Source organism: Megascapheus bottae, chromosome 28 (assembly GCF_031878675.1).
Source record: "Megascapheus bottae isolate mThoBot1 chromosome 28, mThoBot2.hap1, whole genome shotgun sequence".
In the NCBI taxonomy this organism is placed as follows: Eukaryota; Metazoa; Chordata; class Mammalia; order Rodentia; family Geomyidae; genus Megascapheus; species Megascapheus bottae.
The window spans coordinates 11,544,349-11,605,296 of record NC_143536.1 but is presented as its reverse complement, the minus strand read 5'-3'; the positions used below and the strand labels follow the sequence as shown (position 1 = coordinate 11,605,296).

The window sequence follows — 60,948 nt, the reverse complement described above, 5'->3', positions numbered from 1 at the left end:
CATGCTAGGTAAAAGCACTCTACCACTAGGCCAGACTCCAGGCCCCCTGGCACATCTGTTACACAAGCCATACCTCCACTTTTGGGTTTTTGCTGTGCTGCTGGAGTGAAGAGTCTCAGCCTTTTCTACCAGGGCTGGCTTCAAACCTCGGTCTTCAGATCTCAGCTTCCTGATTAGGTAAAATTACAAGTGTTTAAGCCACTCTTCATTCCTCACTCAAACTTTAAGTCTTGCTCCTTAAAACTTACCTTACTGTCTGTTGGTCATTTACTTCTGCAGATCATAATGTCCCGAGAGAAGGATACAGAGAGTCAGCAGTCCCAAAGCAGTACCTCTTCCCAGACTCATGGCTCCAGTGCCTATTCACAGTCCCAAGGCATCTTCCCCCAGTCCCAAGGCTTCTCCCAGTCTCCAGGCACATCCAGCTCCTCTACTAGCACTGCACCCACCTCCAGCCAGTCTTCTCACTCCAGCTCTGGGACCATGAGCTCCTTAGAGACTGTATCAACTCAGGAACTCTGTTCTATTCCTGAGGACCAGGAGCCAGAGGAGCCTGTCCCTGCCCCTTGGGCTCGATTATGGGCCCTTCAGGATGGATTCTCCAATCTTGGTAAGACCTTGGTTATATATAGTACATTGTGTTATTGAGAAAGTTGTAGCAGAAAGCTCAGAATACTCTGGGAATGATTCTGAAGTTTGGAGGTGAGGCAAGATAAAATGACAGTGGTAGACAGCCTTAGCTTTTTTGCCACACCTCACTTTGTTTTTTTTTCGGTCATCGGGGCTTGATCTCAGGGCCTGGATGTAGTCCCTGCACTTCTTTTGCTCAAGGCTAACACTCTACCACTTGAGCCACAGCTCCACTTCCAGCTTTTTCTGAGTAATTCATTAGAGATAGAAGACTCATGGAGTTTCTATCCAGAGTGGCTTTAAATCAGTATCTTCAGATCTCAGCTTGAGTAGCAAGAATAAGAACATAAGAATCACTGGTGCTGGGCTATGTTTGTTTATTTATTTATTTTTGCCTTTCCTGGGGCTTGAAATCAGGGCCTATCCACTGTGCTTGAGCTTTCCTCAAGGTTAATGCTCTACCACCTGAGCCACAGCACCACTTCCAGCTTTTTCTATGTGTGTGGTAACGAGGAATTGAACCCAGGTCTTCATGAGTGATAGGACAGCACTCTACCATAGGCCAAACTCATGGCCTTGGGCTATTTTTTAATATAATTTTATTGTTATATTAAGATGTTTTACAGAGTATCTACCATTTCATAAGTCAGGTAATGAATACATTTATTTTTTAGACCCGGTTCCCCAGTTTACAGAGTTTATTTTCTACATCTTACATCCTGAATAGCATGATTGTATTTCTTCCCCTCAACCCTTATTTATTTATTTATATTAAATGTATACATACTGAGGTATGAATTCAGGGCCTTACTCTCATACATCTGGTACTCTTACCACTTGGGCCATGCCTCCAGTTTGTGGTTGGGTATTAAACCAATACCTTGAGCTGAGCTACATTACAAAGCCTCCTCCTAATTTTTACTCTTAAAAAATCTTGATAATTGTAGCCAGATCACAGGCTCATGCCTGTAATCCTTACTACTCAGGAGGATGAGGTCTGAGGATCATGGTTTGAAGCCAGCCCAGGCAGAAAAGTCCCCATGACAGTCTTTTCTCCAATCAACCATTCAAAAACTGAAAGTAGTGCTATAGCTCAAAGTAGTAGAGCAGTAGTCTTGAGCAAAAGAACTCAGGGTGAGTGCCAAAGGCCTGAGTTCGAGTCCCATGATTGACAAGAAAATCTTGATAATTGAGCCTATAGTTGTGATGGCCTTTTCAGGCTGTTTTTTTTTTCCCCATAGATTTTCTGAGCAGTTTGAAAGATATGTGATACATGAAATTCAACCATCTCTGGCATGTGCTTTCCTATTCCAGACTGTGTTAATGACAGCTACTGGTTTGGGAGGGATAAAAGCTGTGAATATTGCTTTGATGAGCCCCTGCTGAAAAAATCAGATAAGTACCGGACCTATAGCAAGAAACACTTCCGGATTTTCAGGGTAGGCTGCTAGTGTTCATTGATTTGGGGTTGGGAGGACGGATGATTTTGGGGTATCTTCCTTCCTTAAGGTCCCTGCTTTTAAAACTTGGAAATAAAATATTCTGTTTCAGGAAATGGGTCCTAAAAACTCTTACATCGCATACATAGAAGATCACAGTGGGAATGGAACCTTTGTAAATACAGAGCTTGTAGGGAAAGGAAAACGCCGACCTTTGAGTAACAACTCTGAAATTTCACTTTCACTATGTAGAAATAAAGGTAATTTTATCTTACAGCTACTGGATTAAGAAAATAACTTCTATGTGAAAAGAAAATTGACTTTGTATTCTTATAGCATATGGCTTAAGTAAAATTAAGTAAGTTAATATTCAAGATATACTCTGGTGTCTTAGTGATTTTTTTTTTTTTTTTGCCAGTCCTGGGCTTGAGCTCAGGGCCTGAGCACTGTCCTTGGAGGACTTTCTCAAGGCTGGAGCTCTGCCACTTGAGCCTCAGCACCACTTCTGGCTTTTTTTTCTATGTATGTGGTACGGAGGGATCGAACCTGGGTCCTCGTGCATGCTAGGCAAGCACTCAACCACTAGGCCAAACTCCCGGCCCTTTTTTTTTTTTTTTTTTTGGTCAGGGGACTTGACCTCTGGGCCTGGGTGTTATCCCTGAACTCTTCAGCTCTTCAGCTCAAGGCTAGCACCTACCACCATGTTGAGCCACTGCACCACTCCCGGTTTTCTGTTGGTTAATTTGAATTAAGAGTCTCATGACTTTTGTCCCTGGGCTGGCTTTAAACTGTGATCTTCAGATCTCAGTCTTCAGAGTAGCTAGAATTACTGGTGTGAGCCACTGGTTGTCTGGCTTTTAGTGATTTTTATTTATTTATTTATTTATTTTGCCAGTCCTGGGCTTGAACTAAGTACCTGAGCACTGTCTTTGGGCTTCCTCAAGGCTAGTGCTCTACCATTTCAGCCACAGCACCACTTTCAGCTTTTTCTATGTAAGTGGTACTGAGGAATCAAACCCAGGGCTTCATGAATACTAGTCAAGTACTCTACCACTAGGCCATGCTCTCAGCACTTAGTGATATTTTTGAGTTATGAAAAAGTTGTGTCTAGGGCGGGGTATACCCTAGATGCTGTTCATCTCAGGTACTTTGGAGACATTGATTGGGAAATTTGCAGTTCAAGACCAGCCTAGGCAAAACATTGGGACTACCCCTGTCTTGACAAACATTCTAGGCATGGTGTTTATATCTGTAGTCACTGCTGTTTGGGAGATATAGATAGGAGGATTTTGGTCCAGGCTGACCCTTGGCAAACAAACAAAAACCCAGAAGACTCTATATGAAAAATAGCTGAAAGCAAAAAGAGATATGACTTAAGTGTTGAATACCTGCCTAGCGGATGTGGGACCTTGATTTCAAACCCCGATACCACCCAAAACATAAATAAGTAAAAGAAAATAAGGTGACTAAATGAAAAGAAATTTGCATCCAGAGAATTTTTTTTATGTTTAATAGATTGGATTGGTTTTATTTAAAGGTATATACTGTCAATTAAATTATGTTACATTGATTTTAGTTAATTGATAAATGCAGTTTATACATATCAGTCTTAGCTATCTGTGAATTGTTTCAGCTACTAATTTAATTCATTCTCTTTCTCCTTGGCTTTTTCCCACTTTCTTCCCTTTTATCTTCCATCCATTTTTCCCTTCATTTCTTTGCTCATTCATTTTGATGTACACTTACTAAGCTCCTTGTATATCCCAGGCTGTGGATATGTCTGTGTGTTTTTAGCCCCACTGTTTTTCCTTTTCCACTTGGGTATCTCACTTGGCAGGCAAATGCTTTGTAAGGAGCCACATCCCCAACCATGTATCCTCTTGAACTCTACATAGTTACTCTGGGAACATGGAGAGATGTTTACTACCATTATCAGGAGCATTTTACAAACATGTAAACTTTTTTTTTTTTTTTTTTTTGTCAGTCATGGGGCTTGAACTCTGGGCCTGAGTGCTGTCCCTGAGCTCTTCAGCTCAAGGCCTACCCCTTGAGCCACAGCGCCACTTCCAGTTTTCTGGTGGTTAACGAGTCTCACAGACTTTAGTGCTTAGACTAGCTTTGAACTGCATCTCAGCCTTCTGAGTAGCTAGGATTACAGGCATGAGCCACTGTGCCCAGCAAATATCTAAACTTTTTTTTTTTTTTTGCCAGTTGTGGGGCTTGAACTCAAGGCCTGAGCACTGCCCTTGGACTTTGCTTAAGGCTAGAGCTCTATCGCTTGAGCCACAGCACCACTTCCAGCTTTTTTCTTATGTATGTGGTACCAAGGAATCGAACCCGGGTCTTCATGCATGCTAGGCAAGTACTCTACCACTAGGCCAAACTCCTGGCCCAAACATCTAAATTTTTATGAATACATATCTAAAATAATCAGTTATTCAGGTCAAAATCTAGAAATAACAAAAAATGACTACAACTTGAACATGATGGAGAGAATTTGTAATCCCAGCTTTTGGAGGCTGAGGCAGGATGATTTTGAGTTCAAGAGCCGGACTGGACTACATAATGTGACCATGCATTTACAAATCCAAAAAATAGCTGGGTGCGTGACTCATGCCTGAAATCCTAGCTACTCAGGAGGCAGAGACCTGAGGATTGCAATGCAAAGCCAGCCTGGGCACTAAAGACCTTAAGACTCTTATCTCCAATTAATCACTAGAAAATGGGAAGTGGGACTGTGGCCCTGGGGGTAGGATGGTGGCCTTGAGCTACCCATGACCCACAAAACAAAACATAAAACAAAAAACCCCCATGATATCTGACGGTTAAAAGTCAAGCTTGGTATGCATATTTAGGCAATTGAGTTTTCCTCCTCAAAATGAAGCTGACTTTGGGAAAGATACATAGAGTTCACATTTATTAGTTCTCCCATATCACTGGCTTCAGTAGCTAGAAAGTACCTGGACTTGAAATGTTTAGTAATCGTATTAAGAATTGGCCCAAAATGGGTGGTTAAGTTATTGAATCAGTAGTTTTTTTGTAGGTTTTTTTGGTTTGTTTTTGTTTTGGCCAGTACCCAGGCTTGAACTCAAAGGCCTCACATTCTTGCTCTGCCTTGAACCATGCTTCCAATCCTGTATTTTGCTGGTGAGTTGGAATCTTTTGGACTTTTCTGCCTGGGCTAACTCTGCATGTGACTTTTCAAATCTCAGCCTGTTGAGTAGCTAGGATTATAGATGTGAGCTGTTGGCTATAGGCATTTTTTTCTCTTACCTATGAGCCTAACAAGTAGGAAAATAAAAGTGCTATTTGTTTAACTTCCTAAAAAGCTTAAGATTGTACTATAAGGTTGTGCCTGGGAGAAGAAGATAGTAATATTAGTATGAAGATGGGGGTCTAATTTTTATTGGGATGTGGACTTGTCTAGGATAACTTTCCTAGGGTAGACCATTGACCTTTTGGTTCTGAGCCTTTGGTAATATCCTTTGGTATTTTATTGCAATTGACTAGTATTCTGAAGTCAATGAACAAGAACAGTAATGTGCTTGTTTCTTCCATTATCAAGAGAACATTGCTGTATATTTCCATTAAAAAGTGAAATTTAGCTGGGTATCAGTGGCTCATGCCTGTAATTCTAGCTACTCAGAAGGCTGAGATGTGAGGATGGTTGTTGGAAGCCAGCCTGGGCAAGAAAATCCATGCAATTTTTATCTTCCATTAATGACAAAGAAAAAGTATGTGGAGCTATGACTCAAGGGTAGAATCTTAACCAAAACTAGTTCAGGGTCAGTGCCTAGGTCCTGAGTTCAAGCCCCAGGACCAGCACAAAAAAAAAAAATAAGAAGAAAGAAAAAGAAACTTGGCTTATTCTATGTTAGTAGTTATCTTTGCTGACTAGTTTATTCAAGGTTTCATATTAAATATAATTTAAAGCAGTTTTCTTGTATTTCCTGTGGCAACTGGATTTTAGAACCACCTATCTAATTGGATGAATTAATAAGCCCAGTTTCTGCTCTATTTTTCTCCTTAGTTTTCGTATTTTTTGATCTGACTGTGGATGATCAGTCAGTTTATCCTAAGGAATTAAGAGATGAATACATCGTGTCAAAAACTCTTGGAAGGTAAATTATTTTTCTTTATATAACAAATTTCACACTAAAACAAAACAAAACAAAATAAAACTTTTGGCAGGAGGCAGTGGTTCAGGCCTGTAATCCTAGCTACTCAGGAGGCTGAGATCTGAGGAGTGAGGTTCAAAGCCAGCCCTATAACTAAAGACCTTGAGATTCTTATCTCCAATTAATCACTAGAAAACCAGAAGTGAGCCTGTGGCTCAAGGGGTAAGATGGTAGGCTTGAGCTGAAGAGCTCTGGGACAGCGCCCAGGCCTAAAGTCCAAGCCCCATGACTGAGGCTGGGAATGTGGCTTAGTGGTGGAGTGCTTGCCTAACATGCATGAGGCCCTGGGTTTGGTTCCTTGGTTCTACATAAGCAAGAAACAAACAGAAAGAGTCTCATGAACTTCAAACTGGGATCCTCAGATCTTGGTCTCCTGAGTAGCTAGGTTTATAGGTAGAGCCCCTGTGCCTGGCTTAATTTCCTCTTCTAAATGTACTATATAAGACCCTTGTATCTCCAGCATTAGCTCCCCACCAAAAAAAATGCATGTTAGTTATTAGTGTATCCATCACAATCTATTTCATAGCATTTGTACCACTTATCAAAACATGTGGTTACTGAATATTACAATTAGACTATGAACAAAAGTGCTAAAAATAAAAATAAAATAAAAATAATAAAATGCTGGGCTAGCTGTAATCCTAGCTAATTAGGAGGCTGAGATTTGAGGATTGTACTTCCAAGCCAGTCCAAGCAGAAAAATCTGAGTCTTAACTCCAATAAATTACTCAGAGTTGGAAGTGGTGCTTGGCTCAAGTGCTGGCGTGCTAGCCTTGAACACAGAGACTCAGGAACAGCACTCAGGCACAGAGTTCAAATTTCAGGATCGTGCCCCCCCCCCCCCAAAATGCTGTGCCAGCACCTATATACTGAGTTCAAGCCTCAAGCCCCAGCAATGGAACAGATGCGCACACACACACACACACACACACACACACACACACACACACACACCCCTGAGAGCTGAGAGTCAGGAGCCAATAGCTCATCCCTGTAATCTTAGCTACTTGGGAGACTGAAATTGGGAAGATTGAAGTTCTAGGCTTGGCCTGAGTAGAAAAGGCATCAATCTCCATGGGAAAATTTGGGCATGGGCATGGGCATGGGCATGGTAGCCTGTGCCTGTCCTTCACCTTTGGTGGAAAGCCTGAATGAAGTAGGTATATCACTGTGAGACAATGTGCATGGGCAGGAAATGAGACCCTATCTCAAACTAACTAGCATGTATGAACACACACAGTCAGACACACACACAGATTGAAGAAGTGGCTCAGTGGTAGAGCACCTGCTTAGCAAATAGAGATCCTGAGTTCCAACTCCACTACTAACAAAACAAATCACTGACAATCATTGTATGTGTTTTCTCTCTAGTGGTGCTTGTGGAGAGGTAAAACTGGGTTTTGAGAGGAAAACGTGTAAGAAAGTAGCCATAAAGATCATCAGCAAAAGGAAATTTGCTATTAGCTCTTCAGGAGAAGCAGTAAGTACAGGGGTTTTCCATTTCTTCTCAGTCTCAGGGAGACTTGACTGAAGTACCAACATTTTTGAAGAGCAAAAAAAATTAAAAATCACTGAAAAAATTTACATTAAGCCAGGTGCCAGTGGCTCACGCCTGTAATCCTAACTACTCAGGAAGCCGAGATCTGAGGATCACAGTTCAAAACTAGCCCAGCACAAAAGTCTGTGAGACTCTTTTCTCAAATTAACCACCAGAAAAATGAAAGTAGTGCTGTGGCTCAAGTGGTAGAGTGCTAGGGTTGAGCTGAAGAGCTCAGGGGCAGTGCCCAGGCTCACAGTTCAAGCCCCATGACTGACCAAAAAAAAAAATTTTTTTTTTACATTAAGAATTTTAAGTGTCCTATGATTCATCTAGAAACTTTCATTTGGTTTCACAACTATTTGTCCATCTTAATCTATATAGCAAGAAAATGTTTTTCTTTCTTCCAATTCAAAGATGTTATAAGACTGTTTTTACAAGAATTGAAAGGACATCAGAAAGGAAAAAAAAACAGTTGTAATTCTGCCACTGTAACCCCAACAGCTGTTTTCAGTTTTTCTTTCCTTTCTAGTCTTGGTTCATACGAATTCATGTTTTTAGATGGTTGAAATCATATTGAAATCATATTTCATGTATTGCTTGGCATTATCCTTCCTTTCCCCTTCCCCCACCCCCTCCCCCTTTTTTTGTGCTTGGAGGCCACTCTTCCACTTGAGCTACAGTTCCACTTCTGACTTTTTGGTGGCCAATTGGAGGTAAGAGTCTCATGGACTTTCCTTTAGAAGCTGGCTTTGAACCATGATCCTCAGACCTTAACCTCCTGAGTAACTAGGATTACAGGTTTGAACCACTGGGCCCAGCTGTCTTTTTAACTTTTTCACTCAGTGCTGGCATTTTATTGTTTGAGTTCCAGCTCCATTTTTGCCTTTTTGGTGGTTATTTGGAGATAAGAATCAAGTTTTAAATCTTTTTAGTGACATTGATAATCAAACCCAGGGCCTCATTTCTAATAGGGAAATGCTCTATCACTGTGCTGCATCCTCAGCTTTTATTTAAAGGGTTTTAAAAGTTACATTGTTTCTATATTGAAACCATGCATCTTATAACATTTTAAAAAATCTACATTTGCTGAATGGGTGAGTGGATGATGTTACCAAACATATTGGTTTTTCCAAGCATGACCTAACAAAGTAATGTAAAACACAGCCCCTAATCACAATTTCCTTTGCAGCCAGCTGTTTCTGGCTATTATACTTTAGCATTCCTTAAAGATCTTTTTTTCCTCCCTAGACAATTCCATGGTCACATGGCAGGAGGAATTTCCTTTCTGTGTTCACTTTTCCTCTGAGATTCTGGATTTGCTTTGCCTTCTGCAGAGAAGCAAATTATCTACTAGATTGTTTAAAAAACAAGTAGAAAGTTTTGCTTCTTAATTCCTCTCTTTGAGTCTTTTATTTGACATTTTAAGATCTGTTAGCAGAATACATACACCCAGATTTGGTAATGAATATAAGGGCTTACCGGAAGAGGCAGGCTTTTTAAAATTAAACATCTGGGGCTTCTTAGCTCAAGTCCATTTTACATAAATATGTAATTCTATATCCTCTTTGCTCATGGAGGGTGTAGTTGGGAAGTTGAAGTTGAGTTACTCAATTCGTCCTCTGGAATTGTGACAGAACAACTCTAGTTCTCTGAAGCTTGCTGTCCTCGGAGTCAAATGAAACCCGTTAGCTTGCAGTTGTGTAACTTGTGTCTACTGAATTATTGGAAATTTGAGTTGACATTTTCTTAATGTACTTTAATTAAGCACATTTTTTTGTTCATGGGGCTTGAACTCTAGGTTTGGGCGCTATCCCTGAACTCTTCAGGTCAAGGCTACTGTCCCACCTCTAGAGCCACAGCACTACTTCTGGTTTTCTAGTGGTTAAATGGAGATAAGAGTCTCAAGGTCTTTAGTTATCAGGCTGGCTTTGAATCTCAGTCCTTAGATTTCAGCCTCTTGAGTAGCTAGGATTACAGGCGTGAGCCACCATATCCTGCACCTTTTTTTTTTTTTTGCTGGTCCTGGGGCTTGAACTCAAGGCCTGAGCACTGTCCTTGGGCTTTCTTAAGCACTTTTTGTCTATGGCTTTCATTTGTTTTCTCTCTCTCACTATCTTTTGGTGATGGTATTGGATCTTGAACTCAGCACTGGATGCTAGCCCTGACTTTTTTTGCTCAGGACTAGCCTTTTACCACTTCTGTTTTGTTTGTTTTGGTAATTAATTGGAGATAAAGAGTCTTATAAACTTTCCTGCCTGGGCTGGTTTTGAATTTTGATCTTCAAAGTAGCTAGGATTACAGGTGTGAGTCACTGATTCCCAGCTTATACTGTAAGGGTGTGTGCGAGCATGCGCATGCTACAATACTGGGGTTGAACTCAGAGCTTGTCACTGTCTCTTCATGGTTTGTTCAAAGCTTGCACTCTACCACTTGAGTCATACCTCTACTTCCACAAAGTGATTTCAGTAAGTTATTTTATTCATTGGTCTCTTTTTTTTTTTTTTCAAAACCTGGTTTAGAACTCAGACTTTTCTCAACTACCAAGTTAAAATACTTGATATTATTACTATTATTTTTACATATTGTTCTTGCTATTAATATGTCCCACTATTATTCCATTTATCATAGGACTCAGCTCTCAATGTTGAAACTGAAATAGAAATTTTGAAAAAGCTAAATCATGTAAGTATTTATTGCTAGCTTACTTAAGCTTGTATATATCTCAAAATATGGGAGCAGTGTAAAGCATTTGAGTGTAATGAACCTAGAATTAAATCTGGGTTTCTTAATTTGTTTGCATGTATACACATATATACATTTCCTGCTGTCACTTAGCTTAGAGGAGTTTCACTTTAAGAACAGGTAGAAACTGAGAACAAAATCACTGCTTTTAAAGTGACTATTCCACAGCTCCCTTAGAACTTGATGGACCTGCTAAACCCTAACAGTAGGAGAAGCTGGCTAGCTGAAAGCTGAATGGCTGACTTTCCTGCTTGGCTTCTTTTCATTTCTTGGTAACTTCCTGAATTTGCCAGGTTCCATGTTAGGTAGGCTGGCCTCCAACTCCTCAACTTTGCATTCTTATGTGTCAGTCCAGGTGGAGGTGTGAGGATAATGAGTTGAAGGCCAGGACTTCTTTGTTATCCACGTGGTAGCTAGATTTCCACTTGCTTTCTGCTGAGCCTCAGCTTTAAAGCTTCTAAAGACTGAGGGCCAAATACTTGATCTTGGACTTCCTGATCCACTCTGGGCTTATGTTTTAAATGCTGTGGCTTTTGTGGGTTTTCCTTTTGGAGTTTCTCACTACTTGCTCCTCTTTCTTTTCTATTTTAGCCATGCATCATCAAGATTAAAAACTTTTTTGATGCAGAAGATTATTACATTGTTTTGGAGTTGTAAGTAGTTGACATTTTGAATTTATGTTTCTATGTGTTTAGAAGCCAGGGCAGAATTGAATACAGGCCCACCCTGTTTTCACTGTCTATTTCTGTAGTGGTTAGGCCCACAAGGGGAGGGAGGGAGAAGAGAGAGAAAGTATGGGGGAGGGAAATTTATTACCAGTTCTAAAAGCCCTCTACTGTTTCCAGAAGCAGGTAGACAGGAATTCTAGTCCCTCTACCTGAGGCTTGACTTCCAACTCCATGTCAACTCATGATTAGCTGACTACACACAGGCACTTCTCCGAGTTGCATTTCCTTAGTGTACAATGCAGTGAAAAGTGGTCATAATCATAGTTCCACATGCAGACTCCTTGTGATGACCACAATGTCTCTTTGATTTTGGTGTTACCATGTTAGCTTCCTACCTCATTTCTGGAAGTGGCTAGTCTTAATGTCTGTTCTGCATAAATCTGCAGTGTTTCTGGGAGTGGCTGTCGTGACAAGCAGGGAATGCTTTGTTTCTGGCTGGCAAATGGTAATCTGCTTAACCATACAGATTGACCACTAAGATTCCATAGTCAACAATGCTGGGATGGAACCCAGGGCCTCCTGCATGTCAGGCAAGTGCTCTACCACTGAGCTACATCCCTAGCCCTATTTGCTTGCCTCTGTGACTTTGTTTTATTTGTATTTATTTTCTGTCTGAGGAATTTTCTGCCAGGAATAAATGGCCTGCTTTGTCCATGTGTGTTTTAGGATGGAAGGAGGAGAGCTGTTTGACAGAGTGGTAGGGAACAAACGCCTCAGAGAATCCACATGCAAACTGTATTTTTACCAGATGCTCTTGGCTGTCCAGGTAAGGGGCATTCACAGCACTTTTCTGGGGGAAGGGGGTCATGGGGCTTGAACTCTGGGCCTGGGCGCTGTCCCTAAGCTCTTCAGCTCAAGGCTACCACACTATTCCTGAGCCACAGCCCCACTTCCTGTTTTCTAGTGGTTAATTAGAGATAAAGAGTCTCAGGGTCTTTAGTGCCTGGGCTGGCTTTGAGCCTCAATCCTCAGATCTCAGCCCCCTGGGTAGCTAGGGTTACAGGTGTGAGCCACTGTGACCAGCTGCAGTATTTTTGACAGCTTCCTTTTTTTCCCCGTCTTTTTTTTTTTTTTTTTTTTTGTGGGACTCAGGGCTTGAAATCTGAGCCTGGAATTGTTCCTGCTCTCTTCAGCTCAAGGCTATCACCCTACCCCTTGAGCCATAGTGCCACTTCTCATTTTCTAGTGATTAATTGGAGATAAGAGACTCACAGACTTTAGTGTCTGGGCTGGCTTTGAACTGTGATCCTCCAATTTCAACTCCTGAGTAGCTAGGATTACCGGTGTGAGCCACTGTGCCAGGCCCTTGACAGTTTACTTTTTGTTTTTTTGCCAGTCCTGGGCTTGAGCGTAGGGCCTGAGCACTGTCCTTGGACTTGGAATTTCTCAAAGCTAGAGCTCTACCACTTGAGCCTCAGCACCACTTCTGGCTTTTTTCTATGTGTGTGGTACTGAAGAATCGAACCCAGGTCTTCATGCATGCTAGGCAATCACTCTACCACTAGGAAAAACTCCCAGCTGACAGCTTACTTTTTGATAGGTGGATCACTTTCCAAGTTAAATGGAAACTGATGGCTTGGGGATTAGAACATAGATCAGCTGCAGTGTGTTTGTAGTTCTGTCCCTTGGGGAAAAAGGTCTTACCTCTTTGACTCAGATGATAAAGCCTTCACTGTTGAAGTTAAGATGTAGAAAATAGGGCAGAGGAATAAACACAGTCAATCCCATGTCTCCTCTCTTTGGGTTGGAAGTCTTTCTGGAGGTTGTTGCTTTTTGTACCTACCTGAAGTCTGAGAGGGGAGCTGTGAAGGCTATAGGGCAAGGCTGATAAGTTGGGGTAATTAGAATAGATCATTATTTATTATGAAAGTCAATTCGAGGCCAGGCTGGCCTTGACCATTCAATCTTCCTGTTTCACTTTCCCTTAGTGCTGAGATTGTAGGTGTCCACCACCACACCTGGCGTGTGTGTGTGTGTGTGTATCATTTTGATGGAATTTTAACATTTGTTTATATATATATATATATATATTACTTATATACATTTTGTATTGAGGAGTGATGCAGTGGCTCAAGTGGTTGAGCACTAGACTTGAGCTAAAATGCTCAGGGACAGAGACCAGGCCCAGAGTTCAAGCCCCATAATAGACCAAAAAAAAAAAGTTCTATTGAAAAAGACATCTTTTATTTCTGTTGATATGAAAGGATATTCATTTTATTGAAATGGAAGATATAAGGCTTATCATCCTAAGTTATTTTTCTGCTTTTTTTGTTTCGGTTGTGGGACTTGAACTCTGGGCCTGGGCACTGTCTCTGAACTTTTCAGCTCAAGGCTACTACCCTACCCCTTGAGCCACAGAGCCACTTCTGGTTTTCTAGTGGTTAATTGGAGGTAAGAGTATCATGTTTTTTTAGTGTCTGGGCTGGCTTTGAACCTCTATCCTCAGATTTCAGCCTCCTGACTAGCTAGGATTACAGGTATGAGCCACCATGCCCAGTAAACAAACAAACAACAAGTTTTAAGAGAAAATACATTTGTGCCAGGTGACAGTGGCTCACGCTGGTACTAGTAGCTATTTAGGAGGCTGAGATCTGATGATTGCAGTTCAAAGCCAGTCTAGGTAGGCAAGCCCATGATACTCTTATCTCCAGTTAACTACCAGAAAGCTGGAAGTGAATTTGTGGTTTAAGTGGTAGAACACTATGCTTGAGCAAAAAATGCTCTGGGCCAGTGCTTAGGCCCTGAGTTCAAGCTCAAGGACTGGCACAAAAACAAGACCAAAAAAAAATTCAATTCACATATTAAATGCTTGTCATTTACTAAGCAGTTCTCTATGATTTTGAAAAATGTAATTGTACATAACACAGCTAACAGTTCCACGCAGGCTACAATGTGTGGATGTGTGTTGGGAACTGTCTCTACTCACATACCATTACATAAATCTAAGGCTCACACCTCCATTCCTATGTAGTACCTTCATGAAAATGGCATTATACACAGAGACTTAAAGCCAGAGAATGTTCTACTATCATCTCAAGAAGAGGACTGTATTATCAAGGTAGGAAATATATGTGTTTTTGTTTGTTTTGTGGCTTTTTTTTTGTTGTTTTGTTTTGTCTTTTTGCTGGTTTGGGGGCTTGAACTCAGGGACTGAGAACTGGTCTTGAGCTTTTTTGCTCAAGGCCAGTGTTCTACCACTTGAGTCACAGCTCCCTTTCTGGCTTTTTGGTGGTTAATTGGAGAGGATGGGCTTTCCTGCATAGGCTGTTTTGGAAGTCAATCCTCAAATCTCAGCTTCCTGAGTAGCTAGGGTGACAGGTGTGAACCACTGGTATCCAGCCAGATAGAATACTGTTTCTCAGGCTATAAAGAACAGAAGTAACTTGGAAAACCCAATTCATTAGATTCCTAGGCTCAGAGATTTTCTTTTAAGTAACACTGACTTGCAAAGACAGGAATTTGTAGATTTCAGGTGAACTTGTAGATAGGAACCAGGTAACCCACCTAGCTTATGTATCTTTTGGGACTGGGCCACTCTTCTCATCTTTTCATTTTATGACGTTGAAATTTTAGATTACTGATTTTGGGCAGTCCAAGATTTTGGGAGAGACCTCTCTAATGAGAACTTTATGTGGTACCCCTACCTACCTGGCTCCTGAAGTTCTTCTTTCCGTTGGCACCACTGGGTATAACCGTGCCGTGGATTGCTGGAGTTTAGGAGTTATTCTTTTTGTCTGGTAAGAAAAGCTTTAGATTGTTTTATAGTCTGGTTGGGTGTGATGAGTGGAAACCAATGAACATGTCTAGGCGGAGAGTTTTTGTTTGATTTTAGGTCACTTTGTGATTCTTAAAAAAAAACCTGATATTCATTATGCTGACAAAGAAATCTATATCCAAATGCCACTGAGAATGCCACTTGATTTCTTTTCCTTTCTCTCTCTACCAATATTAAGCCTTAGTGGGTATCCACCTTTCTCTGAGCATAAGACTCAAGTGTCACTGAAGGATCAGATCACCAGTGGAAAATACACCTTCATTCCCGAAGTCTGGGCAGATGTCTCAGAGAAGGGTATGGATACGGAAGGGTTAAGAATTTATGGTTTACTAAGATGTGGGTGTTCTGTTGGTGGGAGTTTCTGTTCAATCCTTGATGTTTTCTTCTGTCAATTCTGTTCTTAGTTTCTATTGTTACTTTTTGCACCATTTGAGAGACAGAGGAAATTAAAGAGCCAGGGTTTCAGAAGTCCTGGGCCTGCCATTTCCAAGCTGGGTGACTTTAGGCAAGTTATTTAATATATCTGAACCTCTTTTTCTTTATTTCATAGAAGACTGCAATAACTCGTTACCTTGTAGGGTTTTTGTGAGGATTGAGTGTCATGTACTCAAGTACCTCAAACCTATTAGATGTATAAAATAATAGTTTTTAGTTGGGAACTTTCCATTGAGTAAGCAGTTTGTGAAACTTCGTTGTCCTTAGTTACCTTGTATTTATACTTTCATACTGTAACCTTGGCTGGGTCCCAGTGGCCCATACCTGTAATCCTAGCTACTCAGGAAGCTGAGGTTTCAGGATTGCCATTCAAAGCCAGCCTTGGCAGTCTACGAGATTCTTATCTCCAACGAACCATGAAAAAGCCAGAAGGGGAGCTGTGTCTCAAGTGGTAGGGTGCCAGTTTTGAGCAGAAAAAACTAAGGGACAGTACTAAGGTCCTGCGTTCAAGCCTAGTATGGCATGCATGCACACAAACAAATATAGAGACACATATAAGTGCAACCTTGTAACTCCCTGAAGATACTTAAAACTAAATGTACAGGATTGGGAGTGTAGCTTAATGGTACAGTGCTTGTCTAGCATGTATGAGGCCCTGGGTTTAATTCCTTAGTACCACGTAAAATAATAATTTAAAAAAGAAAAAAAACAAAAACCCCCTAAATGTACAGTTCTGTGACCTCATGTTCCATGTCATTGTGTTAAAAGAATAATAATGATTCAGTGCCCAGTTGTTGCTTGGTGGCTGGGGCAAGGCAGGGAGCCTCTCCCTGGGAGGGGCCTCATGGATGTTGGGACAGTTGGCTATGCATTCTGAGTGCCTCAGAACTGAGTGGAAATTCAGCTTTAATTAGTTTTCACTTGAGTCTAGCGCAGCTTGATAGGAATTGGGGTGCTAAGATGATGATGTCTAGCAGGGAGAGATACCATTCTGGGCATTCCTGAATACAGGCAGTGAGAGGACTGGGATTCTGGCCATGGAGTCTACTGACTCCAAGATGGACAACTCCAATATTGCTGATATAGTGTTTGTTTTTACATCTTTTTCACGATGTTTTGTCTACTTTTCTTGTTGCTTTAGCTCTGGACCTTGTCAAAAAGTTATTGGTTGTTGATCCAAAGGCACGGTTGACCACAGAGGAGGCTTTAAATCACCCATGGCTTCAGGTGAGTATGGGACAGTCCCCACTGGTATAAAACTACATGGGTGAGGTAAGAAAGGCCCCACAACCTCGGCATTGTTGAGTCTGTGTATGTGTTTTGTTTTATTTTTGTTTTGTTGGTTGTGGGGCTTGAATGCTGGTCCTGAGTATTGTCCCTGAGCATTTCAGCTCAAGGCTAGTGCTCTATCACCTGAGATATGGTGCCACTTCTGGTTGATTGGAGATAATTGTCTCGCGGACATTCCTACCTGTGCTGGCTTTGAACTATGATCCTCAGATGTCAGTCTCCTGAGTAGTTAGGATACTTTCTATGTATGTGTGTGTGTGTGTGTGTGTGTGTGTGTGTGTTTGAGCTTTCAACCCTTTCCACCATTTTGTTGCTCTCTGATGGATAGTCTTGATCCTCCTGCTGCCTACAATCTGTAGGGGTCTTTTGAGAATTCTTCTACCCCTAACTGTGCTCTCCTGTCCTTACACTCCCCTTTTAACAGGTGGAGTGGTTTGGTCTTGGCTGTATTTCAGCCATCTTCATCTTTGAACTAAGGAAGCAGAGGCAGGGGCATGTGGAAGAGGGCAGTGTAGCCTCCCTGGGAAGAACTAAGTCCAAGTCAGTGGATATAAAGGGCCCCACTTCTTGTTCCTGGGGCATAAGCATGCCATTTGTGCAGGCTGGTACTATTTCTTTTCAAGTCTGCATTACCTCTGTGTTCCTAGTGGGAACTGACCATTGATGGTACACTGACTTCATTCAAGGCTGTTGGAGTGGGAAGTCTTTTGTTGCTTTGTGGGTTAATCTTTGGCTGTGGATTGACTGTATCATCAGAGAAGTTTTTGTGATGGATGTTTATCTTTTGTTCTGCATGGCTGTAGCCCTCTCTGAGCCTCTTATGGTCTTTCTGTTTCCGGTTGCAGGTGGGAGACTTAGATACCTGAAGACAGGGGTTGTTACAAGTACAGGCCACCCTTGGGCAGTCCAGCCTCATCTCTTTGCCACTGGTACTCTGGAAAGACTGTCCTGATTCTTTCTTCCAGCCCTCCATACCTAAAAGTTTTTACTCTAACCAGCTCATGTTGAGAATTACAAATCCTTAACAGGAAAAAAAAAAAAAGGATCCAAACAAAATGGGGTGTGGAGTACAGCTATATATATATGTTTTGGCTGTTGCCATGGAAACAGAAGTCTCCCCCAGAAGAAATCTGTCATATTGATTTAGCATTCAATAGACCACACAGATTTGAAACAGCAGGACCTTGGAGAAAAGGAGTTTGGAACAAAGGGTGCCTTTGCATGTGGAGATTTTATGTCGATGAAAAAGAGAAACACTCCTCTGGCTCTTTTCATGTATCCTAATTAGAAAACTCTTGGGGTCCATGTGCAGAGATTGAGAAACTGAGTTAGCTTTGAAAAAAATAAAATAAAAACCACCACAAAAGCATTGAGCTGGCCTGTTAAGCCTGGGTTAAGCAGGTTTGCATCTGCTTGAAATTTATGAGCCAACCTTAGCCTGTGTTTCCTGTACTCTGTCTCTTAAGAGAATTTTTTTCACAGCCAAGGAAAACTGAAGTTCAGCTTTGCCACAGGGGTCCTGTGTGAACACCCTTTTGTTTGTGTTTTTTTTTTTTTCATAGGTACAGCAAACTGAGTTGGGATGAGGATGCAGGTCTGAAACACCTGTTGGTGATGGTCAGGTTTTACTTTGGGAAGCTTTTGTATTTTATTTATTTATTTTCTTTACAGTCCTGGGGCTTGAATTCGGGGCTTGAGCATTGTCCTTGGGCTTTTTCCTCAAGGCTAGCACTCTTATCACTTGAGCCACAGCACCACTTCCAGCTTTTCTATGTATGTGGTACCAAGGAATTGACCTGGGTCTTCATGCATGCTAGGCAAGCACTCTAGGCCAAACTCCTGGCCCAGAAACTTGTATTTTTTTTTTAATTAAATTTTTTTTTAAATTTTTGGGGGGTCATGAACTTGACTTGGGCGCTGTCCCTGAGCTCTTCAGCTCAAGGATACCGTCCTACTCTTGAGCCACAGCCCCACTTCCTGTTTTCCAGTGACTCATTGGAAATGAGTCTCTGGGCTTTGTATTGCCGGGGCTGGCTTTGAACCATGCTCCTCAGATCTCAGCCTCCTGAGTAGTTAGGATTGTAGGTGTGAGCCACGGCGCCCAGCAAACTTTGGTATTTTTAAGAGACTTAGGAGGCTGGGAGTTTTGCCTAGTGGTAGAGTGCTTGCCTAGCATGCACAAAGATCCGGGTTTGATTCTTCGGTACCACATACATAGAAAAAAGCCATAAGTGGTGCTGAGGCTCAAGTGGTAGAGCTCTAGCCTTGAGAAAGTCCAAGGACAGGGCTCAGGCCCTGAGCTCAAGCCCAGGACTGGCACAAAAAAAAAGAAAAAGAAAAAGAAAAACTTAGTGGTTTATGGGTTTGGTGCTCATCTCCTTTTTTGTCATTGATAATATCCAACTTTGAGAATAACACTTCTTTCCTCCTCTGTCTTGTTTTTACTAAAATAAAGGATTATTTGGAGGGATATTGTGAAAGGGTAGGCTGGGTCCTGGGCTACCCTGGAACTCACATACCTAGTTATAGATATTTTGTTTCTGAAATTAAGGAGAGTGGAATCAGGCCACGGAGTTTCCAAATGCAACTCCTTGAACCCCATACCACTGACTATTCAGGGATGGGGGTTCATTCACACACATCTAGACAGGAGCCACTTTGTCTACCCCATTCCTTCTCTACATGTCTTCTTGAAGCACAAAACATCTTTATGCGTTGTCCTGTTCAGTATTGCCCTTTCTCATTGTGCTTTTGAAGCCCTTTGATGACAGGTACAACACCTGATGGGGAATTTTCTTTCTTTCTTTCTTTCTTTTTTTTTTTTGCCAGACCTTGGGCTTGAACTCAGGGCCCAGGTACTGTCCCCGAGCTTCTTTTGCTGAAGGCTAGCACTCTACCACTTGAGCCACAGAGCCACTTCCAGCTTTTTGTGTTTATGTGGTATTGAGGAATGGAAGCTAGGGCTTCATGTATTCTAGGCAAGCACTCTACCACTAAGCCACATTCCCATCCCCTGCTGGGGAATTTTCTTTCGGTGCTGGGTTAGCTGATAGAATGGGCTCACTGGGGGTTCTGGAAGGACTCACACTACCACATGGTGTTGCGTCTCACATTTTGGCCTCTTGACCTCTTGGCTGTCAGCATTTGGGAGGCTGGTTGTTAATTTTTTTTTTTTTTTTGACTTTTTGCTCAAGACTGGTGCTCTGCCACTTGAGCCACAGTGCCACTTTTGGCTTTTTCTGAGTATGTGGTCCCGAGGAATTGAACACAGGGCTTTGTGCATGCTAGGCGAGCACTCTACTGCTAGGCTCCGATCCCAGCTCTTTTTTTTTTTTTTTTTTTTTACTTAATCAGTTGTGGGACTTGAACTTAGGGCCTGGGTGTTGTCCCTGAGCTATATTGTGCTCAAGGCTAGCACTCTATTACTTGAGCCACAGTACCACTTCTAGTTTTTGAGTGGTTAATTAGAAATAAGAGTTTCATAGGGATGTTTCTGCCTGGGATAGTTTCAAACCACATCCTTAGATCTCAGCCTCCCAAGTAACTAGGATGACAGGGGTGAGCCAATAGCACCCATCCTTTACTGCTAGAGTCTGTGGTTCTCTGCCCCATTGACAGCTCAGGGTTTGATTCAGCAGGTGTGGATAGCACTGACTGCTTCTGACAGTGCTCTGAGGATGCGGAGGTGAGCAGCCATGGTCCCTTTCTCCTCATACTTCAGCATGCTGATAGAGGTCTTAGCCTGTTTCCTTACTAGTAGAAACATCCTGCAAAGAATAACAGAAAGCTCTTGTCATTCTAGTAGCTTTCTTTCCTTCAGGCATACCCTACTTGTGTTTTTAATTTCTTCACAGGATGAGGACATGAAGAAAAAGTTTCAGGATCTACTGGCTGAGGAAGATAAATTGATGGCTATACCCCAAGTTCTAGCTGAGGTACTGTTCTGATCACCATTTGTGCAGAATAGGTTTAAAAAGAGCTAGTAAGAAAGGGTCAAGGCTACAGTCGTTCTCTGTCTCAGTCTGTCTCTGTCTCTGTCTCTCTTTCTCTTTCTCTCCGTGCTATTCTTGTGGCTTGACCTCAGAGTCTGGGCATTGTTCCTGAACTTTTATTACGCTCAAGACTAGTGGTCTACCACGGGAACCAAAGCTCTACTTCTAGCTTTATTGATATTTAAGGGAGATAAGAGTTTCACAGCCTTTCCTGTGTGGGTTGGCTTCAAACTGTGATCCTCAGATCTCAGCCTCTTGAGTAGCTCTAATATTATACATGTGAGCCACTATTGCTTAGATAACAATGGTTCTTTTTGTTATTAATGTTGTTGTGGGTAAATGGGGCTTGAACTCTGCCTGGGCACTGCCCCTGAGCTCTTTAGCTCAAGGCTACTGCCCTACTCCTGGGCCTGGGTGTTGTCTCTGAGCTCTTCAGCTCAAGGCTGCCTCCCTACCCTTGAGCACACCCCCACTTCCCATCTTCTAGAGGTTAATTGGAGATAAGAGTCTCAGGTCCTTTTGTTCCTGGGCTGGCTTTGAACCTTGATCCTCAGATCTCAGCCTCCTGACTAGCTAGAATTACAGGCAAGAACCAGAGTGTCCGGCCAACAGTGGTTCTCTAGAGTAACAATTACTAAGTTTTTTTTGGCTTTTGTTTTTGTGGTACTGAGATTCACTTGAGCCATGCTTACAACCCTTTTTGCTTTAGCTATTTCTCTCCCTCCCCCCACATCCCTGTTCCTGGGGCTTGAACTTGGGGTCTGGGCATTGTCCCTGGGCTCTTTTTGATCAAGGCTAGTGCACTACCACTTTGAACCATAGTGCCACTTCTGGTTTTCTGGTAGTTAATTGAAGATAAGAGTCTTACAGACTTTCATGCCAGCCTGGTTTTGAACCATGATCCTAGATCTCAGCCTCCTGAGTAGCTAGGATAATATTCTTGAGCTACCAGCACCTGGCTTTTAATTACTATTTGAGTAGGGTTTAAGTTTGAACCAGTCTAGACTATGAGCCTTTTATTTATGCTTTGTACGTAGGTAGGATGGTAAGTATAAACCACCATCCGGGGCCTACTGGTTGAGACCTGGCCTTGCTAAGTTTTTTCTGGGTCTGATCTTGAACTATGGACCTCCTGACCTGCTTCCCAAGTAACTGTAATAATGTATGTGATCCACTCGTGCTCTGTGGCCCAAACATTCTTCTTTTTTTAAAACTAATCCTGGGGCTTGAGCCCTGTCCTTAAGCTTCTTTGGCTCGAGGGTAGCACTCTATCACTTAAGTCACAGTGCCACTTTGAACCCAGGGCTTCATGCATGCTAAGCAAGAACTCTACCACCAAGTCACATTCTCAGCCCCCAAACTTTTTTTTTTCTTCTGCTGACACAGGAGCTTGAACTCAGGCTCTGGGTGCTGTCCCTTAGCTTTTTTTGCTCAAGACTGGCAGTCTGCCATTTAAGTCACACCTTCACTTCTGGCTTTTTTTTTTTTTTTTTTCCCAGTCCTGGGCTTGAGCTCAGGGCCTGAGCACTGTCCTTGGACTTTCTCAAGGCTAGAGCTCTACCACTTGAGCCTCAGCACCATTTCTGGCTTTTTTCTATGCATGTGGTACCGAGGAATCGAACCCGGGTCTTCATGCATGTTAGGCAAGCACTTTAAGCACTAGGCCAAACCCCCGGCCCCAACTTCTGGCTTTTTGGAGATTAATTGGAGATTTATCTGATGGACTTTTCCTGTCCTGGCTGGCTTCAAACTGTGATCCTCGGATGTTGGCCTTTTGAATATCTAGGATTAAAGGCATGAGTCACCTGAGCCCAGCTTACTCCAACATATTTATTTATTTATTTTTTGCTAGTCCTGGGGCTTGAACTCTGGGCCTGAGCTACTGTCCTTGCACTTTCTCAAGGCTAGAGCTCTACCACTTGAGCCATAGCACCATTTTTGGCTTTTTTTCCCTATGTATGTGGTACTAAGGAATCGAACCCCGGTCTTTGTGCATGCTAGGCAAGCAGTCTACCACTAAGCCAAACTCCCGTCTCCTACTCCAACATTTTCAAAGATATGATGTAGTAGATACTTTGTTAAACTTGATCAGTTCTGTCAATTCCCTCTGGAAATTTAACAGTGCCTACTGTATTTATGTATCTAGTGCATTATTACAGCACAGCTAAGAGTTGTTATTTAAAAGGTCCATTGCCCAGTAAGATTGAACACTGTGAGGGCATTTGTTGGAAAATTTAAAATTTGGGGTAAGCAGTTAATGATTTCTTGGTTATAAATTTATCTTTCTAAAGTTCTTGTAAGTATACATTGATACCTATGTATTCCTTTCTGTGTTCTGTTGGTGAATATAATCTCTTCCCTCCTTCCCTATTGTTCCCATTCAGTGTTAAAAATGGGAAAAGAACTAAGGCATAAGAAAATAGTAATGTACCCACTACCTGATGAATGTAACTGTAACCCCTTTATATATTACCCTGATGATAAAAAAAAAAAAAGATAATTCTTTGCTGGATGCTGGTGGCTCACGCCTATAATCCTAGCCACTCAGGAGGCTGAGATCTGAGGTTCATAGTTTGAAGCCAGCCTGACCAGAAAAATCCATGAGATTTATCTCTAAGTAACCACCAGAAAACTGAAAGTGCACTGTGGCTCAAAGTGGCAGAGTGTTAGCTTTGAGTGAAAAAGCTCAGGGACATCAAGGGGTAACATTTAGGATAATAAAAGAGCAAGATGTGGAGTTCTCTCTCTCCCCTCTGTTTCTGTCTGTCTGCCCCACCCCCTTCTCCCTCTCCCTTTCTCTACCTCTTCCTCCCTTCCTCCCTCCTGTATGTGTATGTTCGTGTTGGCCACTTTAACTATATAGATGCTTTGCAAGTTAGGACGAAGTTACATCCTGATGCAGCAGGCCCTTGATATCCTTGGGTCTGTGGTTCCCAGGTGACTGCCACTGAGGAGAGAAAGGTGCCTTCCTAGAGCTGGGAGAAGAAAGCTTGTTCTTGAGGCAACAGCTACTTTGCTGGTGGACATGGCTTAGTTACACTGGAGTGCAGCTTTCTGGAAGTCAGGCCATGAGGCTGGGGAGTGGATCTCTGGATCCAGGCATTTAGGCACTGCGCAACAGGGGCGGGGTCAGTCCCGGCCACAAACAGTTTTTAGGGCATTGGCAGCAGCTCCTCCTCTGTGAAATCAGGGCTGAGCTGGGCAGGCAGGCCTTGTGGGGGAGGGGAGTGTCACTGACAGCCCAAGTCCCTGGCCAGCCAGCAGGCAGGGGTGGGTTAAAAAAAATTCATAGAGCTTAGTTTTGTACTGCAGATGCTTGATGCATTTTTCCTATAATGCCATCCAGCTTCAACAAATCTCACATTTCACATTATCATTTCAATCAGCACATTTGTTTTTTTACTTTGTTTTTGGGAAAGCATTTGCTGTTTTTGAGGGGTGGATATTCACACAGTTGTTGGCAAGAAAACACTTTGGAGATCACATAATAATTTAAATACAACTGATGATAACATGGGTATTTAAATTTTTTGTTTGTGAAATTTCTCTTCACCCCCCTTTTTGGTGTCAGTCCTAGGGTTTGAGCTTAAGGCATGGGCACTGTCCTTGAAGTTTTTCTTTTCTTGTTTTTTTTTTTTTTCTTTCCTTCCTTCTCTCCCTCCCTCCCTTTTTCCCTCCCTCCCTCCCTCTCTTCTTCCTTCCCTCCTTTGCCTTCCTCCTCTCTCTCTCTCTTTCCAAGGCTAGTGCTCTACCAATTTGAGGCACAGCTCCACTGCTTCACTTATGGCTTTCTGTGGTTAATTGAACATAAGTCTCATGCACTTTCCTGCCTGGACTGACTTCAAACCATGATCCAGCTAGGATCATGTTAGGAAGGATTTCAGCTGTGAGCCACTGGTATCTAGCTTTTCTTTTCTTAAGGCCTGGGCAGTGTCTTTGAGCTTTTTTTGATCAAGACTAGTCCTGTACCTTATAAGTCACAACTCTACTTCTGTTTTTTTGGTGATCATTTGGATATGAGAGTATTATAGACTTTCCTGCCCAGGCTGGCATCAAATTGTGATCCTCAGATCTCAGCCTCCTGAGTAGCTAGGATTACAGGTGTGAGCCATCAGCACCTGGCTGAAACATCTTGCTTTTTGTAGAAAAGACTATCTTTTTTTTTTTTTTTTTTTGGTCAGTCATAGGGCTTGAACTCGGCCTGGGCACTGTCCCTCAGCTTTTTCACTCAAGGTTAGCACTTTTCCACTTTGAGCCATACTGTACTTCTAGTTTTTTGGTGATCATTTGGAGTTTACAGACATTCCTGCTCAGGATGGCTTTGAACTGCAATCCTCAGATCTCAGCTACCCCAGTACTTAGGATTACAGCTATGAGCCACTGCTATAAGCTTGAAATTTCATTGAATTTATTAAAACAATATTTGGTCAAAACTGAATGTAAGAAATCCTTGAATAAGTTGAGCTTCCTGTTACCTTAAGCTGAAATTCTTTTTTTTTTTTTAATGGTTTTTTTTTTTGTTGTTTTTTTTTGCCAGTCCTGGGCTTGAGCTCAGGGCCTGAGCACTGTCTTTGGACTTTCTCAAGGCTAGAGCTCTACCACTTGAGCCTCAGCACCACTTCCGGCTTTTTTTGTATATGTGGTACCGAGGAATCGAACCCGAGTCTTCATGCATGCTAGGCAAGCACTTTAACCACTAGGCCAAACTCCCGGCCCCGCTGAAATTCTTATTAGCCAAAAATGTATTTAATGGGAAAAGATATAGTTGTTTTTTGCGGGGGGAGAAGGGAAAGGAGTTTAGTAATAGGATTTGAACTCAGAGTCTTGTGCTTCCTAAACAGGCACCCTTAACACTGATCCATGTCTCCAGTCCTGATTTTTGCTGGTTAGACAGAGTCTCATTTGCCTTGGGCATAATCCACCTCTATTTGGCTTCCTGGTAGCAAGGACTACCAGTGCATGTTACTGCATCCAGCTCTTAAGAAGTGGTCCTTTTATTTGGGGGGGGGGGATGTTTACTGGAGGCCTCATTCTTTTGCTTAGCCTTTTCGCTTCAAGCTGGCGCTTGAGCCGCACACATCTACTTCTATCATTTTGCTGGCTACTTGGAGATAAAAATCTCATAGATATTCTAGCCTTGGCTGGCTTTGAACCCTGATCCTCAGATCTCAGCTTCCTGAGTAGCTAGATTTATAAGCATGAACCACCAGCACCCAGCTTGAAGGCATCTTGGGGACTTTTTTCAATTCAAGGTGGCCTTGAACCACAATCCAGCTTCCCAAGTAGCTAGGATTACAAGAGTGAGCCATTGGTGCCTAACTAAAAGATGATTCCATCATTACTTTGTTAGAAACCACAAGGGAGAGAAGTGTTGTTAGATAAGCATGTTTGGTTCAGAGGGATGGAGGGAGGATTCAGTTATCATGATGACTGGTAATTCTTGGTCCTAGGCATTTGACATTAAATGTGTTCAATTTCTTGGAAGCATTTGGAGTACTTGGATAGATTCCTTTTGAACATTTCTTTATTTCTTTATTTCTAGCCTTCCACTAGTCGAAAACGGCCTCTTGAAGGGGAAGCGGAGGATGCAAAGACCACAAAGCGCCTGGCCACATGCACTGCTATGTCATAAATACTGGTTTGAATGTGAAAGAAAGACTTTCAGCTGTCATTTTATTTTCTTGAGATTTTTTTTGTTTTAATAGTTTGTATTTTAATTATGGGAATACTGATTTGTCTTCACAATCAGTGATACACAATTAAAATCCTGATGGAACCTGACCTTGCACTTTTGCTGGATGAACAGTGCTGTCGTTGGAAGTCTTCTTGTGTGCCTTTCATCTGGGATACCTCCTTGGCCGTTGTTACCAGGCTGGTTCCTCAGGATGTGTTTTTATTGTGTCTGCTGAGCACAAATTCTAAAGCCTCTTTAAAAGTGTCAAGGAGGGGCCGGGAGTTTGGCCTAGTGGTAGAGTGCTTGCCTAGCATGCATGAAGACCCGGGTTCGATTCCTCGGTACCACATATGTAGCAAAAAGCCAGAAGTGGTGCTGTGGCTCAAGTGGTAGAGCCCTAGCCTTGAGAAAACCCAGGGACAGTGCTCAGGCCCTGAGCCCAAGCCCAGGACTGGAAAAAAACAAAACAAAAAAAAAAAAGTGTCAAGGAAAGAGACACAGAGGGGCTGGGAGTTTGGCCTAGTGGTTAAAGTGCTTGCCTAGCATGCATGAAGACCCGGGTTCGATTCCTCGGTACCACATACATAGAAAAAAGTCGGAAGTGGTGCTGAGGCTCAAGTGGTAGAGCTCTATCCTTGAGAAAGTCCAAGGACAGTGCTCAGGCCCTGAGCTCAAGCCCAGGACTGGCAAAAAAAAAAAAAAAAAAAAGAAAGAGACACAGAGAGGGTGGATGAAATTTGGTGGTGGGCTGCCAAGGAATCCATTTGATGGCCAGGTACATTGCTGCACATATCACAAACCACTTCTAGATTCTCATCCTTAATCCTGGTGTGGTTGTCTAAGCCTGTAATTCTAACACTGGAGAGGCAGAGGCAGGATGATCATGAATTCAAGGCTAGGAATGAGGAAGGAAGGAGAGAAGGAAGGAAAGTGGAAGGGAAGGGGACAGAAGTAAAGGAGAAGGAAAGGGATTAAAGAAGGGAAGAAAATCCTGCTCTTATTCCCGTAAGTCTCTAAAACGTTGGGGCTAAATGACTTGCCAAATTAAGAAGTTTCTAATTTTAAGAAATTGATAAGAGATTAGTTTTTCTGCAGCAAGTACCTAGAGGAAAAGAGATAAGTGGTGCCTCCCTCTCCCTCCCCTCCCTCTCCCTCTCTCTCCCTCTCTCTTTTCCTCTCCCCCTCCCTCTCCTTCTCCCTCTCCTTCTCTCTCTCTCCCTCTCTCCCTCTCTCCTTCTTCCTCCCCCTCTCCCTCCCTCTTTCCAGTCCTGGGGCTTGAACTCAGGGCCCTGTTCTTGGACACTTTTTGCTCAAGGCTAGTACTCTAACATTTGAGCCACAGTGCCACTTCCAGCTTTTTTTTGTGTATATGTGGTACTGAGAAATGGAACTCAGGGCTTCATACATGCTAGGTGAGCACTCACTAGACTATACTCTTGGCCCTAAGTAGTCTCTTATTGATTCATGTTACTCTTTTCTGCCAAATGGGTTCTAGATCAGTTGTTTCAGAGCTGTCTGGGCTTTGAAAGTAGACTGTAATTGGATCAACATGACAAGCTCTGGCTTGCTTTGAACTGTAATCCTCAAATATTAGCCTCATGGGTATCTAGAATTACAGGTGTGAGCCACTGGCATTGGCTTATAATATCTGAATCTTAATAGCCAGTGTGTTCATTTACGATGAATATAGAGAATTACCCAAAGGAGCAGACATACTTGTTTGCCTGTCAGGTGCATTCTGCCTCTTCAGGTGGCTGTGGAAGCAGTGCTAGCATCTGTGGATGTTGAAACATCTTGGTAACAAGAAACAGAAGCTTACTCACCTGGTTTCATGGAAGAGTGGATAGGTTTCAACATTGCCGATAGTTGTACCTAGGCATCTTCATCCATGTCCTCTCACAAGATGACTCAACCCCTTCTTATATGGCCAGGCTTAGCAAATTGGCCTCAGGCAAGAGTATGTAGCTCAAGTGTGTCCAGTAAAAGTCAACTTGGACTCAAGCTAGAATTTTAGGGTAAGAATCCCTAATCTAAACAAATCCAATATGCTCTCCAATCCAAAATGTTCCCACACCAAAAACAGTGACATGCTGCCATGTGTCACATTGCATAAAACTGTTGCATGCACAAAACTAGTAAAAAAAATACCTTCATTTATGTAAGGAATAGGAAGTATAAATCAATTTCACATTTAGACCTGGGTCTCATCTCTAACATATCTCATGTATTCAAAAATATTTCAAAATATAGGAAAACAAATTGGAGAGCTGAGACACTTCTGGTCCCATTTTGGAAAAGGAGTATTCAGATTGTAACAAGAAACAACCCTTGCTTTCTTGGATAGATGTGAGCTAGGAGCTGTGTGTAAATCAAGACCTGAGATAGATGGGAAAGACTGAAATTTTGGTTGCAGCTACTAGATCAGACTGTGCCTGAAGTTTAGGCACCACCCTAAGACTTTTGGAATTATGTGATCAGGTATGCTTTCATTTTTATCTTAGTTTTGGGTTTCTGTCATTTGTATCTGAAAAACTCCAGCCCAATAAAAATTGATAGTTCACAAATCCCAGAAGTCCCCCCTCCTTTTTTTAAAAAAAATCTAGTAGGAGAAATGATCTTTATTATTGTTTCTGCCAACTTTTGGGGTTTTAAGAGAGATTGGGGCCAGGGAATGGAAAGTGAAGATGTGAGATTTCCTGCAGTCCTGTGTTGAGTGAACTCCTCCCAGCTAATTACATTGCAGCGTTTGGAATCGGAGCCCCTATTATCAAACTTTTAGGAGTGTAGGGAGGACAGGGCAGGAACTAACCCCAGTGAACTTTGGAGAATGCTGTGTGTTCCTGGCAGGCACTTCTGAGGATGTGCATGCAAGATCCTTCTGGAAAGCTCAGAACAACTCAGTGAAGTGTGGCACCCTGTCTCTGTTGGACCCATGGAAATGAAGGCTTTCGATTTCCTGTCCTGTTCAAAATTTTAAGAGATGGAGCTTGTACCAGGTCTAGAGAGAAACCTTGGTTCTCACCCATTAAAACTAGAGTGCTAGGTTCCTGTATCTCATGCCTGTAATCCTAGGGACTCGGGAGCCTGAGCTCTGGGGATCACGGGCAGAAAAGTGTGAGACTGTTACTTCGAATTAACCACCCAAAAGGTGGAAGCGGAGCTGTGGGCTCAAGTGGTAGAGCACTGGCCTTGAGCAAAAAGAAAGCACAGGGATAGTTGCGCCCAGGCCAAGTTCAAGCACTAGGCTGTCGACTGAGAATGATAAAATGAACTACGTAAGAGGCCGAGGAGCATCTGGACATCCCAGGCGCGAGCCCTCAAGATCTGACCTAGTGTCAGTAAGCGGCACTGGAGACTTGGGGTTGAGTTCAAGGTCTTCGCTGAGTCTGGCCGCTCCAGGACGCGCGCATTTACCTACGTGCCTGCACATCTCTCGTGCTCAGATTTCACCAAACTGTGGCGTCCTCGCCTCCCTCCCATCTGCAGCCCTTGTGCTTCTATGAGAGAAAAGCAGCAGGGACCGTGCAGGAAGGGGGTCCGCAGTGCGGCGGGAGGCAGCGCAGAGCCTGGAGCAGCGCACTCTGAGCGGCGGGAGTGGGCGCGACGTCGAGAACAGCACCCGGCTCCGGAGGGCTCCTAGCGGGATGCCAGGGGGAGAGGAGGGCGCGACGAGCGTGCGCGTGCGCGCGTCGTGCGTGTGGACCTCTGCGGGGGCGCGCGAGCGGGGGTGCGCGCAGGCGGGGTGTGTATGTGTGTGTGCTGGGGGGGGTGCGGTGTGGCGGCGGCGCGCGGCACGGCGGGAACATGGCGCGCGGGAGCGGTGCGCGCGCCTAGGTGGCGGGACCGTTAGCTGGAGGAGAACGCACCCCGGGCCCCCGCGGCGATGGAGCAGTCGCTGCCGCCGGCACCTGAGGTGACTCTGGGATCGACTCCAGCTCGGAGCCGCAGGCGCCGGGAGCCCGAGTCCCCGCCGGCGCCCGCGCCGGTGAGTGCGTGAGGGGCGCGGGCCGGGAGACTTTCTTTGTGAAACTCCTTCGGTGCAAGCCGGGCCGGGCCTCGGCGACTCACGAGAGTCCGCGAGGCGGAAGCCGCCTTGCCGTCCAGGTTCGAGCCCAGCCGCGGGCCTTTGCTGGTGCGTCGGGGCCCGGCGGCAGCCTGCCTTAGTTTCCGCGGGAGTGTGTGGGAGCGCGGGGGGGGGGAGGTGGTATTCAGTCGGCGCCTAACGCCCGCCGCCCCGCCCCTCGAGGGCGGCGCAGGTCCCCGGAGCTGGGCAGACAGGTGTGAGACCCGCCCGGGCGCCTCAGGTGCTGCCCGCTCAGGTGGGGCCGCGGGGGGTGAGAGCTCCCAGTGCCCTGGGGACAGGCAGGCTGCGGGGGTCTCACCGCTGCCGGATGCCTGGAAGCTTTTCGGTCCACCCCGGCGTCGGGTTGGGGGGGGGGGGCGGGGACGGTGTTTGTCTAGGTACAGAATGGGCGCTGAGCAGAACGAACTTTGCAGGTGGGGCTCCTGCTGGGTTATATGGGATGCTTTGAGCACGGGGCCACCCCACTTGTTTTCATCCTACCCACCCCCACCTCCCCAGTAACTCAGGGCATAAGCAGTAATTGGGAGCACGAGAAAAGTAGACACGGGACAGCCCACCCATCCGAGGCTAATGACTCCAGGGCACTTCAGACTAGGGAAGCAGGTTTTGAGGTTTTTGCTTTTGTCAGTCCTGGGGCTTGAACTCAGAACCTGGGCACTGACCCAGAACTGCTTTTGCTCAAGCTTAGGCTAGCACTCTACCAAGTGAGCCACAGTGCTGTTTCCCGCCTGTTATGTTTATGTGGTAACTGAGGAATTGAACCCGGGGCTTCAGGCATGCTAGGTAAGCACTCTACCATTAAATCACATCCCCAGCCCCTAAACATTTTTATTTATTCGTTTATGTTGGTGCGGGTACTTGGGATTGAACTCTGGGCTTTACACTCTACCTTGGCATTTTTGCTCAAGCTGGCATCTGCCACTTGAACCACACACTTTTATTTCTGGCTGTTTGGTGGTGATGGGACTCACATGGACTTCTCTTCCCTGGCTGCCTTTGAACTGCCATCTTCAGATCTCAACCTCCTGAGTAGCTAGCATTCCAGGCCCACAAGCACCTCGCCAAGTTTTGCATTTTTATCAGTTTTTTGAAGTTGAGGCCAGGTGAGTTTGGCAAGGTGTGGAGTGTAAGCCTCCTGTGAGCAAGGGACCTACTGAGCTTATACCATCCTATAGGATGGGACAGTGTGATAATCCGCATGATGCCTGCTAGACCAGATGATGTTTAGTAAATATTTGTAGGAAAACTACAATAATGAGGACAGGAGCCTCTGAGACACTTTGAGGAGCTTCCTGAGATTGACATCTTCATCAGCCTTACTTTGTATGTGATTTCTTTCCGCTCCTAGTTGAACTTTTGTGACTGTTTCTCATGCCTGTTTCCAGTGTGTTCCACAGGGTACACATTGGCTAGTACAAGGATTAACACTGTATTCCCTAGATGTGTTAAAATTAATTCCCAAATGAAATCCTGAATTAGAAAATGCTTATTTATCCTCATTTGGGAAAACTGGGCTCAAAAGATTTTGTTACTTTTTAGCAGGTAAACATTTCCATTTCCAACAAAGCAAATCTGAACTGATGTTTATTCAGAGAGGTTGGAAATTTGTTTAAACGAGTATTTGCAGGGTTTTTTTTTTCTTTTTTCTTTTTTTTTTTTTTTGGTGGTTGTGGGACCTCTCTACCACTTGAACCACAGCACTTCCCATTTTCTGGTAGTTAATTGGAGATGAATCTCACAGACTTTAGTGCCAAGGCTGGCTTTGAACCCTGATCCTCAGATCTCAGCCGCCTGAGTAGGTAGGATTACAGGCATGAGCCACTGCATCCAGCTAGTTTTTTTTTTTTTTTTGCCAGTCCTGGGCTTGAGCTCAGGGCCTGAGCACTGTCTTTGGACTTTCTCAAGGCTAGAGCTCTACCACTTGAGCCTCAGAACCATTTCCGGCTTTTTTCTATGTATGTGGTACTGAGGAATCGAACTAGGGTCTTTGTGCATGCTAGGCAAGCACTCTACCACTAGGCCAAACTCCTGGCCCCTGAAGCTTTTTTTTTTTTGTCATTTTAGTTTTTATTAAATATAAGTTTATATAAGTTTTTATGTAATGTTTGGAAATTAGTTTTATATTTAGTTGGGAGTCAATGCCAAAATAGCATTGCTTGGTACTCTGATTTTTTAAAATTGGGTTGAGTTTCATTTCGTTGTTTGTTGTTTTTTCAGTAGTAGAGGTATTCACTGAAAAGTTGTTCAGTTAATTTGTTCTACATGCACGTATAGAAGGACTCTACCAAATTGAACCCTGGTGTTCATGCGTTATGTTTTGTAGCATTTAGTGTTCAAGTCTTGAACTTGACAGTTTTTGCTTAAGTATTTTACTTGATATTAGTATTTATGGAACTTTTTCTTTAAATTTTGTGTTGTACATTGTTAGAAATGTAAGTTTACTTTTGCATATGTATTTTAATTTCATTCTTTAGTGGTTGTTTATTCCAATTTTCTGTTTGAAATCTTATCTTCAAAATTGGTTAGAATGGTGTTTGAAAGTCTAAATTTGGACTTAGAAGAGGTCTAGATTTTTGTGGCTCTGCTACTTACTAGTTATATGAACCCTGATATATCTTAGCTATTATGCATCCCAGTTTGTTATGTTAGAGAGTAGGACATCGGTCTTTACTCCAAAGAATTGTTAAGTAAAACAGTGCACTTAGATTTAGTTAGCACAGTACTTTGCATAAGGCAGGAGTTTGATGATTGTGTTTATCTTCTTTTGCTATTTAACTTTAGTTAAAAACATGCAAAATAGGGGCCGGGAGTTTGGCTTAGTGGTAGAGTGCTTGCCTAGCATGCACGCAGACCCTGGTTCAATTCCTTGGTACCACATACATAGAAAAAAAGTTGGAAGAGGTGCTGAGGCTCAAGCAGTAGAGCTCTAGCCTTGAGGACAGTGCTCAGGCCCTGAGCTTAAGCCCAGTACTGACAAAAAAAAAACAAAAATAAAAACAAACAAAGAAAACATGCAAAATAATAAACTCTAAATAACCCAAATAAACACAAAAGTCTAAGCCACTTAAAACTCTAGGTTATCCCCTCCTCTCACAAAACCCTCACAATCCAGAAAGAGAAAAACCACAAAGAGAACCCACAAACCTCTTCCTGTCCCCACTGCTTTGCTTTACATGACTTGATGAGTGCTTAAGGAATGATAGAAGGCAAAGTCCATATACCATGTAGTGTGACTCCACATCACTTACTGTACAAGGGGTCTGACATTGTAGTTGTAGGATTGTTAAAAATAATAAAAATGTGATTCAGAGCTACTAACTTTTACCCCATAATTACTTAGTGTGCTGTGTTCCCTGCCATTTTTCTTTTCTCAGTGTGTGTGTGTGTGTGTGTGTGTGTGTGTGTGTGTGTGTGTGTGTGTGTGGTCATGGGGCTTGAACTTGGCCTGGGCATTGTCCCTAAGCTCTTCTGCTCAAAGCTACTGACTTACCCTCTAGCCAGGCCCCACTTCTCATTTTCTGGGGGTCAACTGGAGATAAGAGTCTCAGGTCCTGTTGTGCCTGGGCTGGCTTTGAATCTTGATCTTCAGATCTTAGTCTCCTGAATAGCTAGAAATACAGGCATGAGCAACCATGCCCAGCCTGAAGCAACCCTTTTTAAAGTATTCTTTTGTCTATTACTAATTTTTAAAAACTCTATTAATAAGTATAACATTTGAGGGGCCTGGAGTTTGGCCTAGTAGTAGAGTGCTTGCCTAGCATGCACAAAGACCTGGGTTCTATTCCTTGCTACCACAAACATAAAAATAGCCAGAAGTAATGCTGTGACTCAAGTGGTGAGCTCCAGCCTTGAGAAAGCCCAAGGCCAGTGTCCAGGCCCTGACTTCAAGCCCCAGGACTGACCAGAAAAAAAAAAAAAAACGGAGCATGGTGGCTCATGCTTGTAATTTTAGCTTCTCAGGCTGAGATTTGAGGATCAAAGTTCAAAGCCATCCTGGACACAAAAGGACCTGCAACACTTATCTCCAGTTAACCTCTACAACATGCAAAGTGGGGCTTGGCTCAAGGCATAGCCTTGGGCTGAAGAGCACAGGGACAGAGCCCAGGCAGAGTTTAACCTTCATAACCCACTGAAAAAAAAAAGAATGAAAGTATAATACTTGAATTTAAGCTGAGAACCATTTTTATTTTGATATCTTTTTTTTTTTTTTTTTTTTTTTTGCCAGTCTGGGCTTGAGCGCTGTTCTTGGACTTTCTCAAGGCTAGAGCTCTACCACTTGAGCCTCAGCACCACTTCCGGCTTTTTTTGTATATATGTGGTACCAAGGAATCGAACCCGGGTCTTTGTGCATGCTAGGCAAACACTTTAACCACTAGGCCAAACTCCCAGCCCCTATTTTGATATCTTTTTTCAGTAGCTAAGGTCAGAAGTGTTGCTGTGCCTCAAAGTGTTAGAGTGCTAGCCTTGAGCAAAAAAAACTCAGTGCCCAGGACCTGAGTTCAAGCCCCATGACTGATGAAAATAAATGATAAAAATAAAACAAAATTGTGGTGCTGTGACTCAAGGGATAGGGTGGTAGCCTTGGGCTGAAGAGCTCAGGGACAGTACCCAAGCCCAGAGTTCAAGCCTCACAACTAACAAAAAAACAAAACAAAACAAAAACCCTCCAAAGAGTTGCTTAAATAGCTAAGGTGGATTGTAACTTTGTAAGGGAAGAAACCACAGACGGTAGTCTACTTGGAACATACCCTGTTCACTGAATGTAAGTTTATTATGAGCCAAAAAATATTTACTCTATAAATATTATTTTAGCAATAAAAGTTACCTCCCAATCAGAATACTAAGTAAATTTATAACCTACACTTTTCTTTTTGTCTTGTTTGCTTGTTTATCTGTCTTTGGGAGAGCAGGGGGAGGCACAGAAATGGGACAACGGTGAACAAATGCAGCAGTAGTACTCACTAGACAGTGTTGAAAATGAACTATATAACTTGTGAGTGGGATAGGAGGAAAAAACTGAGGGTGACATTTTCTAAAAAGAAATGAACTCATTACCTGATTTTTGTAACTGTAACCCCTCTGTCCATTGCTTTTTTATTATTTGACAGTCCTGGGGCTTGCACTCAGGGCCTGAACACTGGCCTTGGGCTTTCTCAAGGCTAACATGCTCTGCCATTTGAGCCACAGCACCACTTCCGGCCTTTTCTATGTATGTGGTACTGAGGAATCAAACCTGGGTCTATATGCATGCTAGGCAAGCACTCTACCACTAGGCTAAACTCCCATCCCCTCTTTTCTAACACCATCAATTTTTGAACATTAAGTCTTGTGTTTGGTAGGCAGACCCTCTATCACTGGAGCCATTTCGCCAGCTTTTTGTTTTGAATAGGGTCTTACGTTTATGACTGGGTAAACCTGGACTGTGATTTGGACTGTGGCTAGGATGGCAGATGTACATCACTGTGCTCTTTTTTTTTTTTATTGTTTGACTTGGGGGACTTACATACTTTTCTAGGCTAGCCTGAAACTATGATCTTCCTGATTTCTGTTTCCAGAGTAGGATTATGGGCATGAGCCTCTACACCTGGCCTCAGCTGATTCTTTTTTTTGTTTTTGTTTTGAAGAGGACATGGGGCTTGAACTTGTCTTGGGCGTTGTCCCTGAGCTCTTTAGTTCAAAGCTACCACCCTACCCTTGAACCAAGCTCCATTTCCCGTTTTCTAGAGGTATATTGAAGATAAGAGTCTCAGGTTCTTTTGTGCCCGGGCTGGCTTTGAACCTTGATCCTCAGATCTCAGCCTCCTGAGTAGCTAGGATTACAGGCGTGAGCCACTGTGCCTGGCAAGCTGATTCTTAAATTAAGATATTGGTTGAGTATTCATCTTCTGAAGGGTTTGGGACCAGAAATGTTTTCGATTTAAGACTTTTTAGATTTTGGAAATATGACAGGACTAGATACAGATCACAGACCTAATCCCTTAGGTTTACTGTATACATAATGAGATATCTTGGAGATGAACCCAAGTCTAAACAATGAAATTCATATTTCATATACAGGTTATGCACATAGCCTGAAGGGATGCTTTTCTTTTCTTTTTTTTCTTTTCTCTGTTGTGGTAGTGATTGAATACAGGGCATAATTTATGTGAGGCAAAGGTTCTACCAATGACTACATCCCTAAGCCTAAAGGTAATTTTAAAGGTAGAGTGTGTGTGTGTGTGTGTGTGTGTGTGTGTGTGTGTGTATTATGACTATTGTGAAATCAAATGTAGATATTTCTACTTGTGGAGTCATGATGTTTCTCAATACACTATGATTTTTGGGCTGAGGTTTGGATAAATGTGGTAGACTTACCTACATAGAAAGTAAAAGATCCTGAGCTCAAACACTACTACTAAAGAAAAAGTTCAAGATTTTGGAGTATGTCAGATTTCAGATTGTGTGTGTGTGTGTGTGTGTGTGTGTGTGTATGTAAATAATGGGGTTTGAATTGAAGGCTTCACACTCTCACTTTTTTGTTCATATGTGATATTCTACTACTTGAACAACTTCTCCATTTGGCATTTTGCTGGTTAATTGGTGCAGGAATCTCTTGGACTTTCTGCCCATGCTGGCTTTGAAGTGCAATCCTTCAGGTCTCAGTTTTCTTTTTTTTTTTTTGAATGGTTTGTTGTAGAAAAGAGTCTCTCAGGGCTTCTCTGCTCCACTGGCTCTGAAGCAGGATCCTCAGATCCCAGCTTCTTGATAGGATGATGGGCATGAGCAATCAACATCTAGCATCTCTGCTAGTTCTTTTTTTTTCTTTTTTTTTGCCAGTCCTGGGCTTGAGCTCAGGGCCTGAGCACTGTCCTTGGGCTTTCTCAAGGCTAGAGCTCTACCACTTGAGCCTCAGAACCATTTCCGGCTTTTTCCTATGTATATGGTACTGAGGAATCGAACCCAGGTCTTCATGCATGCTAGGCGAGCACTAGGCCAAACTCCCGGCCCCAGGTCTCAGCTTTTTGAATAGTTAGGATTACAGGAGAATTGATGTTCAGAACCAGCCCAGGCAGAAAAATGTGAGAGATTCATTGCCAGTTAACCAGCAAAAAAACTGAACTGGAAGTATTTCAATTAATAGAAACAATCCTTTATAGAATAAATTGTGTTTATGAGTAGACTTTTGATTTAAGACAGTAGTAAAGATAGCTTTTCCTTTTCTTTTTTCAGTGTAGATTATTTCATTGCCTTTACTCTGCTTTGTTGTCAGGGGCACTAGAGTTAGTTACCAGGTTGTATGTTCTCAGTAAAGAGACTGGAAAAATCCCTCCATTATGGGAATTTCATTTTTTCATAAAGATATAAGGCTGGGAGTTTGGCCTAGTGGTAGAGTGCTCGCCTAGCATGCATGAAGACCTGGGTTCGATTCCTCAGTACCACATCCATAGAAAAAAGCTGGAAATGGTGCTATGGCTCAAGTTGTAGAACTCTAGCCTTGAGAAAGCCCAGGGACAGCACTCAGGCCCTGAGTTCAAGCCCCAGGACTGACAAAAAAAAGCTATAAGTTCAGAAATAAACTTTCAAAAAGCAAGTAAGCAAATGGTGTTTAGCAGAAGTTGCATTTCAAAGGTTTCTTTAAATTTACAGAGAATTGCATATTATGGCATTGTAGCAGTGAAAAGCAACCAAAAACATGGCTTTTAGAAAGTTGGATGCCTGGTTTAGTCTAAGACCTTCAATAGCTGTATGGCATATTGAGCAAGTTATTTACCTTTTCTGCACCTTATTGTCTATCTGGAAGTGGGAGTGCTACCCTTATCTATTACCATTATCTACTACCATTATCTCTACAGAGTTCTATTATATTAAGTACACTTGTTCATATATACTGTTGTAAACAGTTTCAGGCAGGAAGGAAGGGCTAAACCAGTGTTAGGTCAGGTGGTGTTATTACTGTTAGAACAGCAGAAGATACTTAAGCTTTAGATACAAATTGAAACAGACTTGTAGATGATGATGATGATGATGATGATGATGATGATGGTGATGATGATTTTGTCTTTGTCTTTTCTTTTTTGGTTCTTAGAATTGAACCCAGGATGTTGCACTTGCTGGGTAAGCACTTTTGCTAACTGAGCTACATCCTAGCGTGACTTGATTAAACAGATAGTTTCGTGTGACTGTAGAAAGTAGTTTACTAAATTATTGTCCACATGCATCCTGTTTATTCAGATCCGTGAACCTAGGACTAAGACTCTGCCAGTTTGTGTCCTGTTGCACATGTGGGAATTGAAGGTACAGAAGAGGAGCAAGGGATTTGCCTTTTCTAGTCAGCTTGTTCTTATGAGTACTGCCCTAATGCCACTTCTTCATTCCTGCAGCAGCAGTCCCTTCCTGTAACAGTTTGGATCCAAGGACCACTTTCATCAAGCTTTCTTCAGAGACAACTAGCACCAGCAAGTCAGCATTCTGCATAGAGGTCCGGGTCCCAGTCCCATTGGGGCTCTCCTTGGAAACCAGAGACCCTAACACCAGCCAAGCACTCCTTTCTCTGATGGCTGGGTGTGGATTACCTCTATTCCAAGCTTTTGTTTGCCTTGCCTTAGGTTCGCTAGCTGCTTCCTACACTCTCTGTCTTTGATTTCCATATTTCTTCTTCACATTTTCCCCCTACCTTTAGGCCTATACCCCAAAATTTCAAACTCAGTTAACAAAGCCTTGTATTAAATTCTCTGTTCAAATAATTGGTGTGGTTTCTGGCTTCTGACTGAATCCTGACGGTTAGAGAGAAGTGATAATGATTAGGTGTTACTGTGGTTCACTTAAGAACTTAATATTACAAAATACAACTTTTTAAGGCAATTTTAAGATGACATGCTACATAAGAAATAATTATATATATATATCCTAAATATCTTGATAAAGTATATCATGATTATGGGCAATATAAACGCTGTAGGTTTTCTTTTAAAAAAAAATTTTTTTTTGACAGTTCTGGGGCTTGAACTCAGGGCCTGATCACTGTCCTTGGGCTTTCTCAAGAGTAGTGCTCTACTACTTTAGCCACAGCCCCACTTCTGGCCTTTTCTATGTATGTGGTACTGATGAATCAAACCCAGGTCTTTGTGCATGCTAGGCAAGCACTCTACCACTAGGCCAAACTTCCAGCCCCAAAGTAAAATAAATTTTTTTTTGTTTGAGTGTGTCAGTGGTGGGACTTGAATTCTGGGCCTGGACGCTGTCCCTGAGCTCTTTAGCTCAAGGCTACTGCCCTACTCTGTGAGCCACAGCGCCACTTAAAATTTTTTTATTGTTATTATAAGTGATATATAGATGGGTTATAGTTACATAAGTTAGAAACAAGTAAATTTCTTTTTGGACAGTGTCACCCCTTCCCTCACTCTTTCTCAGTTTTTCCCTCCTATAAATGCTGTAGATTTAATGGTGGTAAAGTGGTTAAATCATACCCTTATAGAAAATATTTACCAAGATTATATTTTTGTTGTTGTTTGGCAGTAATGGGGGTTTTGTCTTTCCTAAAATGACCCTATAAACACTGAGCCATACCTCCAGCCCTGATTTTTTTTTTTTTGCCAGTCCTGGGTATTAAACTCAGGACCTGAACACTGTTTTTGGGCTTTTCTCAAGGCTAACACTCAACCACTTGAGACATAGCACCATTTCTGGCTTTTTATGTATGTGGTACTGAGGAATCAAACCTGGGTCTTTGTGCATACTAAGCAAGCACTCTATCACTAGGCTAAACTCCCAGCCCAGCCCTGATTTTTTAAAAAAAAGTATTGTAAAAGTGATGTACAGAGGGGTTACAGTTACGTAAGTCATGTAGTGAGTACATTTCCTTTTGAGCAGTATCACTCACTCATTCATTCTCTCCCAGTTTTTCCCCTCCTGCCATCCCTCTATCCAAAATTGTACAGTTCATTTCTAACATAGTGCCTAGTGGGTTTCACTGCTGAATTGATTCACCCTTTGTCTCACCATTTCTGTGCTTCCCTTTGCTCTCTCTAAATCAGGTAAACATATATAAGACAGAGGGTACGGAAGTCAAAAACAGTGACAAGGGAGTAAACGAAAGAAAAAAGGAGAGAAGGAAAGAAAAGAACCACAAACTAATAAAAAATACCTCTTCCATTTCTTGGAGTTCATTTTGATAAATACCATTTTATATGATCTTATGCACATAGCTATTGAGCCCTTGTGATCCTCTCCTAAGAATATCCTCCTTTGTTCTCACTGTGCGAATGTTTAGATGACTTTAATTAGTCAGGTCCAGGTATAATTATTTGTCTTTTACTGTCCATAGGGTTTACAGATTTCTAGGCATGTTCCAGATATTACAAATATGGGAAACCCATGCAGCCTATGTTTCTTTGGCTTACTTTGCTTAGTATAATTTTTTCCAAGTCTTTCCATTTTCTTATGAATTGGGGAAATGTCATTTTTTTCTGATGGAAGCATAGAATTCTATTGTATATAGATACCATTATTTTCTTGATCTGTTCATCTACTGAGGGGCATCTGGGTTGATTCCATATCTTGGTTATGGTAAATAGCGCTGCAATGAACATGGTTGTGCTGGTTAGCCTTGATTTTTGAGATAGGGTCTTGCTGCTTTTATTATTATTATTATTATTATTATTATTATTATTATTATTATGTCCTGTGCTTGGGGCCTGGGCACTGTACCTAAGCTCCTTTGCTCAAAGCTAGTGCTTTACCACTTTGAACCGCAGCATCACATCCAGTTATCTGGTGATTAAATTAGAAATAGGAGGCTCTTGGACTTTCCTGCCCAGGCAGGCTTTGAACCCCTCCCTTTTTTTTCTGCCTAAGCTGGCCTTAAACTGAAGTGATAATATTGTCAGCTCCCCAGGTATCTACGATCAGTTGTGAGTACTCCAGTGTCTAGCTACCATGATTATTTTTCAAATCTAAATCTAAATAGTATACTGTTATCTGAAACCATGTGAGGCATGTTTATAGAAGTTGTGGTTTTCACATATAGGTGATGGATAAGTATACTGAAAGAATTAAGATTCAGAGACAGTAATATACCAGAAAGATATGATAACATAAAGATCTTCTGTGTTTTAGCATATTGGGACAGTGTCTTATTTAAAAAAAATTTTTTTTGTAATCATGTCTTTAGTAAATGCATGGTATAAAGCATGCACTTGGGGACCGGGAGTGTGGCTTAGTGGTAGAGTGCCTGCCTAGATGCAGGAAACCCTGGGTTCCATTCCTTGGTATCGTGTATACATAAAAAGCTGGAAATGGTACTGTGGCTCAAGTGGTAGGAAAGGCCAAGGACAGTGCCCAGACCCTGAGTTCAAGCTCCAGGACTGGCAAAAAAAAAAATTAAAAAAAGTATGATAAATTAAGGCAACAATTAAATACAGGTGAGGTTCCACATTTCAGTATAAATAAAGCTTATTGGTGGTTAGTAGGAACATATTTTGAGATTGTCTTCAAGATTAATATTAAGAAACTAATGAATACTGCGCTGGAACTGGAGCTATAGCTCAAGTGCCAAAATGTCAGTAAAACAGCTAAGGGACAGATCCTGGGCCCTGATTTCAAGCCTAGAGGTAGCACAAAAAAATGTATTTTAGATTGGCTACAATTTACTAAACATCATTGTATATATTGTTAGTATTTATTGGTGAATATAGAGTGTTATAATCTAGAAAGTCATTGCTACTTCCCATTTTTTTTTTCTTGGCCAGTGCTGGCTTGAACTCAGGCCTTGAACACTGTCCTTGGGCTTTCTCAAGGCTAGTGCTCTACTACTTGAGCCACAGCACCACTTCTGGCTTTTCCTATGTATGTAGTCCCGAGGAATTGAACCTGGATCTTCGTGCATGCTAGGGAAGCATTCTACCACTAGGCTAAACTGGCTTGTTACTTGACCATTTTGAGTCTACTTTTAGGGACATTTTTAGAGAAACATACTAGTTAAGTAGGTAGTATCTTAAAAGATGATTTGGTCATATGATGATTTTTTTTTGGTTGCCAGTCCTGTGGCTTGAGCTCAGGGCCTGGGCACTGTCCTTGGACACTTTTTGCTCATGGCTAGTGCCCTGCCACTTGAGCCACAGTGCCACTTCTGGCTTCTGTGTACGTGGTATCAAGAAATCAAACCCAGGGCCTCATGCATGCTAGGCGAGCACTCTACCACTAGGCCACGCTCCTGGCCCTAAAAGTTGTATTTATTTATTGATCTGTTTATTTTGATGTGGTCTTGGGGCTTAAATTCAGGGCCTGTGCACTGTCCCTGAACTTTTTTGCTCAAGGCTAGCTCTCTACATTGAAGCCACACTTCCATTTCTAGATTTTTGGTGTTTAATTGGAGATACAAGGCTCATAGACTTTCCATCCAGGGCTGCTTTTGAACTGCAGTTCTCAGATCTCACCTTCCTGTTAGTTAGGATTACAACCATGAAGTACTGATGCCTAGCACTTAAATATTTAATTAAAATGAAACAAGATTACTAAGGTTTGGAATATATCAATTGCATATTAAATATATTAAAAAAGCCCAAATGGTTGCTATTAAACCATTATTTATGATGGCAATTAGATGGGAGAGTTGATTAACCAGTATACGCTTTCTGTTCTCTGTAGCAAGTAAACTTAAATTATATCACAGCTTCCTAGAGTTGTGGACTCCAAAGGGGGTTCATGGTTTATTTCACATTTGTGTGTATGTGTGAGTGTGTGTGTGTGTACAAGTATATATATATATATTCCATCAGTATAAATTGATGCTATTTTAACTCATAAAATGTCTTTAAAGATAATAACTGACTTCAGAGTAGCCTTTATAGTTTCTTACTTATCTCAAAATGTACAATTAAATGATCAAATAAAGTTGTGGTGCTTAAGTGAGGCTAAGAAACTTCAAAGTATTAACAACTATTGATCTGTATCAGATATTGGTTTCTTTTCTTTCATTGTATGTGTGTTAAGTGCTGACTGTGTTTGTATGTGATGCTGTGGACAGAACTCAGGGCATTTTTGTGTGCTAGCCAGGCTTTCTATCACTGTGCTAAACCTTAATCACGTGGCATATTTTAAGTGCTAGATAGTAATATTTTAGGCTTTGTGGAGCAGGACCTTCTCTACTACTCAGTTCTTCATTTAGTACAGTTATTGGTAGGCTATAAGTGAATAGGTGTAGCTATTTTTCAATGAAACCTAATTTCCTTAAACAGATAGCAGGCTAATTTGATTTGCATTCTAATAATTCTTCTAAAAGTGGGTTCAGATTCTGAATTATTATTATTATTATTATTTTGCCAGTCCTGGGCTTGAGCTCAGGGCCTGAGCAATGTCCTTGGACTTTCTCAAGGCTAGAGCTCTACCACTTGAGCCTCAGCACCACTTCTGGCTTTTTTCTATATATGTGGTACTGAGGAATTGAACCCAGGTCTTCGTGCATGCTAGGCAGGCACTTTACCACTAGGCCAAACTCCCAGCCCCTGAATTACTTTTAAATGTGAGAAGATGGAGATAAGAGGAGGGGTTAAACTACAGTCTTGTTTTATACTTGAAAGAAGAGTTGTGAGATCTCAGATATTTCTGTCAACTAGTAGTAAAACAGAGATTCTGTAAGAGCACTGCATTCTATGATTTCAGAATACTGAATCTCTGTACTTACATCTAGACTTTCTTCTCCTGGATACTGCTGAATATACAGAGAATTGTGTCTACATTAATTATGCATATCTGAATTCCTGCTGTGCTGAGTGTTTTGTGTTTATTTCTAACACCATTTCATGCTAATTATCTCATGTGGGCTTCTCTTGATAATATTTAGTTCAATTAAAGATACTTCTTTTGTCCTTATTCTAGTGTACTTAGCTTTGTGAATGTCAGGAGATTTTTGTTGTTGTTGTTGGTGGTGGTGGTGGGGCTTTGGATTTTGGGCCTGAGTGTTGTCCCTAAGCTCTTCAGCTCAAGAATTCTTACCATTTAAGTCATAGTGCCACTTCTGGTTTTCTGGTGGTTAATTGGCGATAAAGAGTCTCACAGACTTCATTGCCTGGGCTGGCTTTGACCTGTGATCCTCAGGTCTCAGCCTCCTAAGTAGCTAGGATTATAGACATGAGTTACTGGCACCCAGCTCTCTGGAAAAGTTCTAGAGGACATGAAACGGACCCAAAAGATTAATGGGTTTGTTCGGTGGTTGTCTGGAATACTTGTACATTCTCCTGTTCTGTCAGATTTTAAGAGGTTTTCATGATCTTTGAGCTATTTTATAGACTTGTATGTTATAGATAACTGTTAGTAACACAAAGGACATAGTTGTGCAAATGATTCTTTCTAGATGGAGAGACAACTGATTTCCTTTTTCTCCCTCTGAGAAAAGGGTGATTGTGCATCTATTTAAAATTTACTTTCAACAATTCTGATTGCTTATACATATGGCCCTTTGAATTCTCTCAAAACATGGATTATTTTACTCAATAACCTAAATAAAATCTTTGATTTACATTCATTTGATGTTTGCATGAGAGGCATGATTTTACTTGATATTTGTGTGTGTGTGTGTGTCTGTGTGTGTACACACATGTACTTTTTCTTGGTTCCACGGTTTGAACTCAGAGCCTTCCACTTTCTTGGCTAATGTACTACACTTGGAACCACAATTTTGGCACAGCTTTTTTTCTAGTTATTTTGTGGATGGAGTTTCATGAACTTTTCTGCTTTGAAGCTGAATTTTCAGTGTCAGCCTTCAGAGTAGCTAGAATTACAATCATAAGCCACTGATGCTGCTCTAAGAATGGTTTTTAGGGGTCCACATGTGATGGTACATGTTTGTAACGCAGTCCCAGTGATTCAGGAAGCAGAGAGAGAGGGGATCACAATTTGAGGCCAGCCTAGGAATAAGTTAATGATACCTCATTTTAACAAATAAATGGGGTGTGGTGGCTCACAGCTGTAATCAGGAGGCATAGGTTGGAGGATCATGATCTGAGGTTAGCTGAGGCGAAAAGGCACAAGACCTTATCTGAAAAACAAAGATAAAAGAGACGAGGTAGGCTACCTGGTAGCAAACATCAGCATAGTTCCCCTGGTTTTTTTTTTCCTCGTAAAGCTAAATGAATTTCAATAAAATAAGAAAAAAAGCTGGACAAATTATGTAAGAAAATAAAGTACATGAATAAGAAAGTCAGTAGAAACAAGAGATTTTGTAAAAGAACCAAACATGTTGAAAATGAAAAGTATAATAAGTTATGTGAAAGCTGAGTTGAAATCAAGCCTTGCCAGGAATAAGATCAAGCACAAAGGAGGTGTTTAGGGCATAATGACAAGATAACATTTAGACGGTAATGAAGAAAAAAAGCAATTATAAACAGACCATGTATGACCACTGAGACAAGAGAGACCTAACACACATGGTATACTTAAGAAGGCATCAAGACATAGACTAAAGGTATAGGATTTCCCCTCTCCCCTTTGGAAAAAGTAGCAGAAAATATTCAGAATTGTGGGAAAATATGAACATCCAGGAACAGGAACATTTAGAGTCCTAAATACACATGATAATAAAACCTATCATATTGTAGTTAAAATGCCAAGAGTACAAAATAAAGAAAGACTGTTGAAAGTTATGAGGGAGAAGTGCCTTGTAACTTACAAAGATACAGATCTTAGAATAAAAGTAGATTTCTCAACTCTTAAGTTGAGGAATGTACAGTATGATGAATTATAAGCTCTGAAGGAAAATAACTGCCAGATTACTATATCCAACAAAGTTACCATTTAGAATTGGAGGAAATATAAAGCACTTCCAAAATAATCCTATTCTAAGGGAATTCGTTATCACTATGCAGCATTGCATAAAATACTCAAAAGAATTCTAGTTGCTGGGCTCTGGTGGCTCATGCCTACAATCCTAGGTACTCAGGAGGCTGAGATCTGAGGATTGTGGGTCAAAGCCAGCCCAGGAATGAATGACAGGCTCATAATAGAATAGCATTAAAAAAGTATTAGAAGGTTAGTAGGAGGAAGTAGGTCTTAGAAACATATTCTTAGGTGCAATTTCTATCTTAGCAATGAGAAAAGTAACTCCTACAGATAGAAAATGGCATTTTATTTTATTATTATTTTTTTGGTCAGTCCTGGGCTTGAACTCAGGGCCTGAGCCCTGTCCTTGAACTTTCTCAAGGCTAGAGCTCTATCACTTGAGCCTCAGCACCACTTCCAGCTTTTTTCTATGTATGTGGTACTGAGGAATCAAACCCGAGTCTTAGTACATGCTAGGTAAGCACTCTACTGCTAGGACAAACGCCTGGTCCTGGAAACAATAGTAGTTATGCTCATATCTGACAAAAATAATCAAGCCAGCATGAGATGAGACACTGCTATGTATGAGCGCAAGAAGCAATAAATAAAGGTAATATAATGATTATAAATATACCGGCCCTAAATAGTGGCATATCTAATTCTTTCTCTTTTTTTTTTTTTTTTTTGGCCAGTTCTGGGCTTGAGCTCAGGGCCTGAGCACTTTCCTTGGACTTTCTCAAGGCTAGAGCTCTACCACTTGAGCCTCAGCACCACTTCTGGCTTTTTTCTATGTATGTGGTACCAAGGAATTGAACCCGGGTCTTCGTGCATGCTAGGCAAGCACTTTAACCACTAGGCCAAACTCCCGGCCCAATATCTAATTCTTTCTTTTCTTTCTTTCTTCTTTTGGCCAGTCCCGGGGCTTGAACTCAGGGCCTGGGAACTGTCCTTGAGCTTTCTGAAGGCTAGTACTTGACCACTTATGCCACAGCACCACTTCTGGCTTTTTCTGTATATGTGGTACTGAGGTTGAACTCAGGGCTTTGTGCATGCTCGGCAAGCACTCTACCACTAGGCCATACTCCTAGCCCTGTAATTTCTTTTCCTTTTTTTTTCTTAATTAAAGAATTTATTAACTCTTTTTTTTTTTTGGGCCAATCCTGGGGCTTGAACTCAGGGACTGAGCACTGTTCTTTTTGTTTTTGTTTTTTCCCAAGGCTGGAACTCTACCACTTGAGCCACAGTACCACTTCCAGCTTGTTCTAGATATATAGTACCAAGGAATTGAATCCAGGTCTACGTGCATGCTAGGCAAGCACTGTACCACTAGGCCAAACTCCTGGCCCCTAGCCCTCTAATTTCTTTTTAAAATATATAATATATCTAATCGAATCTAATCTAATCTATCTATCTATCTATCTATCTATCTATCTATCTATCTATCTATCTATCTATCTATCTAAATTTATTTTGCCAGTCCTGGGGACTGAACTCAGGGCCTGAGCACTGTCCTTGGGCTTTCCTCAAGGTTAGTGCTCTACCACTTGAGCCACAACACCAGTTCTGGCTTTTCTATGTATGTGGTACTGAGGAATCGAACCCAGGTCTTCCTGCATGCTAGGTAAACACTCTACCACAAGGCCAAACTCCCGGCCCAGCCCTCTAATTTCTTAAAACAAACATTACTAGACATACAATAAAAGTCAATGTCTTCAGTGCACTATTGTCACTTGCAAATGGGTTATTCAAACACCCTTACCCTCCCCCCAAAATCAACAAAAAATCAAAGTTAACCAATCAAATGGATATAACAGGCATCTGCCATGTATTCCATTGAGTAGCTGAAGAATACACATTATTTTCAGCAATGCACAGAACTTTTTTCAAAGTAGATATTTTGAAGACCAGAAAGCAAATCTTAACAAATGCAAAAAATTTAAATAATTTCGTGTATCCTATCAGTTCATAATGGAGCAACACTAGAAATCATCAAGAGAAACTACAGAAACTGTATAGATACATAAATTGAACAACCAGCTTTTGATGGTACTAGGGCTTGAATACAAATCCTTGTGCTTGCCAACCTAGTCTCTGCACTTGAGGCTTGCCCCTAATAGAACAGTATACTTTTGAATGACCATCCCATAAATAGACTCAAGGACAAAAATCATCGGAATTTATGCAGAAAAAGCCACTGACGAAATTCAGTATCCTTTTTTTGATAAAAACATTGAAGAAACCAAAATAAAAGGACTACATATCATATAATAAAGGCTATATATGACAAATCCGTTCATTACCATTATGATTGAGGAAAAACTGAAAACATATCATCTAAAATCAGGAATATTGGCCAGGAGTTTGGTCTAGTGGTAGAGTGCTTCCCTAGCATGCACAGAGACCGGGGTTTGATTCCTTGGTACCACATATGTAGAAAAAAACTACCCAAATGGTAGAGTGCTAGTCTTGAGAAAGCCCAAGGACAGTGCTTAGGCCCTGAGTTCAAAGCCCAGGACTGGCAAAAAAAAAAAAAAAAAGTTTATCGCCTGGGGGCTGTGAATGTTGCTTTGTGGTAGAGTGCTTGCCTAACATGCATGAAGCCTGATACCACATAAACAGAAAAAGCTGGAAGTGGAGCTGTGGCTCAAGTGGTAGAGTGCTAGCCTTGAGCAGAAGAAGCTAAGGGCCTGTGCTCAGACCCTGAGTTCAGGCCCCAGGACTGGTTAAAAAAAAAAAAGTTTATTATCTAAACTGAGATATTTGGGTCAGATTGAGATATTTGGGTCAGATTGTAGAGTGTTTGCCAACAAGTGAGAGGCTCTGAGTTCAACTCCTAGAATTTAAAAAATAAAAAAGATTAAAAACAAATCCAAAAAACTAAAGCTTTGCATAATCATTCCCTAATATTTGAATAAGAGAAAGTGTAAGAAAGTAAAAATACTTCATAGCCTTATATTAACATGCTAAAATTACTTAAATTGCATTCTTTTATTTGTTGGAGCAGATTCATTGTTAACATAGCTGAGATCATGCTTTCCATATAGGTTTGCGTTTAGTTTTTCCCTAGTATAACTTTAAATGGTCAAAAAAACTTGTTTTACACTCATTTACTCTGTCAGTCAACAGCTATGTACATGAGTAAGTATGAATGTAAGTATCATGTATACATATATCCATGTGTATTTAAGGCATAGTTGAATGCATAAATGATGGCCGCTTCAAGGAAGATTTCTCTTAGATGCCAAATCAACTATAAAGACATGAGAAGAAGGTCTACATTCTGTTGAGGTTCATATATCTGGATTATCTGAATTTTGTTTAACAAAGTTTTTCTTTGTAGGTTCCTCTCTTTGGTGCTAAGACTGTTGGCAGGAGAAGCCCTGATGAACCAGTACTGAGCAAAGCTGAATTTGTTGAGAAAGTTCGGCAGAGTAACCAGGCCTGTCATGATGGAGATTTCCACACAGCTATTGTTCTATACAATGAAGCTCTTGCTGTTGACCCTCAAAACTGCATCTTGTACAGCAATCGGTCTGCAGCCTACATGAAAATCCAGCAGTATGACCAGGCACTGGATGATGCCATCAAAGCCCGAGTCCTCAATCCCAAGTGGCCAAAGGTAGCAGTTTCATTCAGTTAGAATCTCATGTGCTGATTTGTATTATAATGTAATATCTTATTGATTCAGTGTGGTTATTAGATTATCAGCTTCATCAAAATGCACAGGAACTTCACTTACCTGGAATCCTAGCACCCAGGAATCTGAGGCAGTAGGTTGGGGAATTCAAAGCCCATCTTGGCTACATTGCTTAAGACATATGTGTGATATGTATGTGCCCATATGTTTGTATACAAATATACATATAGTCACATTTAAAAACATACACATTTATATACATGAATATAAATGTATACACATACATATACAGACATATATTGTTTTTGCCTTAAAACCAAACACAACAAAACTAGAAATCTAATACAAAGCTTATTTTATAATAGAGCATATTTCATGTAATCATTACATTTCTGTATCCCAGAATTCCTGGCAGTGGAGTGTACTGCAGAATATTTTATGTAGTATATGTCACTGCTGAGGTTATATATATTACTGATGGGAATTGTGGCTCAAGGTCACTGCTATGTGTCATTAAAGAGTTCTACTACAGATCACTAGCCTCTGACAATAATAAAATTCAGAATCTGAAGTATATTTTCTGAGTACATATCACTCTTTTTTTGTTGTTATTATTGTTGGTTTGAACCCTGGGCCGGGGCTCTGTCCCTGAGCTCAAGGTTAGTGCTCTACCACTTTGAGCCACTGCGCCACTTCCAGTTTTATTATGGTTAATTGGAGATAAGAGTCTCATAGACTTTTGTGCCTGGATGGTTTTGAACCATGAGCCTCAGATCTCAGCCTCAGCTGGAGGCATAAGCCACCAGCTCCTGGCTTGCCTGCCTGCCTGCCTGCCTGCCTGCCTGCCTGCCTGCCTGCCTGCCTGCCTGCCTGCCTGCCTTCCTTCCTTCCTTCCTTCCTTCCTTCCTTCCTTCCTTCCTTCCTTCCTTCCTTCCTTCCTTCCTTCCTTTCTGCCATTCCTGGGCTTGGTTCAGGGCCTGAGCACTGTTCTTGGGTTTTCTTAAAGCTAGAGCTCTACCACTTGAGCCACAGCACCACTTCTGGCTTTTTCCTATGTATGTGGTATCTAGGAATCAAACCCTGGTATTCATGCATGCTAGGCAAACACTCTACCACTAGGCCAAACTCTTTGCCCCTATATATCACTCTCTAAACCAAGAGAAAGTTGAAAACTCAGAGGTGGTGCTATTGCTAGCCTAGAGTACAAAGAGGCTCAGAGACAGAGCCCAGGCCTTGAGTTCAAGCCCCATTCCTGACAAAAATAAAAAGAAAAATAAAAGAATAATTTAAAAAAAAATGGGGCCAGGAGTGTGGCCTAGTGGCAGACTGCTCGCCTAGAATGCATGAAACCCTGGGTTCAATTCCTCAGTACCACAAACAGAAAAATCCAGAAGCGGTACTGTGGCTCAAGTGGTAGAATTCTAGCCTTGAGAAAGTTGAGAGACAGTGCCCAGGCCCTAAGTTCAAGGCCCAGGACTGACCAAAAAAAAAAAAAGTTGAAAATCATTACGTGGAACCATTGTAATTCTGGGACTATCTGTGCTGTTTGGTCATGTAAGTATGAAGCTATTAATTGGTTCTGTGTTTTAATCTATTTCTATTCTATAATGGCCCTAGCTACTCAGGAGGATGAGAACAGAGGATCACAGTTTAAGCTAGCCTGGGCTGGAAAACGGTAGAGTCCTAGCCTTTAGCTAAAGAAGCTCATGGAGCTGCACCCAGGCCCTGAAAAATAAATAAATAAAAGAAAAAAAAGAAAAGAAAACGGACTACCAGGTGTTGGTGGCTCATGTTTATAATCTAAGCTGTTCAGGAGGCTGAGATCTTAAGATCTTGGTTCCAGTCTAAGTTCTTGAGTTCAAGCATCAGTGTGAGCAGGAAAAAGAAAAAGAGAATAGAAAATATCCATTAAAATTTTGTTTTTATGGTACTGGGGTTTGAATATGGAGTCTCAACAGTCTACCACTTAAACCATGCCCCTATCCCTTTTGCTTTTTAGTTATCTTTTTTCTTTCAAATACTATTACTTTTATTTTCTTTGTAAGCCAAGAAAAGGATGGAGGAAGACAAAAGTCAGGTAAGAAATGAATAACCACTAGATTTTTTTCCCCTCATTTACTCATATGCTTAGTTGCCTGATTACTTCTCAGAATTTCAATCCCAAACTGTTTACTATCTTTCTGATAATTTTTGCCCAGGGCTGGCATTGGACTTCTATCCTTCTACTAGGCTCCCACTTAATTGAGATTACAAGGGTACACTACTACACTTGGCTCAAAACTGTTTTTAAGATATGTTGCTCCTGCCTGTAAGTCTAGCTACTCTGGAGGTTGAGTTCTGAGAACTCCTGTCCCTGGGCAGAGAAATCTGTGAGAATCTTATCTCCAATTAAACAGCAGAAAGCAGGAAGTAGAGGTATAGCTCATGTGTGGGAGCTCCAACTTGGAATGAAAAGAGCAAGAGCTTGAAGCTGTGAGTTCAAGCCCTAGCACTAGCATAAAAGCAAACACTTTAAAATGTTAGATTTGCAGTATGTATATCAATCTACAAACCTAATCATTTTAAATTATTATAAATATGTCAATTGGAGTAAGAAGAGAAAACCTGACTTAATAAGAGAGAAGTTCTTATTTCGAGTGCTCTTCTACTTGTGTGTTGCAATCAACCATGAAGTAAAAAATGATAGAAAAGGCACATGTAAGGAAAGCAACAAAGCAGTCTTTATTTCTTTTTACTCAGAAAAAAGACTACAAACAAAAGTTTGATTTGTAATTTTTTTTGTTTGTTGTTGAAGTGAGCTCTGAGTCTACTTGTCATTGCTTATTTAGTTATGAATTTAATTTTTATTTTACTACAGCAATAGAAAGAGGAGAGTCAGATTTTTTTCTTTTTTATCGAGGGATTTTCCTAAAATGTCAGCCTAAAAAATCTGAAAGTCCAGAGTATCTCCCTGGAAACCAGGCTTTTGTTGGACGGAAACTACTCTGAGATGGATGCCGTGTTCTTAAGAGATGACTCAGGGAGTCTGGCAACAACAGAGGTGTTGCCATAAATCTAAGAAATAGGAGTTCGGTTGTTTAATTTCTCTGGTTTAGTTTGTCATAATTGTCTATCCTAGTGGCCAAATTATAAACATGTAAGTAACAAGTTTCACTTCTAACTCTTGGATAGTATATCTTCCTCCTCAATACATTTAGTTATTGGTTAAATTTAATAATATATTTTACAGAGATTGACTTATATTTCAGAAGTGACACATTGTATTTATTTTGAAGAGGGTTCTAAGGAAACTTTTTGTTTTGTTTTGCTAGTTGTGAGGGTTCAACTCAGAGCCAGGGCACTGTCAAGCTTTCTTGTAGCTAGTGCTCTACCACTTGAGCCATAGCACTACTTCTGGATTTTTCTGTGCATGTAGTACTGAGAAATCAAACCCAGGGCTTTATGCCTTTTAGGCAAGCACTCTATTAGTAGGCTACACTCTGGCACCTAAAAGCATTTTTCATATTATAATTTAAGATAACTTGTACATAACTTTGTAGAATGTTTACATTATTGGCTTTATTTGGGTTCTCTGAAAGAGCATCTTCAAATTTAACTTAAGGGAGATAGTATTTCTTGCTAATTGAAATTCAGTGAGGTATATAGGAACTAAAGTTGAGTGTTTCATATGTTTCTTACTTTAAGTGATGTTTTGAGATGTACTGTACTGACAAGCATTTCATTTACTTTTTGAATTTTTTATTTTGAAGTGATTCATTTTATTTATTAGTTCAGATACTTTTTTTTCCTGTCCTGGGGCTTGAACTCAGGGCCTGAGCACTGTCCATAGGCTTTCCTCAAGACTAGTGCTCTACCAATTGACTCACAGCACCATTTGTGGTTTTTCTATGTATGTGGTCCCAAGGAATCGAACCCAGGTCTTCATACATGCTAGGCAAGCACTCAACTACCAGGCCAAATTCCTGGGCTAGTTCAGATACTTTTAAGTAAATTGTAAGAGCATTTTAAGATCTTTTTACATGTAGATATGTAGCTTTATTTATTTATTTATTTTTTGCCAGTCCTGGGCTTGAGCTCAGGGCCTGAGCATTGTCCTTGGACTTTCTCAAGGCTAGAGCTCTACCACTTGAGCTTCAGCACCACTTCTGGCTTTTCTGTATGTATGTGGTACCAAGGACTCGAACCCGGGTCTTCATGCATGCTAGGCAAGCACTTTAACCACTAGGCCAAACTCCCGGCCCAGATATGTAGCTTTAAGATGTGAAAATAAAGGAGTGAGCCGGGCACGGTAGCTCACACCTGAAATCCTAGCTATTCTGGAGGCTGAGATCTGAGAATTGCAGTTCAAAGCCATTCAGGGCACTAAAGACTGTGAGACTCTTATCTCCAGTTAACCACTAGAAAACCAGAAATGGCACTGTGGCTCCGGGGATAGGGCGGTATCCTTGAGCTGAAGAGCTCAGAGACAGTGCCATGGCCCAGAATACAAGCCCCATGACCTACAAAAAAAAAAAATGAAAGTATATATAGGACTCTGTATGTTTTTTGTTTAGATCCTTTACTGATTAGCATTTTATTGTTTTATTATTATTATCATCTCACTTTTGGAATTGTTTTTGTCCTGAGCATTTTCCCTGAACTCTTGCTCAAGGCTAATGCTCTACCACTTTGAGCTATAGTTCCACTCGTGGTTAATTGGAGATGGGAGTCTCATGGACTTTGCTGCCTGGGATGACTTTGAACTGTGATCCTCAAATCTCAACCTCCTGAATAGCTAGGGTTACAGGATGAGCCACCAGTGCCCACCCAAGCATTGGTATTTGTTCAGGCAAATAGAGTAATTTATAGACCTGGTGTCTTATCACTCAGAGCCCTTCTGTGGGTATTGAGAACACTAGTGCTCCATTAGCTCAGGTGTCCTGTTTGTTTCATCAGTGTATCTCAATGAGACTAAACAGAAAAAGCAACAACAAAAATCCCATACTAGGGCTGGAGATGTGTATGGCTGAATTGGTAGAGTACCAGCCAATGAGTGAAAGCATCAGGTAGTGAATTCAAGTCCTAATCTTTTTTTTTTTTTTTTTTTTTGCCAGTCGTGGGCTTGAGCTCAGGGCCTGAGCACTGTCCTTGGACTTTCTCAAGGCTAGAGCTCTACCACATGAGCCTCACCACCACTTCTGGCTTTTTTCTATGTATGTGGTACTGAGGAATCGAACCCGGGTCTTCGTGCATGCTAGGCAAGCACTCTACCACTAGGCCAGACTCCCAGCCTCAAGTCCTAATCTTTTAAAAAATTTTTTTATTTTAATGTATAGAGGGGTTACAGTTATATTCGCCAGATAGAAGGCACATTACTTCTCACTTGATACCCCTTCTCATGTTTTTGTCCCCATTTCCCTCCCCCACCCCCTCCTCATTTTCCCCCCCTCTTATTTCAAATAAACAAATAAATATATATATATGTAATATACCAGGTAACAAAGTCAGATACTGTAACAACATGAGATTAACCAAAGGACAAACAAGAAAAGAGAAAAAAACAATATAGTGCATTTAGAACAACAGTCACTCATAATTAAGTCAAGTCCTAATCTTGAACCTCAAAAAATAAATAAAACTTTTTGGGGTGGCAATGGCTCATGCCTGTAATCCTAGTTCTGTTTAGTTTTGTTTGCCAGTCCTGAGGCTTGAACATGGGGCCTGAGAACTGTCCTTGGGCTTTTCCTCAAGGCCAGAGCTCTACCACTTGAGCCATAGCACCACTTCTGGCTTTCCTACATATGTGATACCAAGGAATCAATCCCAGGTCTTCATTGCATGCTAGGCAAGCACTCTACTACTAGGCCAAACTCCCGGCCAAAGAGATTTTTTTTTTTCCCGTTAGGGCTTGAACTCTGGGCCTGGGCACTGCCCCTGAGCTCTTCAGCTGAAGGCTACCACCCTACCCATGGAGCCACAGCACCACTTCCTGTAATCCTTGGTTTATAGGAGCCTGAGATCTGAGGATCACAGTTTGAAGCCAGCCCAGGCATTAAAATCCCCAAGAGACTCTTATCTCTAATAAACTACTTAAAAACTGGAAGTAGAACTGTGGCTCAAGTGGTTGAGTTCTATCCTTGAGCACAGAGTCTTAGGGACAGTGCGCAAGCCCTGAGTTTAAGCCCCAGAAACAGAAAAAGAAAAAGAAAAAAAATACCCACAACAAAATAAATAAAAAATAACTCCATATCATCTAAGTATACATACAACTTTTTTTGTGTGTGCTGGTACTGATGCTTGAACTCAGCCTGGGTGGCTGTCCTGTAAATTTTTTGCTCTAGGCTGGAGTTCTACCACTTGAACCACAGCTACACTTCCAGCTTTTTGGTGGTTAATTTGTGCTAAAAATCTCAGACTTACCTGTCAGGCTGGCTTCTTATTATAGTACTTAGAACTCAGACGCTGGAGTAGCTAGGATTACATACATGAGCCCCTGGCAACTGGCCTGTCTATATGACATTAGGCATTAGTTTAAACCACCTTGTGTAATAGTTTGGCTTAACAACTCTTAAAATGTTTTATTTTCAGAATATGATTAGAACTTAACCCATTAAATTAGAATTTGATAAATTCCTTGTAGATGACTTTTTGAAATTTATGCAAATATGTATCAAGCTACTATAAGCTAGAGGTAGTGAGGTTCAAGCATAGGGACTGGTTGTTAGGCAACAATCTCATTTGAACTACACCTTACCTCAGTTCCCTTTTTTTTGTTGTTGTTGTTGTTGGTTGTGGGGCTTGAACACTGGGCCTGGATGCTGTTCCTAAGCTCTTCAGCTCATGGCTAGGGCTCTATCACTTTGAGCTACAGTGCCACTTTTGGTTTTCGGGTACTTAGTCAGAGATGAGAGTCTCTCAGACTTTTCTGCCTGGGTTGGCCTCAGACCACAATCCTCAAATCTCAGCTTCCCGAGGAGCTAGGGTTGTAGTAGGTATGAGCCACCAGAACCTGGTCCCTATGAAATTATTATAAATGCCAACTCCTACTCTAGCATTTTTGCCTAACCCTGTGAAGAAGAACTGGGCATAAAGACTTTAGATGTACACAAAAATATTACTCATGCCTTTAAGCTATCAAGTTAAGGATAATACAAAATAGACTAGATGCTATGAGGAGTAGAGTTAAATAGGTAGTCTGGGCTAGAAAATGAGGTATTTATGGGTAAAGGCTGACAGTAAAGCAAGCATAACAGATAATAAGTATGTCATTGGGGCTGGGAGCATGGCCTAATGGCAGAGTGATTGCCTACCATGCATGAAGCCCTGTATTTGATTCCTCTGTATCACATACACAGAAAAAGCTGGAAGTGGTGCTGTGGCTCAAGTGGTAGAGTGCAAGCCTTGAGAAAGCCCAAGGACAGTGCCCAGGTGCCCAGGCCCTGAGTTCAAGCCCCGGGACTGGGGAAAAAAAAAGAAGTATATCATTTTAGGTCACAGAACCAAACAAGGAAGTGGCAGTCAGAAGCCCAAGAGTGGCAAAATTCAGTTAATCAAGTTAAGTCATTTAAGGCATGAGAAGTTGCTTGGATCTAGTAGTAATCTGACTAGAGATTCTTCATTTATTTCTTGCCAGCTAATTCATCCTGGACCAGAAAGGAAAAGGTGTCCATAAAAGACAGTACTAAAGTAGTCACTGAAATTTGAATGGGGTTTATGCGTTGGATAGCAATATCTATCAGTGTTAAGGTCCAGAGATTTTTGTTATTTATTTATTTGGTGGTACATGGTCACCTCATGCTTGCTAGACAGATTATTTACATTGCTTAGGCTGCTCTTGAACTCCTGGGCTTAAGTTACCCTGCCCCAGGCTTCTGAGTAAGTAAGCACAAGTGTGTACAACTACACTAAGTTCCTCATAGCATTTTTGTCAGTCCTGGCTTGAACCATGGGCCTGAGCATTGTTTCTTGGGCTTCTACCACTTGAGCCACAGAACCACTTCTGGCTTTTTTCTATGTATACGGTACTGAGTAATCAAACCTAGGTCTTCATGCATGCTAGTCAAGCACTCTACCAGTAGGCCAAACCCCCAGCCCATGTAGTTTTTTTTTAATGATAAAACATTCAATAAATGTTTAAAGGCAATTTAGGTAAGAAATTTGGGATGTTAGAGAAGTATGATTTGAGCTTTGAGAGTATACTGAGAAAGAGAAATATTTTTAGTGTTGTTTCAAGTATATACTGAGAGAATCCTTTTTGAATCCATGTGGCCATACGTTAATAAGAGCTGCAAATTTTTTAGTAAATGCAAATTGGCTTTTGCTGTAGAAAAAATTTCCTAGACGTGTACGCCCTCTGGTGTTCAATTTACAGTCAAGACTTTTCTGTGGGTTTTTAGTAGTTCTATGTAGGTGATAGTTTGAATCGTTTCATGTGTATTTTTTAACTAAATTATAAATTTTGAACTAATAATGATAACTGCTCTCATTTTTGTAAGATCTTATGGCATCTTTGTAGAACTATATAACTGGAAAGAATAGTGCTCTCTTGGTTATGTTAAGTAGATTTACTTTCACATACTCTATATCAATATTAGTTATATTTAAAATACAAACTCTTTCCCAAAACACTATGACAAGCTTTAATTACAACATTTTTTCTAGCACTGGAAATTGGATTCAGGCATTTTCTGTAGCACTTGAGCTATGCTATGAGTTCCCCACAACCCCTTTTTTGGTTTGTTTTGGTGGTTCTGAAGTTTGAGGGCTTCTCATTTGCTAGACTGGTGCTTTACTACTTGCTTCATACCTCTAGTGCTTAATTAAACTATTATTTTTATATGGAGGTTTGATAGCACTCATAAATTATGTTGAATGGTCAAGCTAGCAAGCTTTGCATGCCACAGGCCTTCAATAAATATCTGAAGGAAAATAAAAAAGAAAAATAGAAAAATGTGAGGCTAACAAGCTGTATTTTTAAATGATTGAGTGAATTGAAATAAATAGAATGGTTGCCAACATGATGAGTTCTGAGGCATAGCTTGTTAACCACAAACCCAAGAACTTTAGGGAAACAGATGATTTCTAACTTTTGGGTCAATATTTAATTGAAGGAGAATTTCTGTCCTTCAGGATTCTTTTTTTTTTTGGCCAGTCCTGGGGCTTGAACTCAGGGCCCACGTACTGTCCCTGAGCTTGGTTTGCTGAAGACTTTCACTCTACCATTTAAGCCATAGTACCTCTTCCCGCCTTTTTTATGTATGTGGTACTGAGGAATCGAACCCAGGGCTTCATGCATACTAGGCAAGAACTCTACCATTAAGCCACACTCACAGCTTCTGTTGAGCTTTTTCTTCTTTCTTTCTTTCTTTTTTTTTTTTTTTGGCCAATCCTGGGACTTGAACTCAGGCCCTAAGGACTGTCCCTGAGCTTCTTTTGCTCAAGGCTAGCACTCTACCACTTGAGCAACAGTGCCATTTCTAGGTTTTTCTGATTAAGTGGTCCTGAGGAATTGAACCCAGGGCTTCATGCATGCTAGGCAAGCACTCTACCACTAAGCCACATTCCCAGCCCTGTTTTTGAACTTTTAAAAATCATATTTCTCTTATTTCCAATTATATTTTTTCTCACTATGAATTTTATACTTCTCCCATTTTCATACATCATATCATATTGGCTAGTTGCCTTATAGCTGGTTAGCAATAGCTCCTCTTCTCTGTAATAGTTTTGGTGATATTAGGGCAGATTGGAACTAGTCATGAGTATTATAATAGATTTTATAGTTACTTCTGTGTTTTTATCTAAATATTGAAAATAATTTTTAGTCCTTCCCACTATTTTATTTTGGTTAAGAGATAAGATGAAAACGTGTTTAAAACATTTAAACTGGGCCAAGGGTTTAGCCTAGTGGTAGAGTGCTTGCCTAGCATGCACGAAGACCCAGGTTCAATTCCTTGGTACCACATATCTATATAGAAAAAAGCCAGAACTGGTACTATGGCTCAAGTGTAGAGCGCTAGCCTTGAGAAAGCCTAAGGATAGTGCTCAGGCCCTGAGTTCAAGCCCCAGGACTGGCAAAAATAAATAAATAAATAAATAAATAAATAAATAAATATAAATAAAACATTTAAACTAAAAAATTTAAACTGAACTGTACACATACATATTTTATATATATCACTTATATAATATATAACAGTATATAGTATATGTTCAAAGTTTTAATTTTTTTGGTATTTAGCCAAGATTTATTGAACTGGATGAATCAGTAACTGGAGGTTGGGGAGTGGACGGGATCATTTAATGTCCATAATGTTTAAATTGAGGGAGGGGTTCCAGATGCTGAGGCTAGGAAATTGTGATTCAGAGATGGATAAGGAAAGAGACAACTAGGATAGGGGTAAGAATCTTGGCTATTCATGTGTATTCAATCTGCCCAGTCACTCTCCACATTCAAGTCCACTTCACCATCTTAATAGCTCATACCCTGTCACCTCCAATCTATTTAAAGTTTTAATTTTATAAGATGAAAAATTTTGAAGATCTGTTGCACACCAATGTAAATATACCTAATATTTAAAATTGGCTAAGATGGCAAATGTCATGCGTTTTTACAGCAGTTAAAAACCACATTAAAATGGTAGAAAATATAAGAATTTTAACAAATGTGAGCAATCTCCCACTTACACTGAGAAATGATCATATTTTCTGCAATGATTTTGAAATGCTGAGTCCTAGAATCATGACTTGGCATAGCCTTGAGCCTCCTGCAGCCTATGTCACCCAGGTAAAATATGAGCCTGGCCTTAATTTTTAGTTAATGTGGTGAGAAGGGAGCTCAATATGTTTCTTTCTCATTCATGTTTCCCTGGTAAGAAAAAAAGATTTATTATTTTTAATGATTCTTCCATACTTTTAATAGGAACCTCCTCTCCAGATGTCTGCCTGGCACTCATTGTGAGCTATTTGGAGATCTCTTCAGCTTTGCAAAATTAATAAGTGATTAGTGTAAGATCCTAGGACAGTCATCTATAATG

At 41.4% G+C, this 60,948-nt stretch overlaps 2 protein-coding genes across 2 annotated transcripts in view; both read left to right on the top strand.

Moving 5' to 3' along the window:
* The first annotated feature begins 285 nt into the window (after window positions 1–285).
* Chek2 (checkpoint kinase 2) lies at window positions 286–26,486 on the top strand. Its single transcript, XM_090320034.1, has 14 exons — window positions 286–610; window positions 1,945–2,069; window positions 2,182–2,329; window positions 6,100–6,190; window positions 7,619–7,727; window positions 10,416–10,469; window positions 11,121–11,182; window positions 11,924–12,023; window positions 14,229–14,315; window positions 14,831–14,994; window positions 15,211–15,326; window positions 16,609–16,694; window positions 20,612–20,692; window positions 26,292–26,486. The coding sequence occupies exons 1-14, from the start codon at window positions 286–288 to the stop codon at window positions 26,379–26,381; spliced, it is 1,638 nt and encodes a 545-aa protein (XP_090176160.1). The 3' UTR covers window positions 26,382–26,486.
* Window positions 26,487–30,234: 3,748 nt separating this feature from the next.
* Ttc28 (tetratricopeptide repeat domain 28) overlaps window positions 30,235–60,948 on the top strand; it is a 464,455-nt gene continuing 433,741 nt past the window's right edge. Inside the window, exons 1-2 of the mRNA XM_090320386.1 lie at window positions 30,235–30,408; window positions 49,640–49,918. Coding sequence (XP_090176512.1) covers window positions 30,307–30,408; window positions 49,640–49,918 — 381 coding nt within the window. The 5' untranslated portion in view covers window positions 30,235–30,306. The remainder of the gene's footprint in view (window positions 30,409–49,639; window positions 49,919–60,948) is intronic.

Coding starts and splice junctions, on each gene's coding strand:
- Chek2 (XM_090320034.1), top strand. CDS start 286: ATGTCCCGAGAGAAGGATACAGAGAGTCAGCAGTCCCAAAGCAGTACC. Junction 6,191..7,618: donor GTGTCAAAAACTCTTGGAAG/GTAAATTATTTT, acceptor TTTTCTCTCTAG/TGGTGCTTGTGGAGAGGTAA. Junction 14,316..14,830: donor AAGAGGACTGTATTATCAAG/GTAGGAAATATA, acceptor TTGAAATTTTAG/ATTACTGATTTTGGGCAGTC.